This window comes from Petromyzon marinus, unplaced genomic scaffold (genome assembly GCF_048934315.1).
Source record: "Petromyzon marinus isolate PM22_M1 ecotype Great Lakes invasive population unplaced genomic scaffold, UKy_Petmar_22M1.pri1.0 PM_G_Scaffold_181, whole genome shotgun sequence".
In the NCBI taxonomy this organism is placed as follows: domain Eukaryota; kingdom Metazoa; phylum Chordata; class Hyperoartia; order Petromyzontiformes; family Petromyzontidae; genus Petromyzon; species Petromyzon marinus.
This window is the reverse complement of record NW_027422741.1, coordinates 550-72,638: the sequence shown is the minus strand read 5'-3', so window position 1 is coordinate 72,638 and position 72,089 is coordinate 550. Positions and strand designations below refer to the sequence as shown.

Here is a 72,089-nt window from a genome sequence, read left to right as displayed (position 1 = left end):
CTGCCCAAGTTCGATTCCCGCTCACGGCCAACACCGGTGACGATTATCTGAACCGGTCCTGGGTCTCCCCGAGGTCGACTCGGACTCAAATTAGTATCTGATGAGGTGTGTAAACATCGCCACTGCGGGGAGACAAAGGTGGCGACCGGGCGTGGTGCTGCCCACCCCCTCGCGTGCCACAGTGCCGGCCTTCATAGACGCTGGCTAGCAGCACTTGCCCCAACAGTCTGTTAATGCTATACGAGGGGACCTTTGTGTTTTTTTTGTGTCCCACATTACCTTCAGCCCGGTCGTGGGGCAGACGTCCTGGTAAGCAAACCGGGGCGAGGCTTTAGACTTGCCGATAGCCTAAGTGGACCCCGACCTCTCCTGCACAGCGAAGAAGAGTTGGGCCCCGTGTGTCGACTGAGTGGGGTCGTCAAGGACACGGGGGTCGTCTAACGTTGACCTCGTCTCAAGTAATCTCGGCCAAAAGTCGCCCCCCGCCTCTACCGCAAAAAAAAAAAGCTCTACCTTTGGGCGGTTTTTTTTCGCGTTCCCAGTTTCAGGTTGCAAGCGATGAATTTATAATCAGGAACTTTGTGGTAATGTAGAAACTCGTGGCCGATTGTTACGGCTGCCGCTGTGGTGCTCACCTCCGTTGAGTCAGCGGTGAACACTCCCCATTCCCCATGGTGGGGAGTCAGTCCTCTCGAAGGCAACCCGCTATCTATAATGGGATCCTCGTTTTATTGTGCTTGCAGAGATGAGGGGCTAAATTGATCCCAGACTCGGGTGTGAACTCATCGCCTTGATTGTGAGATGGATTGTGAGTTGGATGCTCACTGCAGAAAAGCTGAGTGGACTTCATTCCTACCTCCCGGAAGAAGCTCTGATGAAGATATTGCCTCCGCATTCCAAATGTTCCAGGAAAGCACTTGGCCCATAAACAACTGATGCTGGCAAAGCAAAGATGGCATTTTCCAGCTACCGTATTAACCCACCAATTGGAGCCACACATGCCACCGTTTCATAAACATAACTCCTGTCCCACCGCCCGACCACCTTGCGACACATTGTTCCGCACATCCGATCAGCACAGTTGGCTACGTACGGTGCGAAAGTTCAACATATATGATTATTTTAATGGCTTAGTTGCCTATCACTTCACATCATTAGCCCCAAAGTTTCGCTACTCAGTAATATACGTACAGTGAGGGAAAAAAGTATTTGATCCCCTGCTGATTTTGTACGTTTGCCCACTGACAAAGAAATGATCAGTCTCTAATTTTAATGGTAGGTTTATTTGAACAGTGAGAGACAGAATAACAACAACAAAATCCAGAAAAACGCATGTCAAAAATGTTATAAATTGATTTGCATTTTAATGAGGGAATAAGCATTTGACCCCCTCTCAATCAGAAAGATTCCTGGCTCCCAGGTGTCTTTTATACAGGTAACGAGCTGAGATTAGGAGCACACTCTTAAAGGGAGTGCTCCTAATCTCAGCTTGTTACCTGTATAAAAGACACCTGTCCTAATGTGAATCCATTTCATTAGAACAAATCACTATAATTCCCATGTTATCGAAAATGTATTCGATTACATTTTCCACTCACGACCAACGTCAATTCCAATGCAGTCCCAATAGGGATCGATGCCATCGGCTTCATTTTTGACCACTATCAATTCGCATTTGTTATCCCCATAGAATCGATCCGAGTTTTAATTTAACCTTGAATCGATTTTCTCAGCACATGGCTTGGGTGAGGAGAACGCGTGGCTGCGTGTGGGGTTCATGGCGATGTCGAAACTCTACAAACTTGGCCTACTCTTCTCCTTCATCCTGCCTCTCCTCCTCCACCACCACCACCTCGTCACGTGCAGCAGCCACGGTGAACAGAGCCGGAGGTGATCGATAAATCGGGTGCCAGTTTGTGTGATTGTGGGGGGAGCGGTGGTGCAGTGGTTAGCGCACTGTGTGTGAGTGAGTGTGTGGGGAGTGGTGGTGCAGTGGTTAGCGCAGGGGGAGTGGTGGTGCAGTGGTTAGCGCAGTGTGTGTGAGTGGTGGTGCAGTGGTTAGCGCACTGTGTGAGTGTGTGGGGAGTGGTGGTGCAGTGGTTAGCGCACTGTGTGTGTGGGGAGTGGTGGTGCAGTGGTTAGCGCACTGTGTGTGAAGGGGAAGTGGTGGTGCAGTGGTTAGCGAACTGTGTGATTGTGTGGGGAGTGGTGGTGCAGTGGTTAGCGCACTGTGTGTGTGAAGGGGGAGTGGTGGGGCAGTGGTTAGCGCACTGTGTGTGTGTTTGGGGAGTGGTGGTGCAGTGGTTAGCGCACTGTGTGGGTGGGAAGTGGTGGTGCAGTGGTTAGCGCAGTGTATGTGTGTGGGGAGTGGTGGTGCAGTGGTTAGCACACTGTGTGTGTGAGTGTGTGGGAAGTGGTGGTGCAGTGGTTAGCGCACTGTGTGTGGGGAGTGGTGGTGCAGTGGTTAGCACACAGTGTGTGTGAGTGTGGGGAGTGGTGGTGCAGTGGTTAGCGCACTGTGTGTGTGGGTCTTTGTGTGGTCTTCCCACCCAGCCCCTCGTGTGGGTGTTGAAACGGACGGCCAGGTCACGGCGGTCGTCGGCCAGAAGGTGGCGGTGCTGCGCTGCGTCCTGTGGGGTGCGGCCGTGGTGGTGGTGCAGGCCAACTGGCTGAAGGCCTCCCGTGACGACGTCTGGGCGGGGGCCAATTTGGCCGCGCTCAGCCCGCTGCACGGCACGGCGTACTCCAACTCGTCCCTCGCGGGCCGACTGCGGTTCCGCAGTGGGGGGCCGCCCGGCGACGTCTCGCTGGAGCTGCTGGACGTGCGTCATGGCGACGGGGGCCTCTTCCTCTGTCGTGTGGCCACCTTCCCCCACGGCAACTTCGAGGGGAGGGTCAACCTCTCTGTCATCGGTGAGAATTGGCACTGCCCCACACAGAGACCCATAGACTCATCACACAGAGACCCATAGACTACTCACACAGAGACCCATAGACTCACCACACAGAGACCCATAGACTCATCACACAGACACCCATAGACTACTCACACAGAGACCCATAGACTCATCACACAGAGACCCATCGACTCATCACACAGACACCCATAGACTCATCACACAGAGACCCATCGACTCATCACACAGACACCCATAGACTACTCACACAGACACTCATAGACTACTCACACAGAGACCCATAGACTATTCACACAGAGACCCATAGACTACTCACACAGAGGCCCATAGACTCATCACACAGAGACCCATCGACTCATCACACAGACACCCATAGACTACTCACACAGACACTCATAGACTACTCACACAGAGACCCATAGACTACTCACACAGAGACTCAGACTACTCACACAGACACCCATAGACTACTCACACAGATACCCATAGACTACTCACACAGAGACCCATAGACTACTCACACAGAGACCCATAGACTCATCACACAGACACCCATCGACTCATCACACAGACACCCATAGACTACTCACACAGAGACCCACATAGACTACTCACACAGAGACCCATAGACTACTCACACAGAGACCCATAGACTCATCACACAGACACCCATCGACTCATCACACAGACACCCATAGACTACTCACACAGAGACCCATAGACTACTCACACAGAGACCCATAGACTACTCACACAGAGACCCATAGACTCATCACACAGAGACCCATAGACTACTCACACAGACACCCATAGACTACTCACACAGAGACCCATAGACTACTCACACAGAGACCCATAGACTACTCACACAGAGACCCATATACTCATCACACAGAGACCCATAGACTACTCACACAGAGACCCATATACTCATCACACAGAGACCCATCGACTCATCACACAGACACCCATAGACTCATCACACAGAGACCCATAGACTACGCACACAGAGACCCATAGACTCATCACACAGAGACCCATCGACTCATCACACAGACACCCATAGACTCATCACACAGAGACTCATAGACTACTCACACAGACACCCATAGACTACTCACACAGAGACCCATAGACTACTCACACAGAGACTCATAGACTACTCACACAGACACCCATAGACTACTCACACAGAGACCCATAGACTACTCACACAGAGACCCATAGACTACTCACACAGACACCCATAGACTACTCACACAGAGACCCATAGACTACTCACACAGAGACTCATAGACTACTCACACAGACACCCATAGACTACTCACACAGAGACCCATAGACTACTCACACAGAGACCCATAGACTACTCACACAGAGATCCATAGACTCATCACACAGAGACCCATCGACTCATCGCACAGACACCCATAGACTCATCACACAGAGACGCATAGACTACTCACACAGACACCCATAGACTACTCACACAGAGACCCATAGACTACTCACACAGAGACCCATAGACTACTCACACAGAGACCCATAGACTACTCACACAGACCCCCATAGACTACTCACACAGACACCCATAGACTACTCACACAGGGACCCATAGACTCATCACACAGAGACCCATCGACTCATCACACAGACACCCATAGACTCATCACACAGAGACCCATAGACTACTCACACAGACACCCATAGACTACTCACACAGAGACCCATAGACTCATCACACAGAGACCCATAGACTCATCACTACTCACACAGACACCCATAGATTACTCACACAGAGACCCATAGACTCATCACACAGACACCCATAGACTACTCACACAGAGACCCATAGACTACTCACATAGAGACCCATAGACTCATCACACAGACACCCATAGTCTACTCAGACAGAAACCCATAGACTCACACAGAGACCAAAAGCTCGTTATCTTCTGCAGATGTAGATGCCACTGGTTCTTCACGCTCTGCAGATGTAGATGCCACTGGTTCTTCACGTTCTGCAGATGTAGATGCCACTGGTTCTTCACGTTCTGCAGATGTAGATGTCACTGGTTCTTCACCTTCTATAGATGTAGATGCCACTGCTTCTTCATGTTCTACAGATGTAGATGCCACTGGTTCTTCACGTTCTCTTCACATTCCACAGATGTAGATGCCACTGGTTCTTCACATTCTACAGATGTAGATCCCATTGTTTCTTCATGTTCTACAGATGTAGATGCAACTCGTTCTTCATAATCTGTAGATGTAGATGCCACCAGTTTTTCATATTCTGTAGATGCCACTTGTCCTTCTCGTTTTGCAGATGTAGATGCCACTGGTTCTTCACGTTCTACAGATGTAGATGCCACTGGTTCTTCACGTTCTACAGATGTAGATGCCACTGGTTCTTCTCGTTTTGCAGATGTAGATGCCACTGTTTCTTCACGTTCTGCAGATGTAGATGCCATTGGTTCTTCTCGTTTTGCAGATGTAGATGCCACTGGTTCTTCACCTTCTGGAGATGTAGATGCCACTGGTTCTTTACGTTCTGCAGATGTACATGCCACTGGTTTTTCGTATTCTGTTGATGTTAATGTCACTGGTTCTTCTCGTTTTGCAGATGTAGATGTCACTGGTTCTTCACCTTCTGGAGATGTAGATGCCACTGCTTCTTCACTTTCTGGAGATGTAGATGCCACTGGTTCTTCACGTTCTACAGATGTAGATGCCACTGGTTCTTCACGTTCTACAGATGTAGATGCCACTGGTTCTTCACGTTCTACAGATGTAGACGCCACCACCGCCGTCTGTTGCACGCCAGTTGAACTCACGACTTTCGGTCCGAACAGGCAACTCGACACACAAACAGGTTTGTTCGCATCTCTGAATGTTGCATGCGTGTGTGTCCTAGTATGTGTGTGTGTGCAACCATGTGTGTTGGTGCGTGTCTGTCCGTGTGCGTGTGCATGCAAGTGTGTCCGTGTGCATGCATATCAGTCCGTGTGCGTGTGTGTGTGCCTGTCCGTGTGCGTGTCCCTGTTCTGGCCACCCATCCCCTCGTTTGTCACAATCAAGGCCTTCATAGTTGCTGATACTCGCTAGCGGCACCTGCCCCAACAGTCTGCTAGGGCTTTTACGGGGGAACTTTGTCTCTGTCTGTCCTTCATCTCACTCCCTCAACCCGCAACGCCTGGGTGCAAGCAGCACGAGCCTTAAAGTGCACCTAGCCTGGCGCGTGTTGTCATTGCGGTGGTTGTTGTCGCGATGGTTGTTGTCGTCGTGCTACAGCAGCACGCTAACGCCACGCGGGGGATCGTTGTGCCACGCAGAGAAGGCGGCGGAGACGGCGGCGGCGGGCTGGGCCAGCTGGGCCATTCCGGCCGCAATCCTCGCCGTGTCCCTCGCCCTGGCAGCCAATCTGCTGCTCTGCTGCCGCCGCCGCCGGCAGCGGTAGCGTCGTCACGAGCCCTGGGGCCCCACGTGAGTCGCTCGCTTCTCTCGGACGTCGGGCGGACGTTGGCGGTGCCTGCGGGGTTACCTGTGTGACGACCTGCCGCTGTGCCCCCCCCACCACCCCCCCCGCTACCTCACCACCCCCCCCCCCCGCTACCCCCCCACCACCCCTCCACTACCCACATGCGTGCAGGGAGGAACCCCCCACTCTCCCCAAGCCACCGCGGAGAAACGCGGAGGACGACCTTGGCTACGTGAGTGGCACACCGCCCGCGCACAGAGGCCCATTCCATCCGTGTCTCTCTCCGTATTCTGTGTAGTGTATAGTGTAGTGTATAGTGTAGTGTATAGTAGTGTAGTGTATACAGTGAGGGAAAAAAGTATTTGATCCCCTGCTGATTTTGTACGTTTGCCCACTGATAAAGAAATGATCAGTCTATAATTGAATGGTAGGTTTATTTGAACAGCGAGAGACAGAATAACAAAAAAAATCCAGAAAAGCGCATGTCAAAGATGTTATAAATTGATTTGCATTTTAATGAGGGAAATAGGTATTTGACCCCCTCTCAATCAGAAAGATTTCTGGCTCCCAGGTGTCTTTTATACAGGTAACGAGCTGAGATTAGGAGCACACTCTTAAAGGGAGCCATTGGTGGGCGGGCGAGCGGTGAGCAACTTCTGGCCACCCCAGGGGTGGGGGGGGGGGGGTGGAGTCGGTCACCGTCTCTCTTATTTATTCTGACCCGCGCAGGTTTTCAAAGACGAAGATGACGACGAGGAAGGGGAGGAAGATGTTTGAGAAGCGGCGCGGGGGGGGGGGGGGGGGTGCCCGAGGAGGGAGAGTGCTCCACCTTGCCGTGCTCCACCTTGCCGTGCTCCACCCTGCCGTGCTCCACCTTGCCGTGCTCCACCTTGCCGTGCTCCACCTTACCGTGCCTCCAGTTGCCGGGGTAACGCTGGGGATTGTCGCCGTGGGCGGCTTCACGAGCGGATGAACCCCCGCGTGCGACGATCTGGACTGTAGCGGAGACTGCAGGGATTCATCTTCTTTGTTCTTCCGGTAAAGTCACCACGTAGAAGGGAATTAATAAAAATAAAACATAACGTGATAAGATTCTCCCGACGTTTCGGCTGCTTGTGTTGTGGCCGAGACGTCGTGAGAATTTTATTATTTTATGTTTTATTTTTATTATTGTATTATTTCCCTTCTACGTGACTTCACCGAAAGAACCAAGAAGATTTGTTGTTGTTGTGTGATCCCAACAATCAGTGCCAAAGTTTGGCTTTTGACTTTTGTTTTTTTGGGGGGGGGGATTTTTTTTACGAAAGAGCTCTCTGTTACTGGACGCAGTTTTTTATTATTTTATTTTAGACTCGTGACGGTCTCTCACCTGCCAGTGCTTTCCCCCGGCATGTGCCGTTGGAAGGGAGGCGATTGGGCATGGTGCCAGGGAGCCAGGGAGAGGGGGGTGGGGGGGGGAGAATTTAAATTCGCCCTCGCGTGGCTGGGGGTCAACGAGCGGCGACATCGGCACGGTCCGTCACGACGTCCGGCACGAAGGGAGTTCCACATGTGCCGGCCGGCCGGCGGTTTATATTATTGTTTTATCGAGGCAACAAGCGGCGTCACGAGGCGCGTACAACGCCGTGAGCCTTCGTGCGCCCCGTCAGCGTCTCAGTTTTTTATTTCTCCCCGAACCCGGCCAGTTTCATCGGCCGCTCCCGCGATGCCGCGGTACTTTCATAGTTTGACGCTGTTGGTTTTCGGCGAACCGATATCAGCCGGGTTAGATTGTGTAAATAAATCAATGTACAAATGTGGCTGTCGCCTGATGAAGCTGGTTGTTGTGATTGCTGGCGAAATGTCACGGTATCCAGAGTGCAAATGTTGTTGCTTGGCTCGCTAACCCACCAGTGTGCTGTACTAGTGTACTACACTACACACTACACTACACACTATATATACTACACTATGTATACTACACTATACACTACACTATACACTACACACTATATATACTACACTATGTATACTACACTATACACTACACTATACACTACACACTATATATACTACACTATGTATACCACACTATACACTACACTAGACACTACACTATACACTACACTATACACTACACTATATATACTACACTATATATACTACACTACGCACTATACACTACACACTATATCAGGGGTCGGGAACCTTTTTGACTAAGAGAGCCATGAAAGCAAAACATTTGGAAATTTATTTCAGTGAGAGCCATATAATATATTTTAAAAGTGAATTCAACTAAATGTCAGTATAATAAGCCTCTGAATTTATTCTTTTAAATAATGTTGTTATAACACTCACCATTAATGCGACTTCTGGTGCTGCATGGATTTGCTGATGTCTTTGTAGTCGGGTTGGTACTTGGTGAGGTTAAGCTTCATGCAAGCGTTGAGGCTTTCATCCATTAAACGTGATCGTAGGTTGGACTTGATGTTTTTAAGATGTGAGAATAACTGCTCACATGCATACGTAGATCCAAACATGGTCAATACAGCAATACTCACACGCTGCAGTGTGTGGTATGTGACAGGAAGCGCGTTCCAAGTTTTGAGAATCAGCTGGTCTTCGGGTTGGAGTTTTTTCATTTCTGTCCACATGTGCTTGCTCGCCAACTCCGCTTTCTGTCGTGTGATTCTTTCCAAATCTTCATTCAGTGACTTGAACTTATTCACCCACATGTCTGAGGCCTTCAGGTCAGCCACTTCTGCTTCAAAATCTCTGACGGAGACACCAGGGATGTAATTCAGGTCGGCTGTGTTCAGTGAACACTCGTTTGGATGGGTGATGAACTTAAAAAGACGAGTGTGCTCACGAAATTCTCCAAAGCGTGCTTTGAAGGACTGTAGGAGACTGGATGTGCAGCCAGCTAGCTGGTGGAGATCAAGGTTTTGAATGGGCTCACTTGCTGTGCATGCATCTTTAAATTGGCTCAGTTTTTCAAAATGTAGTAAACGACCTGTTTCAAGATCCGTGATGAAAAGCTCCAGCTTGTTTTCAAAAGCAAATACAGCTTGTTGAAGGGATAACACTGTATTTCCAATGCCTTGCATTTTCACGTTGAGCTGGTTCAGATGTTCAGTCAGATCTACGAGATAGTAAAACTTGAGGAGCCACTCGGTGTCGGCTAGCTCAGGATGCCCGACGCCTTTCATTTCAAGGAAAGTCCGGATTTCGTTCAGGCAAGCCGCAAAACGGCTAAGCACCTTCCCTCTTGACAACCAACGCACATTGCTGTGCAAAAGCAGACCAGGATAGTTATTTACAACTTCATCCAGCAGTGTTTTAAACTGGCGATCATTTAAGGCTCGGGCAACAATAAAGTTGATCACACGAATGACCAGCGACATCACTTCGCCAAACTGCCTGTCACACATCTGAGCACAAAGTGCCTCCTGGTGTATAATGCAATGGAAACTTAGGATGGGTCTATTTTCATGTTCACGGAGAAGCGCCACAAATCCTTTGTTTTTCCCCACCATACACAGAGAACCATCAGTACACACTGAGAGAAGTTTATCCATAGGTAGACTTTTTTCTTGAGCAAACTCCATGAAAGACTTGAATAAATCCTCACCTCTTGTGGACCCTTTTAATGGCAGAACAGCAAGACTTTCTTCGCGCAGTGTGTCACCAACAGCATATCTTGCAATCACGCTGAACTGCGACAAATGGCTCACGTCTGTTGACTCATCCAAAGCCAGAGAAAAGAACGGCGCTGCATTTATGTCCTTCACTTGCGTTTCCTCCACTTTGTTTGCCATCACGATGGTACGATCATGAACAGTTCTTGCCGACAGAGGCATGTCTTGTATCCGTTTGATTATCTTGTCTTTGTTCGGAAGATCATCAAAAAGTTCATTGGCTACATCCAGCATGAACGTTTTAGCATACTCGCCATCTGTGAATGGTTTTCCGTTCCTCACTATTGCTAAAGAACCAGCAAAGCTAGCCGAATTATAGTCACCTTGCCGGGTCCATACGCGGAGTTGCTGCTGGCTAGCTTGCACCCTGCTCAGAAGCTCTTGGCACGCTTTCTTTCTGCTGTCTCCCGCAGGGTATTTTGATGCAAAGGTAGCGTGGCGCGTGTCGAAGTGCCGCTTTACATTCGACCGTTTCAACGATGTAATTTTGTCATTGCAAATTAGACACACCGCAGAACCCGCTCTCTCCACAAAGGCGAATTCTTCGGTCCATTCGTCCTGAAATGTACGATACTCGTCGTCTTTTTTTCTTTTCGCCATCTTCTTCGTCGAAGGGTTAGCTTTGAGCTAATGACCGAGCAGACGCAGTCTCAGACTGATTCAAAAGGGGGCGTTTACCTGTTTTACCCAGCAACGGCAAACGTAGGCCAGTATCATCCAATTAAAATAATGGACAATTGCTCCTGCAGCCCTGAACAGGACATGCGCAGTGAAAAATCGATGGATGGATTAAAACAAGTGAGAATATTTTGTTTTATCTGCGAGCCATATGCAATCATCAAAAGAGCCACATCTGGCTCGCGAGCCATAGGTTCCCGACCCCTGCACTATATATACTACACTAGACACTACACTATACACTACACTATACACTACACTATATATACTACACTATATATACTACACTACGCACTATACACTACACACTATATATACTACACTATACATTACACTATACACTACACTACACACTATATATACTACACTACACTATACACTACACTATACACTACACTACACACTATATATACTACACTATACACTACTATACACTATATATACTACACTATACTACACTGCACACTATATACACTACACTATACACTATATATACTACACTATACACTACACTATACACTACACTATACACTACACACTATACTATACACTACACACTATATATACTACACTATATATACTACACTATACACTACACTACACACTATATATACTACACTATATATGCTACACTATACACTATATACTACACCACACTATATACACTACACTATACACTACACTACACACTATACACTACACTATACACTACACTATACACTACGACACACTACATTAGTAGGATCCGTCGATAATTGTTCACGTCATTGTTTTGTGATGTTCTTACTTCTGTCCGTTCACACAGAGCCTTACCGCTTATTCATATTCTGTTTTTTTCAGTAAAGTCACGTAGATAGAAAAAAATAAAGTGAATAAAAAATACCACGACGTTTAGATTGCAACACGGAGAGCCATCGACTCACACGGAGAGCCACAGAATCAGAGACATAGACTCACACGGAGAGCCATCGACTCACACAGAGATCCACAGAATCACAGAGCCATCGACTCACACAGAGAGCCACAGACTCAGAGCCATAGACTCACACAGAGAGCCATCGACTCACACAGAGAGCCATCGACTCACGCAGAGAGCCACAAAATGACAGAGTCATCGACTCACACAGAGAGCCACACACTCACAGAGCCATCGACTCACACGGAGAGACAGAATCACAGACTCACACAGACTCACACAGAGACCCATAGACTCGCGCGCAGCCAAAACAAACTACAAATCAATTCACGGCCAAACACATCTGAAGAGAGGCGCCCGACAGACACCCGAGTTCGATTCCCGCTCACGGATGCGCCCTACCCAACACCATCAAAGACGTAACCGGTCCCTCTGGGGTTGGGGGGGGGGAGAGACAAAGGCGGCCGGGCGTGGTTGCTGGCTCACACACCACCCCCCCCCGTCTCGTGTGATGTCTTTAAATTCAAAAGCGCTGAAGCTTGCGCGTGGCTTGACAATGGCGCTTTTTAGTGGATGCACACGCGTGGTGATCGCACTTTGTTGAAACACATTCCTGCGGAGGGAGCTGGTAGGAACGTTGGGTTGCTCGGTCAATGGCCAGGGTCAACGGCGGCACCACGTGGTGCATTGAGCAAATATGCCCGTCTGTGAGGGCGGGCACAAGCCGGCGTGAGTAGGTTAAACGTTGAGTTTTGTAAGGGCACCACGGGGTGACCAGCCCCACCCAGCTCCACCCCTCCCACCCCCACCCAGCCCCTACCTCCCCACCCAGCCCCTCCCCACCCTCCCCACCCAGCCCCTCCCCACCCAGCCCCACCCCTCCCACCCCCCACCCAGCCCCACCCTCCCCACCCAGCCACTTCCCACCCTCCCCTCTCCACCCAGCCCCACCCCTCCCATTTTATCCGGGTGTTCGGATACATGCGTACAGACATCCACAGACATACACAATTAATCCCCTGCCTCCTGTGAGAATTAACCCCGGTTGGGCTTCCGGTACTGCGCTGCGCCGCCCACGCGCTCCGCCTCACGGCACGGGGGGGCCGCGCGGCACGAGCCATGAAGAAAAAACAAAAACATAAAAAAAAATCCTAGAAAAGAATAGAAGGGGGGGTGGGGTTACGTTAAACAAAGCATAAAAAAATCCCCCAAAAAACGAAATGATGAACGGAACCAAGTTGCCGAATCCAGCGAGCATCTTGTTTCTTCTGATCGTTAAAAAAACGAGAGAAGGACAGTGACAGAGGCAGGCAGGGAGAGAGGCATGGCACAGGGAGAGAGAGAGAGGGGCAGTGAAAGCAGCAGCAGCAGCAGAGGGAGGAAGAAGCTCGTCATTGAAGAGGAGTGAGGAGGCGAAAAAAAAGAGATGGAGAGAGGCGAGGGGGGAGGAAGAGGAACGGAATGAGAGGCATGGAGGGGAGGAAGGGGAGAGGGACCAGAGAATCCTCCTCCCACACGATATTTTATTACGTGGCGGGCCATCGCCAGGTCAGGTGAGAGAGTTGATGGTGGTGGTGATGGCGATATTGTCGACGATGTTAATGATGGTGGTGATGATGGTGATGGTTGTGATGGTTATGATGGTGATGATGGTGATGATGGTGACGATGGTGGTGATGATGGTAGTGGTGGTGGTAATGGTGGTGCTGGTGACGGTTGTGATGGTGGTGATGCTGGTACGTTGACGACAATAACGGTAAATCGTCCTCTGCAGACTGAGGGCTTCCAAGCTGCAGATCGTGGGGATGAAAGGGCTTGGAGCTGAGGTTGTGAAGAACCTCATTCTGGCTGGAGTGAAGTCCGTGACGTTTCTAGATAACAAGGTATGGTACTATAATAAAGCTTGATTCCAAGCACTACTTACAAATATTTTTCATTATAACTGCTATTTGTGCACACACTCAGTTATCAGTGGTCTGGATACGGCCTCAGAGCTTTTGCACAAATACATTCACACGTTTACGTGTTAAATGTTATGTTGTGGAGTTGTGGTGCCGCCGCAGCGGAGCCGCGCCCACCACCGTGATGCCGTCACCGATGCCTCGGATTTCCTGCCACTCTCCCGGAGCCGGTGCCTTCTCAGACGTCCGCGTTTTGGCCCCTGCACAGTCGTGAGGCCGCTGCAGCAGGGCCGCTCTGCCGAGGTCGTGCCCACCGCCGCAAAGCCACCACCGGGGGATGTCGACGCCGACGCTGCGCACCCTCACCACCCCCCCTTCCCCCCCACACGAACGTACACACGCCCCACGTAGAGCCAGAAGGGGAGGTCACCCGGCTGATTGGTTTTTGTCCAGAAGTCCCTAATGGGATCAAACTTCATGGTTTCCTGCGGCCGGGAAATTGGGCGATCTTCCCCCTGTAGCTGACATGCACTGCGGCGCCGCGACCTGATATTAAAGTTGCATGGTCACGGCAAGGGCCATCGAACCACCGCGAGTGGAGCCACGCACGCACAAGCGCGGGTCAGTGGACTGGTAGCGGGAGAACAGAGAGCGGACGTCGGTGAGATCACTGCGGCGACGTCACCCGAGCTGGGATCTGGGCATCGATAGGGCGGGAGAATCCGAGCCCCTGATTGGACGGGAGGCCAAGGGTCTGAAAGAGCAAAAATGCCTTTGTTGTAGGTAGGATAAAAGGAGGGGGATTGGGGTAGCAGGGGGGTTCTTCTTGTTCAAGATCATTGCGGTCCCGGGAGCAGGAGAGTCAGCCATCCGAGACGTCCGTGAGACGTACTCCAGCATCGGCAGGCTCGCCGCCTCATTCCCTTACAGCGGTCAGTACATCGGGGAGAAGTAAGTACGAGTGAGAGAGGCGTAAGTTCAGCCGTTTTAAATCCAGGATAGAGAGCGGGGCGAGCAGTAGGGGAAATCGACTCGAAGACCTCCGAGGGAAAGATTAGCTTCCACTGACCATACCATCACAGGTAAATAAAATTCGCTAGTGGGGGAATAAAACTGTGTTGCGTGGTCTTTTGGGAGTGTGAAGTGGAGGGCAGTGTGCGCTGGGTGTCTACATGTATGCGCGGCTGTGCACCTCGAGACGAAGCGTGGGGTGTTTACGTGCCCGCACGATTGCCCACCATAGTGCTTAGCGATCGCGTACCTGGGTGGCGGTGCCGCGGTCACGCACCCGCACACGGGTCTGGTCGCGAGATAGCGAGTTAGAGCGCCGAGCGCGCGCGTATTCGCGCGACTGTTTGAGCGGGATCTTTAACTCAGAGCCAAGCGAGCGTCCCCAATCAGCGGTGCGCGCACGGCAGAAACCCCGCCCGCCCGCCCCCCGGCTCCAACCCCCTCGCGTGCGATTGGTCTGTTTACGGGCAGAGGGAAGGGACGTGTTTGTTATTGTCGGCACACGTGGAGCGCGGGTGGGAGGGAAACACGCGCCGCGCCTGTTTGTTTACGGGCGGTATGGAGATTTATTGGTGAGCGCGCTTACAGCCCCACCCCGCCGTTGCACAGTGTAGTGCATCGTAAGCGCGAAGCGTACGAGCCGCTAATTAAACTATGCAAACGCGGTCGACATCCCAGGCAGAGGTACAGGGGGGCGAGACGTTAGGGGTCGTTAGTCTGGACCTGACAGAGCAGCCGAGGGGTAGCGGTGTGAGTGGAATGGGGGAGTCGGTGGGCAGCGGCCCCGACAATTCAGTGATGGCGGGGGACGGTAGCCCCCACAGTTTGGCGTCAGAAGCGGTACGAACCCCCGCATTACCCCACGCGAAAATAAGGCATATATTCACCGGCCGGGGTACACCTTCATGGAAAGCATTTGCCCGCAACGTCCTAGGGGCTAAGGAAATTAATTGGTGGACGGACGCGCAGGCGTTACGTCAACTTAATATGAATCTGGATGGGCGGGCAGCCGATTTTGTGGAAGCCCTACCCGCAAGCGCGCAGACACAGCTAGAGGAGCTGATGCGCCGACTTGATCTGCGTTTCGGTACGCGCGATGAGGAGGCAAAAGCGGCCTTAGAGGCACGCCGTCGCCAACCCGGCGAGGACCTGCGCGATTATGCCGAGGATGTGCGCGAGCTAACAAAGATCGCACGCCCGGGGTACACAACGGAAGTGATTGAGGAGCTGGCCGCAGAGAAAATCCAGCGATACTTAACGCGCACGGCGTGGTGGCAGCCAGACATGAACTGTACGCGCCTCCCCTTTAACGCCCTTGTCGAGCGCGCGCGCAAATGTGAAAGAATTTCTAGCGAACGCGCACAGCTCCGAGGACTGGGACGGGAGCGCACCATCGCAAGTCTGTCCACCGAGGAGGAAGAGGAGGAACAGGGGCTCGCCAGGACGGTAAGGGGTCGGGAAAGGGAGCCTCCGGCATCCCGCGAGACAACCCCGGGATGGGTAGCAGGGATACAGACGGGCATTGGGGGGATCGACAACAAGGTAACCCAAATGGACACAAGGTAACCCAAGTGGGTGAGAGAGCAACCCAAGTGGACAACAAGGTAACCCAAGTACGGGCACATATGACTGCGCTGCAGACTACGGTAGAGACGGTTCAGACCGAGTTGGGAGGGCTGGCCGAGAGGGTAGCCTGACTAGAGGCTGAGTCTGGGCAGCGGCGTACGGGAGGGGAAAGAGGGAGCGGGCGGGGAGGCTCCTACGGGGCCGCCGCCCTTCCCCGAGCATGCTACCTGTGCGACCAGCAAGGGCATCTGGTGAGGGACTGTCCCCAGATCGCCCGCGCTAGAAAGGCGCCAGGGTTAAACGCCAACGCCCCCTAGAGAGTGGACCACCTAGGGTTGCAATCAACGAGGTCCCGAAACAAAACGGCGATAATAATAATGGTGAGCAAGTGACACCCACACAGGTCCCGGCCACAACACCCAAGGACGCGGTGAGGACGGGCAACTGGCTACGGGAGCTGGTGGCAGGAATCACGGGGGCCACGTCGCTGGTGGAAGGACAGGTGAACGGGCAGCGCACCCGGATCCTACTGGACACGGGGGCCGTAGCCTCACTCGTGAGCGCCACGCACTGCAGCGTGCTCGGGGTTGACGTGAGCCGCCTGCAGGCCCCGGATTGCGCGCTGCACACAGCGAGCGGAGCCGGGATGGGGTTGCTGGGAAGGATCTCCCTCGAGGTCCGTCTCGGAAACCAGTTGTGCAACCAGGAATTCTACGTCTCGAGTGTGTTGTGCCATGAGTGTATTGCAGGTACGGACCTCCTGGAAAAGCTGCGGCTCAACGTGCAGCCCCGCCAGCGATGCGCCACCGTGGAGGGCAGCGGGGAGCGGATTCCGTTCCTGGGACCCGAGCCGAATCGCCCTCGCTTCACACCCGTGGCCGCTACGCTGGTGTCAGCCCTCACCATCGGGCCACTCGCCGAGATGCTGGTGCCAGTGGCAACCCCCTCCGCCGACCCCACACACCGACCATCGGGTGAGGTAATGCTAACTCCTCACCCGGAGTTGGCAGCGCGGTACGGAGTCGTAGGATCAGCCACGCTGGTAAACGCAGATGGGGGCTGACTGTTCATGCCGGTGTTTAACCCACACAGTACCCCGGCGATGCTACGACGACGCACCACAGTAGCCACCATACACCCCCTGCACGTGCACCACTCTAACGACTCGGTGTTTGCACTCTGGGCAGAAGACCCTGGCCACTCTGAGGACAACCAGGATCTGGCCTGGCGGGTCGGCCCAACCCCCCGGGCCGAGATCGCTCCCCTACATGATGCGTTACATGTGCCTTGGGCAGATTTACCTAGGGGGGAGGCCGATCAGCTGCGCGGGTTGTTACGGGAGTACGCCGACGTGTTCAGCGAGCACGATTCAGATGTAGGCCGAACAGACCTTGTTAAGCACCAAATTGACACAGGTGCAGCCCGACCGATCAAACTCCCCGCATACCGGGTGGGCGCGCCTGAACGGACCCAGATCAAGGAGGCAGTCGCGGACATGCTACGTGATAACATAATTCAGCCCTCGACGAGCCCCTGGTCTGCCCCCGTGGTGCTAGTGACGAAAAAAGACGGGTCGACCCGATTCTGCGTTGATTACCGAAAATTGAACGCAGTCACCCTCGGCGACGCCTTCCCCATACCGCGCATCGACGACACCTTTGACAGCCTCGCAGGGGCACGGTATTTTTCCACCCTCGATCTGGCGTCCGGGTACTGGCAGGTGGAGATGGCGGAGGAGGATCGGCTGAAAACCGCGTTCACCACCCCGATGGGGCTGTTCGAGTTTCGAGTGCTTCCGTTCGGACTCACTAACGCACCCGCGACATTCCAGCGGTTGATGGAGTTGGTAATGCGGGGCTTACAGTGGGAACAGTGCCTGATTTACCTGGATGACGTGATAGTGTTCAGCAGATCTCTGTCCGAGCACTGGTCAAGGTTGCGAGAGGTGTTCCAGCGACTACGAGCAGCCCATCTCAAGCTCAAGCCGCGTAAGTGCTACATTGCGCAGCGCGAGGTAGGGTACCTCGGACACCGAGTCAGCGAGGCAGGGGTGTGCACCGATCCGGAAAAGGTGCGCGCCGTAGTGGAATGGCCACGGCCCAGGAATCTGACGGAGATCAGGTCATTCTTAGGACTCGCCACCTATTATCGTCGATTTGTAAAGGGATTCAGCGAGATTGCACGCCCCCTCACCCAACTCACCTCCCCTAAGAACCCCTATCGATGGACGGAGGCCTGCGAAACGGCCTTCACCGCCCTCAAAGACCACCTCACCCACACCCCCACCCTAGCTTTCCCAGATTTCACCACGGATTTTATCTTGGACACCGACGCCTGCAGCAGTGGGCTGGGCGCGGTGCTGTCACAGGTGCAGGGTGGGACAGAGCGGGTCATCGCATACGCCAGTCGGACCCTGAGTGGGGCCGAGCTGAATTATTGCGTGACCCGTCAAGAACTGTATGCCGTGATCTTCGCGTGTAAACAGTTCCGACCGTATTTGTACGGCAGGAAATGTCGGGTGCGCACTGACCATTATGCCCTGCAGTTTCTCCTTACATTCAAGGAACTGCGGGGGCAGATGGCCCGATGGCTGGCGCAGTTGCAGGAGTACAACCTGCAAATAGAGTACCGAGCTGGGCGTACGCACGCAAACGCGGACGCCTTGTCGAGGCAGCCCGCGGTGTGTGCCGAGACAAGGTTGGAGGAAGTCTGCCCGTGCTTCACGGGGGGCCGTTGCTGGCAGGTGGCAGGCCCCCAGGAGCGCACCGAGACTAACCCTCCCCCGGTGAGAGGCAGTGCAGTATGTGCCACAGAGACCCCGGTAGGAGGAACCAGGGACCCGGGCGACCACTCGACAGGCACGGGGCCCACACCCTGGGGCCCAACGGGTCGCGCAACCCCATCCGATCGGATCCAGGAGGACGTCGGCTGCGCCTTTCCGGGCCTGGACCACGCGCAGCTGATACGGACCCAGCTGCGGGATCCGGATCTGGCGGCGGTGGAAGCGGCCCTACGGGAGAAGAAGGATGCCCTACCAGGACCCTGGAGTGGTTTGTACGCCCGGTTGTGCGTGCAGAACGGGGTAGTACGAGAGCTGACAGAAGCCGGCCAGCCTGGGTGCATCTGTGTTTCCGCCCAGGTGCGACCCCAGCTGCTAAGACTGGTGCACCACCACCCGCTCGGGGACCATGACGGGGAAACGGCGCACTCGGGAAACCCTGCATCGCCAGTATCTCTGGCCCAAGTTAGCACAAGACGTGGCCGCCTGGGTACAGGGCTGTCGCGCGTGCCAGCAATGTGGGCCGAAACCGGCACGATACCAGGTACCCATGAGACTGTTCCGCGTCAGTCGAACGAATCAGCTGGTTGGGATCGACCTGCAAGGGCCATTCCCGCGATCCCACCAGGCCAACCGATATATTCTCGTAGCGGTGGAGTACTTCACACGCTATCCCGTAGCGGTGGCCATCCCCGATAAGACAGCCCTCGTAGTAGCCCGAGCGTTCTTGGAACACTGTGTACTTAAGCACGGGATCCCTCACAGAGTCATTACTGACCAGGGTAGTGAGTTCGAGGCAGAGCTATTCCAGGCGCTGTGCCGGGAGTTCGGGATCCAGAAGGACCGAACTACGGCGTATCATCCCCAGGCAAATGGGATGGTAGAGAGAATGAACCAGACCCTAGCCGGGAAGCTTAAACGCATGGCGGCCGCGAATCAACGGGACTGGGACGAACACCTCCCCTATGCTCTGTTCGCCTACGCCACCACAGTACACACCTCCACGGGACAGACCCCGCTCCTAATGATGTTTGGTCGTGAGTCTCGCCTGCCTACAGATCTGCTGTTCGGTGTCCCTCCACCGCAATGGGAGGAAGGGAGCCGCCCCGTGGAGGACTTGATGGGGACCCTGCGAGAAGCTAGGGTCCGGGCCTACCCGCAAGGCGAGACCGCGCACCAGTGGCAGGAGCGGGGCACCCGACCCCGAATGGAGCCCCCCTTCTACTCGGCGGGCTCTCAGATGTGGCTGCACACCCCTCGCGTCGGGGCCAGGCAGGTGGGGAAGTAAACCACCTACTGGCGGGGGCCCTGGACGGTGGGGCGACAGATCTCCCCTTGGATGGTACTGATTCAAGGGGGAGAGGGGGGCTGGGAGATGGTAGTCAGTGTCCGGCGACTGAAACCAGGGAGGGCGGCCCCAGCAAGGGAGAACCCCGCCGCTCGAGGACGCCGGAACCTCCCCCCCCCACACCCCCCATACCCGGGGGCCTCGTGCCGTATATGGGCCCCACGGGGCCCTGGGCCCCAGGGGGTACCGACCCAAGCCAAGGGAGACGAGGACGACGGCCCCTGAACCCTACCGCCCCCGAGTTTGTCTCCCAGCCCGCAGGTACCCAGGACCGGAAAGAACCCCTGGAGTGGAGGAGGAGACCGCCGCCAGAACCCCGAGAGACGGACCCGCCACCGCCGAGACCAGCCACAAGAGCCGGACGAGTCCCGCAGACCCCGCGGCGCTACCTCGTAGGGGCAACCCAGGCGAGGTGCTCCAGTCAACCCGGAACGGGGACTGGCACCTCGGGGGGCTGTGTGGTGCCGCCGCAGCGGAGCCGCTCCAGCGGAGCCGTACCCATCGCCGCGACGCCATCACCGATGCCTCGGATTTCCCGCCACTCTCCCGGGCCGGTGCCTTCTCAGACGTCCGCGTTTTGCCCACTGCACAGTCGTGAGGCCGCCGCAGCAGGGCCGCTCTGCCGAGGCCGTGCCCACCGCCGCTCTGCCGCCACCGGGGGATGCCGACGCGGTGCACCCTCACCACCCCCCCCCCCCCGCACGAACGCACACACGCCCAACGTAGAGCCGGGAGGGGAGGTCACCCAGCCGATAGATTTTTTTCCAGAAGTCCCTAATGGGATCGAACTTCATGGTTTCCTGCGGCCGGGAAATTGGGCGATCTTCCCCCTGTAGCTGACATGCACTGCGGCGCCGTGACCTAATAGTAAAAGTTGCATGGTCACGGAAAGGGCCATCGAGCCACCACGAGTGGAACCACACACACACAAGCACGGGTCAGTGGACTGGTAGCGGGAGAACAAAGAGCGTATGTCGGAGAGATCATTGCGGCGACGTCACCTGAGCTGGGATCCGGGTATCGAAAGGGCGGGAAAATCCGAGCCCCTGATTGGACGGGAGGTCAAGGAAGCGAAACGCCGAAATTCCTTTGTTGTAGGTGGGATAAAGGGAGGGGGATTCAGGTAGCAAGGCAGTTCTTCTTCAAGATCATCGCGGTCCACGCAGGAGGGGAGTCAGCCGTTCGAGACGTCCGCGTGACGAACTTCAGCGCAGCCAGGCTCAACCCTCTACTGATCGCTTTTCTACAGCTTCCAGTGCAGCAGAGTGGAAGTACGCATGAGTAAGAGAGAGGTAAGTTTGGGCTATTTGATTGAGGGTAGAAAGCAGAGCGATAGGCAGGGGAAATACAGTCTAGGATCCCAAGGGGAATAGGCTGACATCCACTTACCCACAGAATTACGCGTAGCTTAACGGGTTGCTCGCGGTAAATAAAATAACTGGTAGGGGAATAAACTGTTTCGTGTGGTCCTTTGGAGGGTGAAGAGGAGGGTGGAGAGTGTTTTGTGTTCGCGCGCACACGCGGCTGTTTGCGGCGAATAAGGGAGTAGAGCGTGCTTGGTGTCCGTACCTGTACGATCGTTTCCAGTATTGTTCAGCGCATACCTACACGACTATTTTCGGTGGTGCCCAGCGCTCGCGTACCTGCGCAATCACCTACAGTAGCGCTTTGCGCTCGCGTGCGTGCGTGGTTGTTTTCCACGAAGCGGAGTGTTCAGTGTACGCGTGCCTACGCGTTTGGTTTCGGTGGCGTTTAGCGCTCGCATACCTGTACGATTGTTTACAGTAGGGCTTAACGCTCGCGCATCTGTGTGACGGGGTGGCGGTCGCGCACCCGCGTGATTGTCTAATAGCGAGGGAGCGAATTAAGCGCCTAGCGTGCGCGAAAACGCAGCTGTGTAAACAGCCCATTAAATCGGAGCAAAGTAATCGCGGCGTGTTTGTTTTTGCTCAAGCGGGTGGAGCGTGGGTGGGAGGGAATCCCACGGCGGCGCGCCGCACCTGTTTATTCCCGTGCAGGACGGGGTTTTACTTTGTGAGCGCGCTCACTGTGGCACGCCGCCGTTGAACAGGGTAGCGCATCGCAAGCGCAAAGCGTACGAGCCGCTAATTAAGCTACGCAAACACGGTCGACATCCCAGGCAGAGGTACAGGGGTGCGAGACATTAGGGGTCGGCAGTCTGGACCTGACAGAGCAGCCGGGGGGTAGCGGTATGAGTGGAACGGGGGAGTCGGTGGGCAACGGCCCTGACAATTCAGTGATGGCGGGGGACGGTAGCCCCCACAGTTTGGCGTCAGAAGCGGTACGAACCCCCGCGTTACCCCACGCAAAAATAAGGCATATATTCACCGGCCGGGGTACCCCTTCGTGGAAAGCGTTTGCCCGCAATGTCCTAGGGGCTAAGGAAATTAGTGGGTGGACGGACGCGCAGGCGTTACGTCAACTTAATATGAATCTGGATGGGCGGGCAGCCGATTTTGTGGAAGCCCTACCCGCAAGCGCGCAGACACAGTTAGAGGAGCTGATGCGCCGACTTGATCTGCGTTTCGGTACGCGCGATGAGGAGGAGGCAAAAGCAGCCTTAGAGGCACGCCGTTGCCAACCCGGTGAGGACCTGCCTGATTATGCCGAGGATGTGCGCGAGCTAACAAAGATCTTACACCCGGGGTACACAACAGAGGTTTTTTATTGGTTAGATGGCGTAGATATATGAATGTCTTCAAACCCGCCACCACCCGACAGCCCATTTAGTCAGGTTCGTCACGTAAACAGAATGTGCCAATTCGTTACCTGCACGGCACACCAGTTGTGTGTTGGAGAGCTAAAGCCACGACATTGATGATCTATGTTCGTGTTTGAGTACAGATGAAGCTGTCACGTTTTTAATTCATTAATGTTTTATCGTTGAAGCGATTTGTGGATCGAGTACGCCAGCCCCACATTTAGGTCGCCCCTTGACGCTGGTTGGCTTGCCACTTCATCAACGCACATTTATCGTAAATTCTGTCGCGTTTTTGATCCACAAATCGTCGCATTGAACGCGGCAGTCGCGTGACAGGAAATTACTTGGACAATTTAAGAAAAAAATTGCTCACAAATGCACTTCACCTACCTCTCATCTCACTCCACTCTCCTCTCATCTCACTCCCCTCCACTCACTCTCCTGCCTCTCCCTCTCAATCCACTCCCCTCCACGCACTCTCCTGCCTCTCCCTCTCACTCCACTACCCTCCACTCACTCTCCTGCCTCTCCCTCTCATCCCACTCCACTCCACTCACTCTCCTGCCTCTCCCTCTCATCTCACTCCACTCACTCTCCTGCCTCTCCCTCTCATCTCACTCCACTCCACTCACTCTCCTGACCCTCCCCTCTCATCTCACTCCATTCCCCTCACTCTCCTGCCTCTCCCTCTCATCTCACTCCCCTCCACTCACTCTCCTGTCTCTCACTCCCCTCCACTCACTCTCCTGCCTCTCCCTCTCATCTCACTCCACTCACTCTCCTGCCTCTCCCTCTCACTCCACTCCACTCACTCTCCTACCTCTCCCCTCTCATCTCACTCCACTCCACTCCCCCCACTCTCAGACCCCTTCCCCTCTCGTCTCTCCGTGGCCGCGTGTATTTTCACTCGCGACACGTTATTAACATTCACGTCTTCAGCTCCCAGTCCCCCGAGCTTGGAGAACTTCGCTCCCCATTCCGGCGTCAGTGGGAGCCGTCGCTCTCCCAGCTTTGGCATCTCCCGTGCCTCCAGGCGCACCTCGTCGGGGCCTTTGGGAGGAAGTTTGGGGGAGCGACCGCCCTCCGTGTTACCGCCACCACCGCCGCCATCGCCGCCGCCGCCCAAGTCGTTAGCTATCCAGGAAACTTCCCTGGGCCGGCGCCTGAGACACCGCGGCCGGCAGCGGCGGCCTACAGCCAGGCCGCTCAGCAGGCAGACGGCCAGCGACAGGGGGAGCAGCACAGGCAGCAGGGAGCCTGGGGGAGGGGAGGGGGAGGGAGGGGGGGGAGGAAGGGGATTGAGACCACAAACTCCAAATACTCCCCTACTTAGGTACCATGCAATTGCAGGCAGACAACTCTACTAACGAACAAGTAACGTTCCAGAGCTCCGTGTGTTCCTAAGTCTCAACGTCACCACCATCACGGTCAACTACTCAGTCCCCTATCACCCCCCCCCCACTCACCATCCACGCCGGCGGAAGCCGGGGGGACGAATCTGCCACCGTCGATGGTCGTGACGCCCTCGCTGGACTCACACGAGGAGCCAACACCGTCAACGCTGCTGCACTCCTCCACCTCCTCCACCTCCTCCTCCTCGTTGTCGTCGTTGTCATCGTCCACCTTCTCTCCTGATGGCGCACAAAAAACACAGGAAGGCCGTAGGTACGTCTATGGGTCTCTGTGTGGTGAGTCTATGGGTCTCTGTGTGATGAGTCTATGGGTCTCTGTGTGATGAGTCTATGAGTCTCTGTGTGGTGAGTCTATGGGTCTCTGTGTGGTGAGTCTATGGGTCACTGTGTGATGAGTCTATGGGTCTCTGTGTGGTGAGTCTATGGGTCTCTGTGTGATGAGTCTATGGGTCTCTGTGTGATGAGTCTATGGGTCTCTGTATGGTGAGTCTATGGGTCTCTGTGTGATGAGTCTATGGGTCTCTGTGTGGTGAGTCTATGGGTCTCTGTGTGATGAGTCTATGGGTCTCTGTAAGGTGAGTCTATGGGTCTCTGCGTGGTGAGTCTATGGGTCTCTGTGTGGTGAGTCTATGGGTCTGTGTGTGGTCAGTCTATGGGTCTCTGTGTGGTCAGTCTATGGGTATCTGTGTGATTAGACTCTGGGTCTCTGTGTGATGAGTCTATGGGTCTCTGCGTGGTGAGTCTATGGGTCTCTGTGTGATGAGTCTATGGGTCTCTGCGTGGTGAGTCTATGGGTCTCTGTGTGTGATGAGTCTATGGGTCTCTGTGTGGTGAGTCTATGGGTCTCCGTGTGATGAGTCTATGGGGGGGATCGGCAACAACACACCACACACTCACCACACTCACCACACTCACCACACACACTCACTACACTCACTACACTCACCACACTCAACATACACACACCACACTCACCACACACTCACCACACACGACACACACACACACTCACCACACTCACCACACTCAACACACACTCACCACACTCACCACACACTCACCACACACTCACGACACACTCACCACACTCACCACACACACACCACACACACACACACCACACACTCACCACACACTCACCTATCTCGCAGCTCATGCCGGAATACCCTTGGGGGCAGTTGCAGGTGAACTCATCCGGCTTGGCGTTGATGCAGCTGCCTCCATTCAAGCACGGCTGGTGGCTGGCGCAGTAATTCAGATCTAGCGAGAAGCGAGGGAGGGGAACGGCAACAACAACATCCACCACCGTGTGACAATTGGGTTTCCCCCTTTTATCTGGCAGCAAAACAGCGACGTTAAGATGTTAAAACACCAAATTGTGAAACCCTTTTACAAGGAATCACGTCACTGCATTAACCAAAATGCTTGTGGTCAGAATGCAAACAAAACACATCATCTGATAGTAGATGATGATGATGCGCTGTCCTTGAAGCTGATTGGTCCACACCAGAGACGGCTTTCTTTAGAGCCTCGTCTCAAACGGTGTGAGACCAGAGGTGACCTCTAGACCAGAGGTGACCTCTAGACCAGATGTGACCTCTAGACCAGAGGTGACCTCTAGACCAGAGGTGACCTCTAGACCAGAGGTGACCTCAAGACCAGAGGTCACCTTAGACCAGAGGTGACCTCTAGACCTGAGGTGACCTCGAGACCTGAGGTGACCTCGAGACCAGAGGTGACCTTTAGACCAGAGGTGGCCTCTAGACCAGAGGTGACCTCCAGACCAGAGGTGACCTCTAGACCAGAGGTTCATTCTGAACCGCAAGGCATTGTGGTTTGTGCAGTGACGTCATGCCTTGTAAAAGGTTTCACAGTTTGGTGTTTTAACATCTTAATGCCGCTGTTTTGTTGCCAGAAAAAAAGGGGAAAAACTTATTGTCATATTTTGGTACTGGCAGAGGAGGTCCCATGATGTAACATCCACAACCACCACAACCACAACAACCACCACCACATCCACCAACACCACCACCACAATCACCACCACCACAACCACAACCACCAACACCACCAGCACCACCACCACCACCAACACCACCACCAACACCATCACGACTATCACCATCACCACCACAACCACCACAACCACCACAACCACCATCACCACCACTATCACCACCACTATCACCACCACCACTATCACCACCACCATCACCACCACCATCACCACCACCACCACCAGCACCACCATCACCACCACCATCACCACCACTATCACCATCACCACCACTATCACCACCACCACCATCACCACCACCACCATCACCACCACCACTATCACCACCACCACCATCACCACCACCATCACTACCACTATCACCACCACTATCACCACCATCACCACCACCAACACCACCGCCACTATCACCACCACTATCACCACCCCCACCACCACCGCCACCACCACCACCGCCACCACCACCACACACTCACCACACTCACCACACACACCACACACACCACACACCACACACTCACCACACTCACACCACACACCACACACTCACCAAACTCACCACACACACACCACACTCACACCACACACACCACACACTCACCACACACACCACACACTCACGACACTCACCACACACACACCACATACTCACCACACTCACCACACACTCACCACACTCACACCACACACTCACCACACTCAACACACACACAACACTCACCACACTCAACACACACTCACTACACTCAACACACTCACCACACACACACCACACTCACCACACTCACTACACTCACCACACTCACCACACACACACCACACACTCACCACACACTCACCACACACTCACTACACTCAACACACACACACACCACACTCACACTACACTCACCACACTCAACACACACACACCACACACTCACCACACACTCACCATACTCACCACACACACACCACACTCACCACACAATCACTACACGCACCACACTCACCACACACACTCACCACACACTCACCACACTCACCACACTCACCACACACACACCACACTCACCACACACTCACTACACTCACCACACTCACCACACACACTCACCACACACTCACTACACTCAACGCAGACTCACCACACTCACCACACTCACACTACACTCACCACATTCACACACACACACACACCACACACTCACCACATACTCACCACACTCAAAACACACACACCACACTCACCACACACTCACCACACACTCACAACACTCACCACACTCACCACACATACTCACCACACACTCACTACACTCAACACACACAAACCACACTCACCACACTCACCACACTCACACTACACTCACAACACACACACCACACTCACCACACACTCACCACACACTCACGACACACTCACCACACTCACCACACACACAACACACACTCACCACACACACCACACACACTACACTCACCACATACACTCACTACACTCACCACACTCACCACACACTCACCACACGCTCAACACACACTCACCACACACTCACCACACTCACCACATTCACCACACACTACACTCACTACACACTCACCACACACTCACCACACTCACCACACTCACCACACACACACCACACTCACCACACACTCACTACACTCACCACACTCACCACACACACTCACCACACACTCACAACACTAACCACACTCACCACATACACACCACACTCACCACATACTCACTACACTCCCCACACTCACCACACACACTCACCACACACTCACTACACTCAACACACACACACACCACACTCACCACACTCACCAGACTCACACTACACTCACCACACTCACACACACACCACACTCACCACACACTCACCACACACTCACGACACACTCACCACACTCACCACACACACCACACACACTACACTCACCACACACACTCACTACACTCACCACACTCACCACACACTCACCACACGCTCAACACACACTCACCACACACACACCACACTCACCACACTCTCACCACACACTCACCTATCTCGCAGCTCATGCCGGAATACCCTTGGGGGCAGTTGCAGGTGAACTCATCCGGCTTGGCATTGATGCAGCTGCCTCCATTCAAGCACGGCTGGTGGCTGGCGCAGTAATTCAGATCTAGCGAGAAGCGAGGGAGGGGAACGGCAACAACAACATCCACCACCGTGTGACAATTGGGTTTCCCCCTTTTATCTGGCAGCAAAACAGCGACGTTAAGATGTTAAAACACCAAATTGTGAAACCCTTTTACAAGGAATCACGTCACTGCATTAACCAAAATGCTTGTGGTCAGAATGCAAACAAAACACATCATCTGATAGTAGATGATGATGATGCGCTGTCCTTGAAGCTGATTGGTCCACACCAGAGACGGCTTTCTTTAGAGCCTCGTCTCAAACGGTGTGAGACCAGAGGTGACCTCTAGACCAGAGGTGACCTCTAGACCAGATGTGACCTCTAGACCAGAGGTGACCTCTAGACCAGAGGTGACCTCTAGACCAGAGGTGACCTCAAGACCAGAGGTCACCTTAGACCAGAGGTGACCTCTAGACCTGAGGTGACCTCGAGACCTGAGGTGACCTCGAGACCAGAGGTGACCTCTAGACCAGAGGTGACCTCTAGACCAGAGGTGACCTCCAGACCAGAGGTGACCTCTAGACCAGAGGTTCATTCTGAACCGCAAGGCATTGTGGTTTGTGCAGTGACGTCATGCCTTGTAAAAGGTTTCACAGTTTGGTGTTTTAACATCTTAACGCCGCTGTTTTGTTGCCAGAAAAAAAGGGGAAAAACTTATTGTCATATTTTGGTACTGGCAGAGGAGGTCCCATGATGTAACATCCACAACCACCACAACCACAACAACCACCACCACATCCACCAACACCACCACAATCACCACCACCACAACCACAACCACCAACACCACCACCACCAGCACCACCACCACCAACACCACCACCACCACCAACACCATCACGACTATCACCATTACCACCACAACCACCACAACCACCACAACCACCACTATCACCACCACTATCACCACCACCACTATCACCACCACCATCACCACCACCATCACCATCACCACCACCACCAGCACCACCATCACCACCACCATCACCACCACTATCACCATCACCACCACTATCACCACCACCACCATCACCACCATCACCACCACCACTATCACCACCACCACCACCACCATCACCACCACCATCACTACCACTATCACCACCACTATCACCACCATCACCACCACCAACACCACCACCACTATCACCACCACTATCACCACCCCCACCGCCACCGCCACCACCACCACCGCCACCACCACCACACACTCACCACACTCACCACACACACCACACACACCACACACCACACACTCACCACACTCACACCACACACCACACACTCACCACACTCACCACACACACACCACACTCACACCACACACACCACACACTCACCACACACACCACACACTCACCACACTCACCACACACACACCACATACTCACCACACTGACCACACGCTCACCACACTCACACCACACACTCACTACACTCAACACACACACACCACACTCACCACACTCACCACACTCACACTACACTCACAACACACACACCACACTCACCACACACTGACCACACACTCACCACACTCACACCACACACTCACCACACTCAACACACACACAACACTCACCACACTCACCACACACTCACCACACTCACCACATACTCACTACACTCACCACACTCACCACACACACACCACACACTCACCACACACTCACCACACACTGACTACACTCAACACACCACACACTCACCACACTCACACCACACACTCACCACACTCAACACACACACAACACTCACCACACTCACCACACACTCACTACACTCACCACACTCACCACACTCACCACACACACACCACACTCACCACACAATCACTACACGCACCACACTCACCACACACACTCACCACACACTCACCACACTCACCACACTCACCACACACACACCACACTCACCACACACTCACTACACTCACCACACTCACCACACACACTCACCACACACTCACAACACTCAACACACACTCACCACACTCACCACACTCACACTACACTCACCACATTCACACACACACACACCACACACTCACCACATACTCACCACACTCAAAACACACACACCACACTCACCACACACTCACCACACACTCACAACACTCACCACACTCACCACACATACTCACCACACACTAACTACACTCAACACACACACACTCACCACACTCACCACACTCACACTACACTCACCACACACACACCACACTCACCACACACTCACCACACACTCACGACACACTCACCACACTCACCACACTCACCACACACACAACACACACTCACCACACACACCACACACACTACACTCACTACACTCACCACACTCACCACACACTCACCACACGCTCAACACACACTCACCACACACTCACCACACTCACCACATTCACCACACACTCACAACACACACTACACTCACTACACACTCACCACACACTCACCAGACTCACCACACACACACCACACTCACCACACACTCACTACACTCACCACACTCACCACACACACTCACCACACACTCACAACACTCACCACACTCACCACATACACACCACACTCACCACATACTCACTACACTCACCACACTCACCACACACACTCACCACACACTCACTACACTCAACACACACACACACCACACTCACCACACTCACCAGACTCACACTACACTCACCACACTCACACACACACCACACTCACCACACACTCACCACACACTCACGACACACTCACCAAACTCACCACACTCACCACACACACCACACACACTACACTCACCACACACACTCACTACACTCACCACACTCACCACACACTCACCACACGCTCAACACACACTCACCACACACACACCACACACACCACACTCACCACACACTCACCAGACTCACCACACACACACCACACTCACCACACACTCACTACACTCACCACACTCACCACACACACTCACCACACACTCACAACACTAACCACACTCACCACATACACACCACACTCACCACATACTCACTACACTCCCCACACTCACCACACACACTCACCACACACTCACTACACTCAACACACACACACACCACACTCACCACACTCACCAGACTCACACTACACTCACCACACTCACACACACACCACACTCACCACACACTCACCACACACTCACGACACACTCACCACACTCACCACACTCACCACACACACCACACACACTACACTCACCACACACACTCACTACACTCACCACACTCACCACACACTCACCACACGCTCAACACACACTCACCACACACACACCACACTCACCACACTCTCACCACACACTCACCTATCTCGCAGCTCATGCCGGAATACCCTTGGGGGCAGTTGCAGGTGAACTCATCCGGCTTGGCATTGATGCAGCTGCCTCCATTCAAGCACGGCTGGTGGCTGGCGCAGTAATTCAGATCTAGCGAGAAGCGAGGGAGGGGAACGGCAACAACAACATCCACCACCGTGTGACAATTGGGTTTCCCCCTTTTATCTGGCAGCAAAACAGCGACGTTAAGATGTTAAAACACCAAATTGTGAAACCCTTTTACAAGGAATCACGTCACTGCATTAACCAAAATGCTTGTGGTCAGAATGCAAACAAAACACATCATCTGATAGTAGATGATGATGATGCGCTGTCCTTGAAGCTGATTGGTCCACACCAGAGACGGCTTTCTTTAGAGCCTCGTCTCAAACGGTGTGAGACCAGAGGTGACCTCTAGACCAGAGGTGACCTCTAGACCAGATGTGACCTCTAGACCAGAGGTGACCTCTAGACCAGAGGTGACCTCCAGACCAGAGGTGACCTCCAGACCAGAGGTGACCTCCAGACCAGAGGTGACCTCTAGACCAGAGGTGACCTCCAGACCAGAGGTGACCTCCAGACCAGAGGTGACCTCTAGACCAGAGGTGACCTCTAGACCAGAGGTTCATTCTGAACCGCAAGGCATTGTGGTTCGTGCAGTGACGTCATGCCTTGTAAAAGGTTTCACAGTGTGGTGTTTTAACATCTTAACGCCGCTGTTTTGTTGCCAGAAAAAAGGGGGAAAGTTATTATCATATTTTGGTACTGGCAGAGGAGGTCCCATGATGTAACATCCACAACCACCACAACCACCACAACAACCACCACCACATCCACCAACACCACCACCACAACCACCATAACCACCACCAACACCACCACCAGCAGCACCACCATCACCACCACCAACACCACCACCAACACCATCACAACTATCACCATCACCACCACCACAACCACCACAACCACCACAACCACAACCACCATCACCACCATCACCACCACCAACACCACCACCACCCCCACCATCACCACCACCACCATCACCACCACCCCCACCATCACCACCACCACCATCACCACCACCACCATTACCACCACCACCATCACCACCATCACCACCACCACCACCATCACCACCACCATTACCACCATCACCATCACCACCACCCCCACCATCACCACCACCATCACCACCATCACCACCACCATCACCACCACCACCATTACCACCATCACCATCACCACCACCACCAACACCACCACCATCACCACCACCCCCACCATCACCACCACCACCATCACCACCACCACCATCACCACCACCACCATCACCACCACCACCATTACCACCATCACCATCACCACCACCACCACCAACACCACCACCATCACCACCACCCCCACCATCACCACCACCACCACTATCACCACCACCACCATCACCACCACCACCCCACCACCCCCACCATAACCACCACCACGGATGATGATGATGATGATAGGTAAATATTGATGGACACATCCGAGCGTTGGATGGGGAGCGAGTGGAGGGAAATTCACCGGGTGACTTGGGGGGTGGAGGGGGGAGGAGGGGGGGGGAGGAGGGGAGGTAGGTGGAGGAGGTGGGGAGAGGGGGTAGGTGGAGGAGGGGGGGTAGGTGGAGGAGGGGGGGGGGAGGAGGGGGGGGGAGTAGGAGGAGGGGGGTGCGGTAGTGGCACCTTTGTCACAGAGGAGGCCTCCCCAGCCACTGTCACAGCTGCAGCGCCAGGGCTGCTGTCTGCAGCTGCCGTGGCCACAGCCTGGGTAGGGGACGCAGCGCTGGCACAGCTCGCCCTGCCACCCGGAGCGGCACCTGCGGACACGCGGGCAGTGCTGAGTCTATGGTGCAGTGTTGAGTCTATGGGCAGTGTTGAGTCTATGGGCAGTGTTGAGTCTATGGTGCAGTGTTGAGTCTATGGGCAGTGTTGAGTCTATGGTGCAGTGTTGAGTCTATGGTGCAGTGTTGAGTCTATGGTGCAGTGTTGAGTCTATGGTGCAGTGTTGAGTCTATGGTGCAGTGTTGAGTCTATGGTGCAGTGTTGAGTCCATGGTGCAATGTTGAGTCTATGGGCAGTGTTGAGTCTATGGGCAGTGCTATGGTGCAGTGTAGAGTCTATGGGTAGTGTTGAGTCTATGGTACAGTGTTGAGTCTATGGTGCAGTGTTGAGTCTATGGTGCAGTGTTGAGTCTATGGTGCAGTGTTGAGTCTATGGGTAGTGTTGAGTCTATGGTGCAGTGCTGAGTCTTTGGTGCAGTGTTGAGTCTATGGGTAGTGCTGAGTCTATGGTTCAGTGTTGAGTCTATGGTGCAGTGTTGAGTCTATGGGGAGTGCTGAGTCTATGGTGCAGTGTTGAGTCTATGGGCAGTGTTGAGTCTATGGTGCAGTGTTGAGTCTATGGGCAGTGTTGAGTCTATGGTGCAGTGTTGAGTCTATGGGCAGTGCTGAGTCTATGGTGCAGTGTTGAGACTATGGTGCAGTGTTGAGTCTATGGTGCAGTGTTGAGTCTATGGTGCAGTGTTGAGTCTAGGGTTCAGTGCTGAGTCTATGGTGCAGTGCTGAGTCTATGGTGCAGTGTTGAGTCTATGGTGCAGTGTTGAATCTATGGCTAGTGTTGAGTCTATGGTGCAGTGCTGAGTCTATGGTGTAGTGTTGAGTCTATGGTGCAGTGTTGAGTCTATGGGCAGTGTTGAGTCTATGGTGCAGTGTTGAGTCTATGGGCAGTGTTGAGTCTATGGTGCAGTGTTGAGTCTATGGGCAGTGTTGAGTCTATGGTGCAGTGTTGAGTCTATGGGCAGTGCTGAGTCTATGGTGCAGTGTTGAGTCTATGGTGCAGTGTTGAGTCTATGGTGCAGTGCTGAGTCTATGGGCAGTGTTGAGTCTATGGGCAATGTTGAGTCTATGGTGCAGTGTTGAGTCTATGGGCAATGCTGAGTCTATGGTGCAGTGTTGAGTCTATGGTGCAGTGTTGAGTCTATGGGCAGTGTTGAGTCTATGGTGCAGTGTTGAGTCTATAGGCAGTGCTGAGTCTATGGTGCATTGTTGAGACTATGGTGCAGTGTTGAGTCTATGGTGCAGTGTTGAGTCTATGGTGCAGTGTTGAGTCTAGGGTTCAGTGCTGAGTCTATGGTGCAGTGCTGAGTCTATGGTGCAGTGTTGAGTCTATGGTGCAGTGTTGAATCTATGGCTAGTGTTGAGTCTATGGTGCAGTGCTGAGTCTATGGTGCAGTGTTGAGTCTATGGTGCAGTGTTGAGTCTATGATGCAGTGTTGAGTCTATGGGCAGTGTTGAGTCTATGGTGCAGTGTTGAGTCTATGGGCAGTGTTGAGTCTATGGTGCAGTGTTGAGTCTATGGGCAGTGCTGAGTCTATGGTGCAGTGTTGAGACTATGGTGCAGTGTTGAGTCTATGGTGCAGTGCTGAGTCTATGGGCAGTGTTGAGTCTATGGGCAATGTTGAGTCTATGGTGCAGTGCTGAGTCTATGGGCAGTGTTGAGTCTATGGGTAGTGTTGAGTCTATGGTGCAGTGTTGAGTCTATAGGCAGTGCTGAGTCTATGGTGCATTGTTGAGACTATGGTGCAGTGTTGAGTCTATGGTGCAGTGTTGAGTCTATGGTGCAGTGTTGAGTCTAGGGTTCAGTGCTGAGTCTATGGTGCAGTGCTGAGTCTATGGTGCAGTGTTGAGTCTATGGTGCAGTGTTGAATCTATGGCTAGTGTTGAGTCTATGGTGCAGTGCTGAGTCTATGGTGCAGTGTTGAGTCTATGGTGCAGTGTTGAGTCTATGATGCAGTGTTGAGTCTATGGGCAGTGTTGAGTCTATGGTGCAGTGTTGAGTCTATGGGCAGTGTTGAGTCTATGGTGCAGTGTTGAGTCTATGGGCAGTGCTGAGTCTATGGTGCAGTGTTGAGACTATGGTGCAGTGTTGAGTCTATGGTGCAGTGCTGAGTCTATGGGCAGTGTTGAGTCTATGGGCAATGTTGAGTCTATGGTGCAGTGCTGAGTCTATGGGCAGTGTTGAGTCTATGGGTAGTGTTGAGTCTATGGTGCAGTGTTGAGTCTATGGGCAGTGTTGAGTCTATGGTGCAGTGTTGAGTCTATGGTGCAGTGCTGAGTCTATGGGCAGTGTTGAGTCTATGGGCAATGTTGAGTCTATGGTGCAGTGCTGAGTCTATGGGCAGTGTTGAGTCTATGGGTAGTGTTGAGTCTATGGTGCAGTGTTGAGTCTATGGGCAGTGTTGAGTCTATGGTGCAGTGTTGAGTCTATGGGCAGTGCTAAGTCTATGGTGCAGTGTTGAGTCTATGGTGCAGTGTTGAGTCTATGGGCAGTGCTCAGTCTATGGTGCAGTGTTGAGTCTATGGTGCGGTGTTGAGTCTATGGTGCAGTGTTGAGTCTATGGTGCGGTGTTGAGTCAATGGTGCAGTGTTGAGTCTATGGTGCAGTGTTGAGTCTATGGGCAATGTTGAGTCTATGGTGCAGTGCTGAGTCTATGGGCAGTGTTGAGTCTATGGGTAGTGTTGAGTCTATGGTGCAGTGTTGAGTCTATGGTGCAGTGTTGAGTCTATGGTGCAATGTTGAGTCTATGGTGCAGTGTTGAGTCTATGGGCAGTGTTGAGTCTATGGTGCAGTGTTGAGTTTATGGTGCAGTGTTGAGTCTATGGGCAGTGTTGAGTCTTTGGGGCAGTTTTGAGTCTTTGGTGCAGTGTTGAGTCTATGGTCCAGTGTTGAGTCTATGGTGCAGTGTTGAGTCTATGGTGCAGTGTTGAGTCTATGGTGCAGTGTTGAGTCTATGGTGCAGTGTTGAGTCTATGGTGCAGTGTTGAGTCTATGGTGCAGTGCTGAGTCTATGGTGCAGTGTTGAGTCTATGGTGCAGTGCTGAGTCTATGGTGCAGTGCTGAGTCTATAGGTAGTGTTGAGTCTATGGTGCAGTGCTGAGTCTATGGTGCAATGTTGAGTCTATGGTGCAGTGCTGACTCTATGGGTACTGTTGAGTCTATGGTGCAGTGTTGAGTCTATGGTGCAGTGTTGAGTCTATGGGTAGTGTTGAGTCTATGGGCAGTCTTGAGTCTATGGGCAGTGTTGAGCCTATGGTGCAGTGTTGAGTCTATGGGTAGTGTTGAGTCTATGGGGAAGTGCTGAGTCTATGGTTAGTGTTGAGTCTATGGTGCAGTGTTGAGTCTATGGGCAGTGTTGAGTCTATGGTGCAGTGTTGAGTCTATGGTGCAGTGTTGAGTATATGGTGCAGTGCTGAGTCTATGGTGCAGTGCTGAGTCTATGGTGCAGTGCTGAGTCTATGGGCAGTGTTGAGTCTATGGTGCAGTGTTGAGTCTATGGTGCAGTGTTGAGTCTATGGTGCAGTGTTGAGTCTATGGGCAGTGTTGAGTCTATGGTGCAATGTTGAGTCTATGGGCAGTGCTGAGTCTATGGTTGAGTCTATGGTGCAGTGTTGAGTCTATGGGCAATGCTGAGTCTATGGTGCAGTGTTGAGTCTATGGTGCAGTGTTGAGTCTATGGGCAGTGTTGAGTCTATGGTGCAGTGTTGAGTCTATGGGCAGTGCTGAGTCTATGGTGCATTGTTGAGACTATGGTGCAGTGTTGAGTCTATGGTGCAGTGTTGAGTCTATGGTGCAGTGTTGAGTCTAGGGTTCAGTGCTGAGTCTATGGTGCAGTGCTGAGTCTATGGTGCAGTGTTGAGTCTATGGTGCAGTGTTGAATCTATGGCTAGTGTTGAGTCTATGGTGCAGTGCTGAGTCTATGGTGCAGTGTTGAGTCTATGGTGCAGTGTTGAGTCTATGGTGCAGTGTTGAGTCTATGGGCAGTGTTGAGTCTATGGTGCAGTGTTGAGTCTATGGGCAGTGTTGAGTCTATGGTGCAGTGTTGAGTCTATGGGCAGTGCTGAGTCTATGGTGCAGTGTTGAGTCTATCGTGCAGTGTTGAGTCTATGGTGCAGTACTGAGTCTATGGGCAGTGTTGAGTCTATGGGCAATGTTGAGTCTATGGTGCAGTGCTGAGTCTATGGGCAGTGTTGAGTCTATGGGTAGTGTTGAGTCTATGGTGCAGTGTTGAGTCTATGGGCAGTGTTGAGTCTATGGTGCAGTGTTGAGTCTATGGGCAGTGCTAAGTCTATGGTGCAGTGTTGAGTCTATGGTGCAGTGTTGAGTCTATGGGCAGTGCTCAGTCTATGGTGCAGTGTTGAGTCTATGGTGCGGTGTTGAGTCTATGGTGCAGTGTTGATTCTATGGTGCGGTGTTGAGTCAATGGTGCAGTGTTGAGTCTATGGTGCAGTGTTGAGTCTATGGGCAATGTTGAGTCTATGGTGCAGTGCTGAGTCTATGGGCAGTGTTGAGTCTATGGGTAGTGTTGAGTCTATGGTGCAGTGTTGAGTCTATGGGCAGTGTTGAGTCTATGGTGCAGTGTTGAGTCTATGGGCAGTGCTAAGTCTATGGTGCAGTGTTGAGTCTATGGTGCAGTGTTGAGTCTATGGGCAGTGCTCAGTCTATGGTGCAGTGTTGAGTCTATGGTGCGGTGTTGAGTCTATGGTGCAGTGTTGAGTCTATGGGCAGTGTTGAGTCTATGGGCAGTGTTGAGTCTATGGGCAGTGTTGAGTCTATGGGCAATGTTGAGTCTATGGTGCAGTGCTGAGTCTATGGTGCAGTGCTGAGTCTATGGTGCAGTGCTGAGTCTATGGGCAGTGCTGAGTCTATGGTGCAGTGTTGAGTCTATGGTGCAGTGTTGAGTCTATGGTGCAGTGTTGAGTCTATGGGCAGTGTTGAGTCTATGGTGCAATGTTGAGTCTATGGGCAGTGCTGAGTCTATGGTTGAGTCTATGGTGCAGTGTTGAGTCTATGGGCAATGCTGAGTCTATGGTGCAGTGTTGAGTCTATGGTGCAGTGTTGAGTCTATGGTGCAATGTTGAGTCTATGGTGCAGTGTTGAGTCTATGGGCAGTGTTGAGTCTATGGTGCAGTGTTGAGTCTATGGTGCAGTGTTGAGTCTATGGTGCAGTGTTGAGTCTATGGCGCAGTGTTGAGTCTATGGGCAGTGTTGAGTCTGTGGGCAGTGTTAGTACCTCCATCATCCCCAACTCCCTCCCTCCCCCAATCCACGGTGCCTATTGTGGCCTGTTGGACACCACGGCCCTGACGAGACCCCACGTGGACATCGCCAGGTATGGCTGCGAGACGATGCAGCGCTGACGTCGTCAGGGAACGGTTGCAAATGGTTTAAAAATGCAAATCCTGTTCATTCCTTCACTATACACTACGCTATACACTATACTATACACTACAACATTATCACACTATAACTACACTACACTATACACTACACTACACACTACACTATACACTACACTACTATACACTACAACTACTACAATAATATACACTACACTATACACTACACACTACACTACTATACACTACACTACTATACACTACACTACTATACACTACTATACACTACACTAAACACTACACTACTATCCACTACACTACACTATACACTACACACTACACTACACTACACACTACACTATACACTACACACTACACTATACACTACACTATACACTACTATACACTACACTATACACTCTTATACACTACACTATACACTACACTATACACTACTATACATTACACTACACTATACACTACACACTACACTATACACTACACTACACTATACACTACACTATACACTACACTACACTATACACTACACTATACACTACACTACTATACACTACACTATACATTACACTACACTATACACTACACACTACACTACACTATACACTACACTACACACTACATTATACACTACACTATATATTACACTTTACACTACACTATACACTACACTACTATACACTACACTATACATTACACTACACTATACACTACACACTACACTATACACTACACTACACACTACACTACACTATACACTACACTATACACTACACTACTATACACTACACTATACACTACACTACACTATACACTACACTATACACTACACTATACTTTACACTACACACTCCACTACTTGACACACGACGTCGGTACGCTCAGCGGCAGGTCGTCCAACGCCTCGCTGGGAGTGCATTGCGGCGTTGTTGGCGTCAAAGTTTCGCTCACCGGCATTGTCCGGGGACGTCGCAGCCTCCACGCAGCGAATCGCAGCCCGGCCTGCAAATTGCTGAGGCAGGAAGCCGAAGAGAAAATTCGTCGCCATTCTGGCAAATCGCCCGACCACGGCGACGATTCCACTGGTTGATGTAACGGCGAAACGTCACGGTGCTCACACACATTGTCAATGTCGTGGATTTACTCTGCAAACACACCGGTGGGCTCATGTCGTATACTACACTATACACTACACTACTATACACTACAATATAAACTACACTACAATATACTACACTACTATACACTACACTACAATATACTACACTACTATACACTACACTACTATACACTACACTATACACTACACTACAATATACTACACTACTATACACTACATTATACACTTCACTACAATATACTACACTACTATACACTGCACTATACACTGCACTATACACTACACTATACACTACACTATAATATACTACACTACAATACACTACTATACACTACACTATACACTACACTATAATATACACTACTATACACTACACTATACACTACACTATACACTACACTACTATATACTACTATATACTATACGACATTACTATACACTACACTATACACTACACTACTATACACTACACTACTATACACTACACTATACACTACACTACTATACACTACACTACTATACACTACACTATAATATACTACACTACTATACACTATACTATACACTACACTACTATACACTATACTATACACTACACTACTATACACTACACTATACACTATACTATACACTACACACTACACTATACACTACACTACTATACACTACACTACTATACACTACACTACTATACACTACACTATACACTACACTACTGTACACTATACACCACACTACTATACACTGCACTATACTTTACACTACAATATACTACACTACTATACACTACTGTACACTTCACTATACTATACACTACTGTACACCACACTACTATACGCTATAAACTACACTATACTTTACACAATACTTTACACGATACACTACACTAATATACACTACACGACTATACACTACTATACATTACACTATATACTGCACTATATATTACATTAAACACGACTATGCACACACTATGCACCGCTAGACACTGCACTACTATACACTATACTGTACACTACACTACTATACTATGCACAACTATACACTACACTATACTATACACAACTATACACTACACTACTACACTATACACTACACTATACACTACACCATACACTACTATACACTACACTATACAGTACACTTTACACTACACTATACTATACACTACACTATACACTACACTATACTATGCACTACACTATACACTACTATACACTACACTATACACTACACTATACTATACACCACACACTACTATACACTACTATACACCACTATACACCACACTATACACTACACTATACACTACACTATACAATACACAACTATACACTACACTATACACTACTATACACTACACTATACACTACACGATACACTACACTACTATACACTACTATACACTACACTATACACTACACTATACACTACACTATACACTACACTAAACACTACTATACACTACACTACTACACTATACACTACTATACCCTATACTACTATACACTATACTGTACACTATACACGACACTATACACTACACTATACATTACTTTAAATTATAATAGTAACAAATTGGCATTTTGTTGACGTTACAAATCCCTTACTGATTGGTTGTGTCGGGTGGTGGAGGGTTACGACACAACATCGATACTTATGCAATCTGATACCAACAAACCTTTGTTACGACAAATATCGGTCGTGAAAGGCTCCCTACGCGTCAAGCTTGAGAAAGAATTCGCTTCTAAAGCAACGAGGTCGTCAATTCGGGGCGGCGGTTTCAGAGTGCACGGCCTCCCAGCGGCTCCCCAAGATATCGGCAGGAAAGAACACTCCAGAAGGCCGCTGCTGCTGCGAGAATGAGCAGAGTTGGCGTGGTGGTGGTGGTGGTTCATGCTCCTTGACGAGCTCAGCAGCAGCGAGGGAGGTGTCGGGGGTTTATTTGTGTCAAGGATTGTGTTGTGTGTGTGTGCTTCATCAGGGCCTCACGTCACCACCGCTACCACCACCGCTACCACCACCGCTACCACCACCAAAACTACCACCACCGCCACCACCACCACCGCCACCACCACCGCCACCACCATCACCACCACCGCCACCACCACCACCACCGCCACCACCACCACCACCACCACCGCCACCACCACCGCCACCACCACCGCTACCACCGCTACCACCACCGCTACCACCGCTACCACCACTGCTACCACCATCACCACCGCTTCCACCACCACCACCGCCACCACCACCACTACCACCAACACCACCACCACCACCGCCACCAGCGCACCTCTGTCACAATATTCCCCCGCCCAGCCCGGCATGCACTCCTTGCGTCCGTGGGCGTCGCACTCGTTGTGGCCGAAGTGGTCGTCACGGCGACGGCACCACCGCTTGCAGTCGACGCCGTAGTAGTCGGCGTGGCAACGCACGCGGACGCGGTACTCCAGGGCGGTGGCGTTGGCGGCGGCCGCGTGGTGCAGCGTCCGCCACGGCTCGCCGGGGCGGTCGCCGATGACGTGGACGGCTCGCGTCACCTGCCGGAGATCTCCTCCTGTGGGGGGGGGGGGGGGGGGGTGGAGGAAGAGGAGGAGGAGGATGTCGCGTGAAGATTCAAATAAATAGCGAAATAAAAATGTGCAAAATAAAAAGCGTGCGAATATTTATTGAAATATTTACATGAATATTTTTTGTTGTTTTTTTACGTGACTTTACCAAAAAGAACCAAAGAGTATAGAAATATTACATGAATATTTATAGAAATATTTACATGAATATTTACGTAACATTTTTTTGCTGTATTATGTAACTATGTAAATACATATCTAGATAAATATATGAACAATAAATACGTGTTATATGAAGATTTAAATAAATATGGTCGTAAATATTTAAACTATATTCATTAAAAAAAAAAAATTCAATATTGGCTGCGAATTTTAATAGCGCGGTGAGCTAACCACTGCACCACCGCTCATCATACGTGAGCAATATGCACGTACACACACGCGTACACACACAAAGACAAAGATCCCCCATATAGCCTTAACAGACTGTAGGGGCAAGTGCTGTTAGCGAGCACCTATGAAGGCCGGAACGGTACACGAGGGGGTGGGTGGCCAGCACCACGCCCGACCGCCTTTGTCTCCCTAGTGGCAATGTTTACACACCGCACCAGGTACTCATTTGAGGCTGAGTCGACCTAGGGGAGGCCCGGGACCGGTTCAGATAATCGTCACTGGTGTTGGCCGTGAGCGGGAATCGAACCCGGGTCGCCAGGTTCATAGCGCAGCGCGCTAACCGCTACACTATCGCTCCCCACACACACACGTACACACACGCGTACACGCACACACGTACACACACACGTACACACGCACACACGTACACACGTACACACACACGTACACACGCACACGTACACACGCACATGTACACACGCACACGTACACACACACAAGTACACACACACACACGTACACACACGCACGTACCTGGCGCGGTGCCGTTGTGCTGTTCCCACACATCCACAGCCAGCGAGCACCACAGCTGCAAAGTTCAAGCTCACCGTCAATGAGTCACTCATTGATGGCGAGGTCACGGCGAGGTCACGGCACTCCCTCCCCTCTCTCACTTCCCTCCTTCCCTGCCTCCCTCCCCTCCCTCCCTCCCTGCCTCCCTCCCCTCCCCTCTTACTTGGAGAAAGCTGTGAATTGTTATACAAAGGAGGTTACCCTTCACCCGTGATAGCTCAAAACCGCAAATGGCAACCACAAGCCCCACCACCACCACCACCACCGCCACAACCCCCACAACCCCCACCACCTCAACCACCACCACAACTCCCATCCCCACCACAACCACTGCCACAACCACCACCACCACAACCCCCACCACCACAACCGCCACCACAACCACCACCACAATTCCCACTACCACAACCCCCGCCAGGTGAGCGTCTCACCCTCACCAGGTGAGTGTCTCACCCCCACCAGGTGAGCTTCTCACCGTCTCCAGGTGAGCGTCTCACCCCCACCAGGTGAGCGTCTCACCCCGACCGGGTGAGCGTCTCACCCTCACCAGGTGAGCATCTCACCCTCACCAGGTGAGCATCTCACCCTCACCAGGTGAGCGTCTCACCCCCACCAGGTGAGCGTCTCACCCTCACCAGGTGAGCGTCTCACCCCCACCAGGTGAGCATCTCACCAGGTGAGCGTCTCACCAGGTGAGCGTCTCACCCTCACCAGGCGAGCGTCTCACCCTCACCAGGTGAGCGTCTCACCAGGTGAGCGTCTCACCCTCACCAGGTGAGCGTCTCACCCTCACCAGGTGAGCGTCTCACCAGGTGAGCGTCTCACCCTCACCAGGTGAGCATCTCACCCTCACCAGGTGAGCATCTCACCCTCACCAGGTGAGCGTCTCACCCCCACCAGGTGAGCGTCTCACCCTCACCAGGTGAGCGTCTCACCCCCACCAGGTGAGCATCTCACCAGGTGAGCGTCTCACCAGGTGAGCGTCTCACCCTCACCAGGCGAGCGTCTCACCCTCACCAGGTGAGCGTCTCACCAGGTGAGCGTCTCACCCTCACCAGGTGAGCGTCTCACCCTCACCAGGTGAGCGTCTCACCAGGTGAGCGTCTCACCCTCACCAGGTGAGCGTCTCACCAGGTGAGCGTCTCACCCTCACCAGGTGAGCGTCTCACCCTCACCGGCCACGCGAAGTCGAAGGCCACTGACAGGAGGAGCCCCGCACCGCCTTCGCTGCGAGCGGTGGCCGAGCCCAAGGGGCACGGGCGGAGGCCCGGCGAGGGCCTCCGCCCGTGGGACGCCTCCCCGAGGCAGACGCGGACCACGAAGGAGGAGGGGAAGGAGCCACGCAGAGCGTCGCCCCCGCTGGGCAGGGCCTGGAGAGAAGTCACCTGCAGGGAGAAGTCGCCAGAGGCGTCGCACTGCTGGGGGGGAGGGGGGAGGGAGAGGAGAGGAGGAGGTGAGGGGGGAGGTGAGGGAGGTGAGGGGGGGACATTGTAAGGAGCAACAGCAGGGGCAGAAGCAGCAGCAGGGGCAGCAGCGGCAGGGGCAGCAGGGGCAGGGGCAGCAGCAGGAGCAACAGCAGAAGCAGCAGCAGGGGCAGCAGCAGCAGGGGCAGCAGAAGCAGCAGCAGGGGCAGCAGCAGCAGGGGCAGCAGCAGCAGGGGCAGCAGCAGCAGGGGCAGCAACAGGAGCAGCAGCAGGGGCAGCAGTGGCAGCAGCAGCAGGGGCAGCAGCAGCAGGGGCAGCAGGAGGCCGGTGCAGTACGAACCCCGCACAGCGGCAGCAGCAGCAGGGGCAGGAGGAGGTAGCGGACAAAGTTCCCTGCTGCGTGGGGCCGCTGCAGATGCAGTTCACCCATCCTCCTCCTCTCCCTCATCCTCTTCCTCCTCTTCCTCCTCCTCTCCCTCCTCCTCTTCCTGCTCTTCTTCCTCTCTCCTCTTCCTCTTCCTGCTCCTCTCCCTCCTCCTCTCCCTCCTCTTCCTTCTCTTCCTCCTTCTCACCTTTCTCCTCCTCACTTCACCTTCCTCCACACCTCCTCCGTCTTTCGAGTAAGCTCCTCTCTGCACCACCGCCACCGCCTCCCCTCTTCTGCCTCTCCACACGTGATGATGGTGGTGGTGATGGTGGTGATGGTGATGGCGGTGGTGGTGATGGTGGTGCAGGGATGTGACATCAGCATTGGACGCGAGATGATTGTGGTGGTGGTGGTGTTAATTTGCATTATCCCAGCCACGCGTTGTGCTACAGGTGCCCAACCCCCCAACCCATCACCTTAATTCACTGAGTGGTTAATTGCTTCGGCCAGGTGCGGCCGTCAAACCGCGTGCCGCTTCAACAGCTGCGAACCAGGTGGGGGGAGGGGGGGTGGGGGGAGGGGGGCGGCGTTGTTGTCGACTCATTGTTTGAGATTCTGTGGCAACGCATTGACCGCTTGGATTGGTGCAAAGTGTCTGTCTCTCTCTCATCATCACCATCATCATCACTACGGTGGCTAGGAGGTTAACTCTCTCGCCTGGTACACGGGGGGTTGTGGGTTCAATACAGACCATGAGGATGTCTGCTGCTGTACATTTGGAGTTATTTCTCTCTCTCTCTCTCATCACTCATCATCACTACGGTGGCTAGGAGATTAACTCTCTCGCTTGGTATATGGAGGTCGTGGGTCAATACAGACCCTGAGGATGTCTGCTGCTGTACATTTGGAGTTATTTCTCTCTCTCTCTCTCATCACTCATCATCACTACGGTGGCTAGGAGGTTAACTCTCTCGCCTGGTACACGGGGGGTCGTGGGTCAATACAGACCATGAGGATGTCTGCTCCTGTACATTTGGAGTTATTTCTCTCTCTCTCATCATCATCATCACCACTACAATGGCTAGGAGGTTAACTCTCTCGCCTGGTATAGGGGAGGTCGTGGGTCAATACAGACCCTGAGGATGTCTGCTGATGTACATTTGGAGTTATTTCTCTCTCTCATCATCATCATCACCACTACGGTGGCTAGGAGGTTAACTCTCTCGCCTGGTATACGGGAGGTCGTGGGTCAATACAGACCATGAGGATGTTTGCTGCTGTACGTTTGGAGTTATTTCTCTCTCTCTCTCTCATCACTCATCACCACCACCACGGTGGCTAGGAGATTAACTCTCTCGCTTGGTATACGGGAGGTCGTGGGTCAATACAGACCCTGAGGATGTCTGCTGCTGTACATTTTGAGTTATTTCTCTCTCTCATCATCATCATCACCACTACGGTGGCTAGGAGATTACCTCTCTCGCCTGGTACACGGGGGGTCGTGGGTTCAATACAGACCCTGAGGATGTCTGCTGCTGTACATTTGGAGTTATTTCTCTCTCATCACCATCATCACCACCACCACGGTGGCTAGGAGATTATCTCTCTCGCCTGGTATACGGGAGGTCGTGGGTCAATACAGACCATGAGAATGTCTGCTGCTGTACATTTGGAGTTATTTCTCTCTCTCATCATCATCATCACCACGGTGACTTGGAGATTAACTATCTTGTCTGGTATTACAGGAGGTCGTGGGTTCCATCTCGACCTTGACGATATCTGCTGCTGTACATATGGAGTTTTCGTGGTAGTGTATAGTGTATTTTTACGCGTGCATGGTGTGGTGTACACATAAAACAGCGTATCGTGTAGTGTATAGTGTACACTACGCGATACACTACACCAGTGGCGTCGCTAGGATTGGTGTCACCCAGTGCGGTGACCCATGTTGTCACCCCTCATGGACCTCTGCCCGCACCAGACCATACAGACTCCTGAGATTTTTGTACCGTTACTCGTACATCGTAATTCCCATATATCACTGAATGCACACCAGACCATACAGACTCCTGAGATTTTTGTACCGTTACTCGTACATCGTAATTCCCATATATCACTGAATGCAATGGCAATATTAGTGACATAAACAACGAGCAACATTAAAATTACACCTTTAAATGACAATATCGCTTTTAATTACTACTTCATTCTCAAAAACGTTATCGATATAGGTTCACAAAAACTAAATGGCGCAATATTGTAGCTAAAACACCAGAAAATCTGACAAAATTCAGCGACTATAGAAACACCAGCAGTGATCGAAACCGGCAGCGCGTGCAGACGAAACCACGTGACTTCGAAGCGTCACTGTGATTGGGTAGTAACGACAGCTCTGACCGGGGCGCATTAGGTTAAAAAGTAAATTAGCATAGAGTTTTAGCCTTTGTAGGTGTATTGTACACGTGTAGAGGTGCTAACTACTCACTGTTCGGTAACCTGCATGGCCACTAGGTATCAAAGGGGCAGTGCAGCGTTACCTCGGTGTAGATAACGGTTAGGGTCAGACGAGGTGAAGTGGGTCGTAGCCACGGTTTGGTAAGAACCAATCAGACAGTTCCACGTGTGAATGTGGGATTGGTTACACCTGGCCACAAACGGGTATAAGGGTGAGTTCTCTCCCTACACGAAGACCGAAGCCCGGGCTGAAGATAGCCAGGACCCTGGACCCGGCTTCCCGGCCCTTCTGAGGGCTAAGGCTCGGCGTATCCAGTGGTCAAGACCCGCCAGGCCAGCGGTGGGTCAGATAGCCTCCCTAGGTCCAAGCCGGAGGACTGTAGGATAGCGGTAGACGTGTAAGTCCCGCCAAGACAGGATGCTGTACCTCCTTAGGTTAGCAAGAGACTTGTGTGTAGGTCCCGCTAAGTCCGGACGCTGTACCTTCTTAGGGTATCGGTTGAGGGGACCGTATACCCCTCTGTGTGTGTTAAGGACTGTGTAAGAGAAGACAATAAACAGAGTGTGCCTCGTAAGAAGTTTACTCGTCATTATACAACACAACACACGTGTGGCGATGTCAATGGGCTGTGTACACTTACCTGCAGGGGCAGGCAGGGTCCAGCAGGGGCAGTCGCTATATCCCCAGCCCCAAAGCAGGAGGGGGCTATGGGGTGTCCTGGGATCCCCCAGAGCCCCCTCTGGAACTCTCTGGAAGGTGGGCGGAGTCAGGGGCTGACGCACCGGTGCTGGGTATAAAAGCCGGACCACGGGAAGGGTCCGGGGCCAGTCCAAGACAGAAGCCAGAAGACCGGCTGGCTAGTGCCCTGGGACCCCCTAGCCCCGCTGCCCTTGTAAGGACCGGGACTCTGTGTGGCTCAGTTGTGAGACCCTGGGATACCCCCGGCCCGATGTCTTTGTGAGGGCCGGGTCCGAGTGGGCCAGTGGTCGGAACCCGCACCTTGGCTGGGTCGGGTCGGTGCAGCCTCCTCTAGGGCACCCGTAGCCGGAGGACCCAGAGTTGTAGCCCCGTGACAGGGCAACGCTTGCCCGGAGGCAGTAACTCCCCAGGCAGTGGTTGGAAGGGCCCATCGCCCTGTGTGAGACTGGGACTGTACTGCCGGGTGTTTATGTTGCATAAAAGTGTCGCCTCCAAGATTTGTCTCTGACTTCCATAAAACCCGCTGCGCGTGTAAGCTGGACTTAGCTATAGAACTGCAGGAATATATTTATTTATTAAAATAATAAATTTATACTGAAACACTGCACAGAAATTGTACAGTCATTTTGGTGTCACCTCCTCTGATGGTGTCACCCTGTGCGGTCCGCACCCCCCGCACCCCCCTAGTGACGCCACTGCACTACACTCCTATGCACTACCCTATACACTAACCCATACACAACCCCTGTTGTGGGTGTGTGATCTTGCTGATCCTAAACGGGCTACGATTTGCTAATGCGTCATAGTCATTGGGAGCGTAATGGGGCGGAAGCTTTACAAACGACAAACATTTGAGAGTGATGCCAGTCTTTATTAACACCGGAGGAATCTGAAGAGCTGTAAAGCTCTTGGTGTGTCACAGATGTCCAGTAGGGGGCACGGTGTCAGAACGTTACAACAAAAACAACACAAGACACAAACACGATAGGACTTTAACAGTATAGGAAAGGTTGATGGTCACTCATCCAGCTGTGGATTGACCAGTGAGGCCTAGTGGAGTCTGTTCAGTCAGGCCTAGTAAAGACCCAAACACCTCTATTATGGCTAGTAAAGCCTGTTTAGTAAGGCCTAGTGAAGCCTGTCCAGTCAGGCGTAGTAAAGCCTGTCCAGTCAGGCCTAGTGAAGCCTGTCCAGTCAGGCCAAGTGAAGCCTGTCCAGTCAGGCCTAGTGAAAAAGCCTGTCCAGTCAGGCCAAGTGAAGCCTGTCCAGTCAGACCTAGTGAAAAAGCCTGTCCAGTCAGGCCTAGTGAAGCCTGTCCAGTCAGGCCTAGTATAAAAGCCTGCCCAGTCAGGCCTAGTGAAGCCTGTCCAGTCAGGCCTAGTGAAAAGCCTGTCCAGTCAGGCCTAGTGAAAAGCCTGTCCAGTCAGGCCTAGTGAAGCCTGTCCAACCAGGCCTAGCAAAGCCTGTCCAGTCAGGCCTAGTGAAGCCTGTCCAGTCAGGCCTAGTGAAGCCTGTCCAGTCAGGCCAAGTGAAGCCTGTCCAGTCAGGCCTAGTGAAAAAGCCTGTCCAGTCAGGCCTAGTGAAGTCTGTCCAGTCAGGCCTAGTGAAGCCTGTCCAGTCAGGCCTAGTGAAAAGCCTGTCCAGTCAGGCCTAGCAAAGCCTGTCCAGTCAGGCCTAGTGAAAACAGCCTGTCCAGTCAGGCGTAGTAAAGCCTGTCCAGTCAGGCCTAGTGAAGCCTGTCCAGTCAGGCCTAGTGAAAAGCCTGTCCAGTCAGGCCTAGTGAAGCCTGTCCAGCCAGGCCTAGCAAAGCTGATGGTCATTCGTCCAACTCATGGGGTACCCCCCCCACCCCTACCCACCGCGCCCGCCCCGGCCTAGAGGCTCGACTCCTCGATGGGGGCGACAAGGAGGAGGAGTGAAGGGGGTGTCGGGGTGGAGAGACGGACAACGACGCCGGGGTCGGAGCAGAAGGGCCTGGCGGTGCCGGTGGTGGGTGGAGGGGCGGTGACGGTGGCGGTGGTGGTGGTGGGTGGAGGGGCGGTGACGGTGGCGGTGGTGGTGGGTGGAGGGGTGGTGACGATAGTGGTGGTGGTGGCGGTGGGTGGAGGGGCGGTGACGGTGGCGGTGGTGGGTGGAGGGGCAGTGGTGGTGGTGGTGGGTGGAGGGGCGGTGACAATAGTGGTGGTGGTGGCGGTGGGTGGAGGGGCGGTGACGGTGGTGACGGTGGCGGTGGGTGGAGGGGCAGTGACGATAGTGGTGGTGGGTGGAGGGGCGGTGACGGTGGTGGTGGTGGTGGGTGGAGGGGCAGTGACGATAGTGGTGGTGGTGGTGGGTGGAGGGGCGGTGATGATAGTGGTGGTGGTGGTGGGTGGAGGGGCGGCTGTGGTGCCACCGCTGCCACCAGGCAGCCCCGGGTCAGTCCGCAGCTGCGCCAGACGCTCCTCCACGCAGTGCGCCGAGAGGCGAGCCTCCGCGTCCTTGTCCCAGCACTCCTCCATGGTGACACACAGCTGGGACAGTCCCTGGGAGTCACGCACCAACATCGTCACCACCACCGCTACCACCACCATCCCCACCAAGCCACCACCACCACCAAGCCACCACCACCACCAAGCCACCACCACCACCAAGCCACCACCACCAAGCCACCACCACTGCCACCACCACCGCTACCACCACCACGCCACCACCGCCGATAGCGAAAGATCAAAATCAATCACCGATTGACAGACCGGGAGAGACGATGGTAAATGTGACATCAGTCGTGGTCAATCCACTGCTGGATGAGTGACCATCATCAGAGGTTAAAACGCAACTCCAAATACAGCAGCAGACATCGTCAGGGTCTGGATCGAACCCACGGCCTCCTGTAGACCAGGTGAGGTAGTCAACATCTCATAGCCACCGCTGCACCCTAGGAACATTGACCAGGAGGTGCGACAGAGGAGGCTAAGAGAGAAGGGAGACGACATAGAGGGAGGGAGGAGGGGAGGGAAAGAGTGAGTGAGCGAGTGACTCAGTGAGTGAGTGGGTGAGCGAGCGAGTGACTGAGTGAGTGAGGAAGTGAGTGAGCGAGTGAGTGACTGAGTGACTGAGTGAGTGAGCGAGTGAGTAAGCAAGTGAGTGACTGAGTGAGCGAGTGACTAGTGAGTGAGTGACTGAGTGAGTGAACGAGTGAGTAGGAGGGTGAGTGAGTGAGTGACTGAGTGAGTGAGTGGGTGAGTGAGTGACTGAGTGAGTGAGTGAGTAAGCAAGTGAGTGACTCAGTGAGTGAGTGGGTGAGCGAGCGAGTGACTGAGTGAGTGAGGAAGTGAGTGAGCGAGTGAGTGACTGAGTGACTGAGTGAGTGAGCGAGTGAGTAAGCAAGTGAGTGACTGAGTGAGCGAGTGAGTGACTAGTGAGTGAGTGACTGAGTGAGTGAACGAGTGAGTAGGAGGGTGAGTGAGTGAGTGACTGAGTGAGTGAGTGGGTGAGTGAGTGACTGAGTGAGTGAGTGAGTAAGCAAGTGAGTGACTGAGTGAGTGAGTGGGTGAGTGAGGGAGTGAGTGGGTGAGGGAGTGAATGAGTGAGCCAGTCAGTGAGTGAGTGACTGAGTAAGAGAGTGAGTGAGGGAGTGAATGACAGAGTAAGTGAGTATTGTGAGCGAGTTAGTGAGCGATTTAGTGAGTGAGTGAGTGAGCGAGTTAGTGAGTGAGTGAGCGAGTTAGTGAGTGAGTGAGCCAGTCAGTGAATGAGTGAGTGAGGGAGTGTGTGAGTGAGCCAGTGAGTGAGTAGGAGAGAGAGTGAGGGAGTGAATGAGAGAGTGAGTGAGTGACTGAGTGAGTGGGTGAGTGAGTGACTGAGTGAGCGAGTTAGTGAGTGAGTGAGGGAGTGTGTGAGTGAGCCAGTGAGTGAGTGACTGAGTGAGTGGGTGAGTGAGTGAGTGACTGAGTGAGTGAGCGAGTGAGTGAGCGAGTGAGTGAATGACTGAGTGGGTGAGTGAGTGAGGGAGTGACTGAGTAACTGAGTGAGTGAGTGAGCGAGTAGGTGAGTAAGCAGGTGAGTGAGTGAGCTAGTGAGTGAGTGAGAGACTGAGTGAGTGAGAGATCGACTGAGTGAGTGACTGAGTGAGTGAGCTAGTGAGTGAGTGAGTGACTGAGTGATTGAGTGACTGAGTGACTGAGTGAGTGACTGACTGAGTGACTGAGTGAGTGACTGAGTGATTGAGTGACTGAGTGACTGAGTGAGTGAGTGACTGAGTGACTGAGTGAGTGACTGAGTGAGTGAGCTAGTGAGTGAGTGAGTGAGAGACTGAGTGAGTGACTGAGTGAGATGTCGACCGGGTGCTTGAGCCAGGGCTCCTGGATCGCTGGGCGGCCATTGCCGTGCACCACGATGTGCTGGAGCTCATCCAGCGTGGGGCACTCACCCACCTCGTCCTCAAAGGGAGCGTGGTGCTCACCCAGCACGCCTGGCACAACACACACAGACACACACACAGACACACACACAAACACAACACACACAGACACACAACACAGACACAACACACAGACACACACACACAGACACACACACACACAGACACACACAGACACACACACAGACAACAACAACCGCCATTCGCCACTAAGTGGCGGTGACGTCACCACGACGCTTGTGCCAGGCCATGTGCACCTTGAGGCCACGTGAAGTATCGAATGCCCGCCAGCAGGAGGTCACGGGGCAGACCCAGGTGCCACGGGTCGACTGACTGAGATGACTGAGATGACTGGCTGATGCACCACCTGTGCCCCCTACTGTGCCAACCTGCTGTGCTTTAGCCACCCGGCGCTCCGCTCGTTGTTGTGAGCGTCGCTCCTCCGCCCTCCGTTGTTGTTGGAGGGCGACTACCTCCAACTGCCCAGTAGTGTCCTTCACGAGCCTCCTCCACAGAGGCCGATCTTGACACCGCTGGTACCAGTCATCGGCAAGTCCACTCAGCTCCACGTACTCCTGTACCACATCACTCCATCTCTTCTGTAGCCCATGCCGCGCCCGTTTAGCCCCCTTGATCCGGCCGAACAAAAACTGTTTCGGCATGTGGTGGCTGGGCATGCGGGCTACATGGCCCAGCCAACGCAGCCTTGCCTGCCGTAGGAGCTCACCGATGGGACTTTGTCCAGATCTTTCGAGGATTTGTGAGCTCCTCACACAATCCAGCCTGGTTAAACCCAGGATGGATCGTAGGCAGGCCACCCTAAAAGTTTATAACCGGGGGGTCCACGTTTCGCAAGCGTAGAGAAGGGAGGGAATGACCGTGGCCGAGAAGACCTGGAGATGCGGAGTGAGAGACCAGGTAGCTCCATACAGCGTTACGCAACCGATGAAAAGATATTGCCGCTCGACTGATTCGGAGTGAGACCTCTGCTGTTAAACCGGAGCCGGTCATGAGCACACTGCCTAGGTTTGAGAAACTCTCCACCCTCTCCACAACTGCCCCGTCACCAATTGGGAGTTGTGGGGGTGGATTGACCGATGGTACAAAATACCCAGGCAGGTGCTTAGTTTTGGTGGGGCTGATGGTAAGGTCCTACCTCTTAGTGGCAAGCTCCAGGTTCAGCAGCAGCGCCTCCAACTCCTCCTCTGAGTGAGCAACTATCACCAGATCGTCGGCATACGTAACATTGTTGAGCAATAGGGAGCCATCCCTTGACCGCACCCGGGCATCGATCAGCCTCCCATTATATCTGTACCCGATGGAAATTCCACCGGTACAGCTATTGAAGGGCTCATGAACTACGTGGTCAAAATAGATGTTAAATTATGTGGGAGCCAGAGGACATCCCTGTCGCACCCCAAGGTGTACAGCGAATGGCTCCGACTCCCAGCCACGTAGTTTTACCCGGACCCGCTCATCATCATGAAGGTCCTTAATGATTGTGAGCAGAGGGTCAGGTACTCCAAAAGCACGAAGAACAACCCAGAGCCCAGGCCTACTGATGGTATCATAGGCCTTGACCAGGTCAATAAAGCAGAGATGTAGGTCTTGTTGGAATTCCCTACACCTCTGCTGTAGCAGACGGACGTAAAATATGGCATCAGTGCAGGACCGCCCTTTCCTGAAACCGCATTGGGGCTCCGCAAGCCTCTCCTCAGCGTGCCTGGCAAGGCGATGTCGAATAATCCTTGCCAGGACCTTTCCCGGCACACTGAGGAGTGAGATGCCCCTGTAGTTGTTCCAGTCTGTGTGGTCCGCCTTCTTAAAGAGGGGGACCACCAGAGCATCCTTCCAATCCTGCGGAACCCATCCAGTGGTCCAGACTGTTGTTATGATGTCATGTAGGGCAGTTTGTGCACAAACGCCACCCTCCCTCAGCATTTCGCTTGGGAGATCATCTCTGCCCGGTTCCTTTCCTGGTCTCAGACTCTGGATCGCCTTCAGTACTTCCGCAACAGATGGCACCTCAGCCAGCCACTCACAGGGGGTGACTTCTTCCTCCAATATTTGAGGCACCGCAGCCTCGCCAGGGTCATCCCCACTTTGTCCCATGTTCTTTTCCTGGGTGAGGGATTTCCCCTCCCCTAGGACCTCACAGAAATGCTCAACAAATCTGCAAACCTGTTCCTGGGGGTCAGAGATTGGATCACTGTTCTTTCCCTTAATGATGGTATTACACACACACACAGACACACAGAAACACACACACACAAAGACACACGCACAGACACACGCACAGACACACACACAGACACACGCACACACCACACACACACAGACACACGCACACACCACACACACACAGACACACGCACAGACACACACACACAGACACACACAGAAACACACACACACAGACCCACACACAGACACACGCACAGACACACGCACAGACACATACACACACAGACACAGAAAAAGATACACACACACACCACACACACAGACACACGCACAGACCCACACACAGACACACGCACAGACACACGCACAGACACACGCACAGACACACGCACAGACCGACACACAGACACACGCACAGACCCACACACAGACACACGCACAGACACACCCACACATAGATCCCCCCCACACACATCACGTGGTGTCGGCACCGTGGTATCGGGGTGGGCGGGGTCGGCCAGCACCACGCCCCGGCGGCCTTTGTCTCCCCCGGGGCCACGCTGCCTCCGCCACCGCCACTCACCGCCACCGGCCGTGCAGCGTGTGGCGATCTCCCACAGAACCAGCCCCAGGGCGTAGACGTCGATACGAAGGAAGGCGTCGCGCCGCAAGCAGACGGCGCCCTCCAGCAGCTCGGGGGCCATGTAGCAGAGAGTGCCGACCTGCAGGGCGCGACGCTCGGGTTTCACGTTCGGCGCGACGCTCTCCGGTCTCTTGGCGGGTAACGAACGGCGGCGGCGTCCGACGCTCGGCGTCTCCGACGAGCAAGCGGCGACGGCGTTTACCCGCGGGATGTCGCCGAGCGGGCGGCCCGGCTGGAGTTTGAGCGCCAGGCCGAAGTCGGCGATGACGGCCGACAGATCGCTCCTCAGCAGCACGTTGTTGCTCTTCAAGTCGCTGTGGGTAGAGATGGACGGGGGGGGGGGTGGGGGTATTGGGGTGATATAATAACAAAAAGAATTTCAAGATTAGATTAGTTTTTAGTTTTCTCTCATCGCGTTCGAGCGGTCGAAGGGTCAGAGAGAGCAGCGTGAGCAGCAAGCGGAGTCTGAACCCAAGGTTGGCAGGGTCCCCCCCCCCCACCCACTCCGCCACCCACGGTGATCCGTGGGCGGCCTGCTACTGACATACCGATGGGCGATGGCCGGCTTGCCTCCATGAACGTGGTGGTGCAGATGGGCGAGGCCGCATGCCAACGTCTCGCCAATGTGGCACAGCTCGGCCCACGACAACGTGGAGCACTTGAGGTGATCGGTGGTGGCAGTGGTGGTAGTGGTGATGGCAGTGGTAGTGGTGGTGGCAGTGGTGGTAGTGGTGATGGTGGTGATGGTGGTGATAGTGGTGGTGGTGGTGGTGATAGTAGTGGTAGTGGTGATAGTAGTGGTAGTGGTGGCGGCAGTAGTGGTAGTGGTGATAGTGGTGATGGCGGTGATAGTGGTGGTGGTGGTAGTGGTGGTGGTAGTAGTGGTGGTGGTGGTGGTAGTGGTGGTGATAGTAGTGGTTGTAGTGGTGATAGTAGTGGTAATGGTGGTAGTGGTGATGGTGGTGGTAGTAGTGGTAGTAGTGGTAGTAGTGGTGGTGATGGTGGTGGTAGTGGTAGTGGTGGTGGTAGTAGTAGTAGTGGTTATAGTAGTGGTGGTAGTAGTGGTAGTGGTTATAGTAGTGGTGGTTGCAGTGGTAGTAGTAGTGTAAGTGTTTGGATGAGTAGTCTATGGGTCTCTATGTGAGTAGTCTATGAGTCTCTGTGTGTTGCTCTTTTCCTCGCACTTTCTGTTTATAGGTGGCGTTGTATCGTCACTTTTGAAGGGTCTAGCCAGAGATCAATCGATCTAATTTTTGGTCCGCGTTTTGGGCAACTGAGAAAATGGGAGACGTCTTCTGGCGTTGCTTGGCACAAAGGGCAGCAGCAGTTTGGGACGTTTGGGTCGATTCGATGTTGGTATTCGGCTAGCACGGAGCAGCAGTCACCTGAACGGAGTCGAGCCGGTCTTGTGCGAGTTGCCCGGGTCTGGGGATTTTTCATCGTCTGCTATGGGTGGGGGCCAACCCCCTAGCATGACATTGGGGGCTTGTAGGCGTTCAGGCGGTGCACGGTGGCGGCGGTGCGCAAGTGGTTCTACATTGATTTGGTGGTGCTATTTGGTGGAAGAGCGTTTAAAGTTTATTGCACGTTGGTGGAGCTGAAGTAAAGGAAGGTGGATTTCATTTCCCTAGCAGGTGCAGGGGGGGGCTCTGAGTAGCTTTGTGCAAGGATGCGTTGTCGAGTGGCATGATGCCGGATATTGATCGGTGAGAAGCTTGCAGTGTTCTTGAATCGGAAGAACTTTGGTTTCTTGGTGGAGATGGTCAATGGGCGCCACGAGGTGGCATCCTGTAGCTAGGCGAAGTGCCTGGTTTTTTGAGGTTTGGAGCTTTTGGTAACCTGTAGAGGAGTGGTTTGGGCACCAAATGGGACTGGCGTAATTGATGATGGGACGTCCAATGGCTTTGTGGGTTAGGAGTAAAGTCTCCTTTTGTTGACCCCAAGATGTGCCGGCTAAAGCTCGTAAGATGTTATTTCGGTTAACCTTTGCATGGACGTTTCTGCCGTGTTGAGCGAAGCTAAACATGGTGTCAAAGGTTACACCTAGAATTTTGGGGGTTTTTGCTAGTGGGAGGCGTTGGTTGTAGCAACCCGCCGGGGTGGTGTGCTTGGTGGTGGTTGCGATGATGCTTATGAAAATATTTTCAGAGTTATGTGCGGATGTGTGGATATGGTTGATGTTGTCGGCGAATAATGCTTCTGATTCTGAAGTAAAAAGTGGCCAGTTGGTTTTTTTTTTAAGTTGTAATACAAGCGATGTTCAGGAGTTTGTGAAGGCTTGGCGGCATTGAGGGTCAACACAATTGGTAGGTGGAAGGATCCAAGGGCCCTAAAGACTTGCCAGCCGATTGACGACAGGAGGTTTCCTGATGCTATTGAGATATCTGGTGAGGATGAAGGGCCAGATAATGGAACTCTGGTTTGATTTTCACCGAGTACCCCATAGGGGGAGCCGTTCAAGATATTTTACCCTTTTATCTGGCAACAAACCTGACACATTTTTGACAAGGAGTCACGTTTGCTTTGACCACAATACCTGCGGTCGGAATGCAAACAAAAAACACACAACTCTGATAATGTATTGGCACTGTACTTGAAATTGATTGGTCCACACCCGAGACAGCTTTCCTTAGAGCCCTCGTCTAACATGGGTGTTGGACCGCAGGTATTGTGGTCAATGCAAACATGACTCCTTGTAAAAAAAAGGTGTCAGTTTGTTGCCAGATATAAGGGTAAAAACCAATTATCATATTTTGCTACTGGCAAAGGAGGTTCCAATGGTGTAAATTGAGTCGTTGTTTGGTAAAAGTCGATTTATCTTGAACTGATAGTTACGAGGGCAAGAACTGGTCGGTTGGGGTGTAGACGTTGATCACAGTGAGTGGGCCGAGATGGGATTTGATACGGACGCTTAAGACTTCTGTGGTGATATCGGAAGGAGGCATTGGGATTTTAATTTCTTCAAATTGAATGCTGTTATGGTCGGTCTCGACGGAGGAAAGTGAAATTTTGAAATTTGGGCGGTCTCTGGGAATCAATCCGCCATCTTCAAGCCTGGGTCCTCGGTCTCCGGTCTTCGCGCGCGTGGACCAGGCAGCGTGTTCGCTGTCCTGGTCCGACTTAGTAATTATCCCGTCCAGCGTGTAGATAGTCAGCCGTGGTGGTCACCACCCTAAGTATATATTCAGCCATGGTGGTCACCACCCTAAGTATATAGTCATCTGTGGTGATCACCATCCTAAGTATATAGTCAGCTGTGGTGGTCACCATCCTAAGTATATAGTCAGCTGTGGTGGTTACCATCCTAAGTATATAGTCATCTGTGGTGATCACCATCCTAAGTATATAGTCATCTGTGGTGATCACCATCCTAAGTATATAGTCATCTGTGGTAGTCACCATCCTAAGTATATAGTCATCTGTGGTGATCACCACCCTAAGTATATAGTCATCTGTGGTGGTCACCATCCTAAGTATATAGTCATCCGTGGTGGTCACCACCCTAAGTATATAGTCATATGTGGTGGTCACCATCCTAAGTATATAGTCATCTGTGGTGGTCACCATCCTAAGTATATAGTCAGCTGTGGTGGTCACCATCCTAAGTATATAGTCAGCTGTGGTGGTCACCATCCTAAATATATAGTCAGCCATGGTTGTCACCATCCTAAGCATATAGTCAGCTGTGGTGGTCACCATCCTAAGTATATAGTCAGCTGTGGTGGTCACCACCCTAAGTATATAGTCAGCTGTGGTGGTCACCATCCTAAGTATATAGTCAGCTGTGGTGGTCACCACCCTAAGTATATAGTCAGCTGTGGTGGTCACCATCCTAAGTATATAGTCATCTGTGGTGGTCACCATCCTAAGTATATAGTCATCTGTGGTGGTCACCATCCTAAGTCATTATCCTGTGAATGTTAACCTGTGGTAATAAACATGTTGCCTCCAAGATCAAGTGTGCACCTCGGTTAAACGCACTACATGTGTGTCTTTGTGCGTGTGTGTTTGTGTGAGTAGTCTATGAGTCTCTACGTGAGTAGTCTATGAGTCTCTGCATGGTGAGTGAGTCTATGAACCCGCTCGTGGAAGGCGGTGATGATCCACAGCTCGGCTTCGGCGTTCCCTTCCCGCCTCTCCGCGCCGATGAACTCCAGCAGGTTGCGGTGACTCAGGCCGGGCGTGCCGAAAATATCCACCTCGTTCTGCCACAGCCGTTGGTTCTGCTGAGCGTCTCGGACGAAGACAATGCCGATGACGACGGCGGGGAGAAGAGGAGGAGGGAGCAAACGCGTGAAGTTACCCAGTCCGAGGTCACGTCCAGAGGCGCAGAAGTCTCGCGGGGGGAAGCAGAAATGCACGCGGAGACGTGGGGTGACACACGTGGCGAGATCCGCAGACACACGCAGACACACGGGAGACACGCGGAGAAATGGAGACATATGGAGACGCATGGAAACACACGCAGACACACGCAGTGCGTTTCTGTGGGTCTCTGGGTTTCTGTGAATCTCTGAGTATGGGTCTCTGTGGGTCTCTATGGGTCACTGTGGGTCTCTAAGGGTCGTCTCTGTGGGTTGCTGTGAGTCTCTATGGGTCTCTATGGGTCACTGTGGGTTTCTGTGGGTTGCTGTGGGTCTCTGTGGGTTGCTGTGGGTCTCTATGGGTCTCGATGGGTCTCTGTTGGTTGCTGTTAAGTCTCTATGAGTATGGGTCTCTGTGGGTGTTTATGGGTCTCTCTGAGTATGGGTCTCTATGGGTCCACTGTGGGTCTCTGTGGGTCTCTGTGGGTTGCTGTGAGTCTCTATGGGTCTCTATGGGTCACTGTGGGTCTCTGTGGGTTGCTGTGGGTCTCTGTGGGTCGCTGTGGGTCTCTCTGAGTATGGGTCTCTTTGGGTCTCTATGGGTCACTGTAGGTCTCTGTGGGTTGCTGTGGGTCTCTGTGGGTTGCTGTGGGTCGCTGTGGGTCTCTCTGAGTATGGGTCTCTATGGGTCTCTATGGGTCATTGTAGGTCTCTATGGGTCACTGTGGGTCTCTGTGGGTTGCTGTGGGTCTCTGTGGGTCCCTGTGGGTCTCTCTGAGTATGGGTCTCTTTGGGTCTCTATGGGTCACTGTAGGTCTCTGTGGGCCTCCGCCAGTCTGTAGAAACACGTGTCGTGTAGGGTCTGTGTGTGTGTGTGTGGGGTCTCACCACGGGCTGGACAATCTTCACCGCGACGATTTCAGACAGGAGCTGAGCGCGCCAGACGCAGCCGAAGCGACCGCCGCCCCTAAACTCCAGCAGGCGCACCGGCCGCAGCAGCAGCAGCGCCGTCAGGCTCACCGCCTCCTGTTGGCGAAGTGGACCGTCAGCCACCCTTGCTGCCGTTAACGGCAGAGACCCCCCGTCGCGTAGCCTCGACAGACCGGCAGGGCAAGTGACTACACTATACACTACTATACACTACACTTTACACTACATTATACACTACACTATACACTACACTATACACTACACCATTCACTACACTACTATACACTACACTACTATACACTACACCATACACTACTATACACTACACTATGCACTACACTATACACTACACCATACACTACACCATACACTACACTATACACAAGATATACAACACTATACACTACCATACTATACACTGCACTATACACTCAAGTTTACACGATACACTGCACTATATTCCACACTACACTATACACTACACTATCCACCACTTCATTATACACCACTACACTATACACTACTATGCACTACACTGTCCACTACACAACTATACGCTACACTATACACTATTATACACTACACTATTATACACTACACTATACACTACTATACATGACACTCTGCACTACACTATATACTAGTAATGAATTGGCCACGTCTTGTTTACGTGACACTAACCTTACTGATTGGCCGTGTCGGGTGGTGGTTGTTTTAACGAAACAACGTTTTTATTTGACTCAAAACAATTATCTTTTCTGGAGGGGGAGTTGCCCAGCACCATGCCCGGCCGCCGTTGTCGCCCCGATGGCAATGCTCACACATCGCACCGGGTACTCATTTCAGGCTTAGTCGATCTAGGGGAGGCCCAGGACCGGTTCAGATAATCCACGCGGTGTTGGCCGTGAGCGGGAATCGAACTCGGGTCGCCAGGTTCATAGCGCAGCGCGCTAACCACTACACTGCCGCTCCCCACAGACACACACACACACAGACACAACAACCGCCATTCGCCACTAAGTGGCGGTGACATCACCACGATGCCTGTGCCAGGTTATGTGCACCTTGAGGCCACTAGAAGTGTCGAACGCCCGCTGGCAGGAGGTCACGGGGCAGACCCAGCAGGTGCCACGGGTCGACTGACTGAGATGACTGAGATGACTGGCTGATGCACCACCTGTGCCCCTTACTGTGCCAACCTGCTGTGCCTTAGCCACACAGCGCTCCGCTCATTGTTGTGAGCGTCACTCCTCCGCCCTCCGTTGTTGTTGGAGGGCGACTGCCTCCAACTGCCCAGCAGCGTCCTTCACGAGCCTCCTCCAGAGGCCGATCTTGACACCGCTGGTACCAGTCATCGGCAAATCCACTCAGCTCCACATCCTCTTGTACCACATCACTCCATCTCTTCTCTAGCCCGTGCCGCGCCCATTTAGCCCTCTCGATCCGGCTGAACAAAAGCTGTTTAGGCATGCAGTGGCTGGGCATTCGGGCTACATGGCACAGCCAACGCAGCCTTGCCTGCCGTAGGAGCTCACCGATGGGACTTTGTCCAAATCTTTCAAGGATTTGTGAGCTCCTCACACAATCCAGCCTGGTTAAACCCAGGATGGATCGTAGGAAGGCCAGCCAAAATGTTTCTAACTGGCGAAGATGTTCCATTTGGGGGGGTCACGTTTCTAAAGCGTAGAGAAGGGAGGGAATGACTGTGGATTGGGAGATCATCTCTGCCCGGTGCCTTTCCTGGTCTCAGACTCTGGATCACTTTTCGTACTTCCTCAACAGATGGCACCTCAGCCAACCACTCACAAGGGGTGACTTCTTAAAATATTTGGGGCACCGCAGCCTCTGCAGGCTCATCCCCATGTCGAGGGATTTCCCTTCCCCCAGGACTTCACAGAAATGCTCAGCAAATCTGCAAACCTGTTCGTGGGGGTTGGAGATTGGATCCCCGTTTTTTCCCCTAATGATGGTAATAGGTATGGCGCTGCAGGTTACTTTTTTGATGGAGTTAAATAGGGATTTGTGATCGCGGGCCATTGAGGCAGACTCCATCTCCACAGCAACCTGCGACCACCACCCATCCTTTTAGCGCCTCACGGCTCTCCGAACCTCTGAGCGAAGGCTACGGTAAGCCTCCTCATTCTCTGACGTGGGATGCTGTAGACAATTCGAGTGGGCCTGTCGCTTTATCTCAACTATCCTGAACACCTCCTCTGTCAGCCAGGGTTTCTGGGAGGTCTGGACCGCAGTCACAGTCCTAAACCTCACCCATGTACCCTAGACATCTGGAGGAGTGGGGGACGATGCTAACCCCAGCCGCAAGCGATGATTAAATTCTTGCTTGCAACTTTCATCAGCTAGCTGAGACCAGGCCACCTTAGGTTGGAATGGGGTCCTGGGTGTATACCCACCACCCGAGTGGAAGAATGGCAGGCGCATCTTACAGATGACAAGTCGATGGTCAGAGGGCAGATCAGCTCCACGGTAGGTCCTGGTGTCAAGGACATGGACCCACATCCGCTGATCCGTCACTATGTAGTCCAGCAGATGTTCTTGCTTGGACCCGGCATGCGTCCATGATGTTGTGTGGATGCGCCGATGCCTGAACAGCGTGTTGGTAATTTAAAGCCCATGGGCTGCACAAAAATCTAGCAGCCTCCTACCGTTGTTATTGAGCTGATCTGGCCCATGCTTTCCAATCACTCCAGACCAGGTGCCAGCATCATGACCAACTCGGGCATTAAAGTGACCCAACAAGATGACTCTATCCCGAGGGGCCACTTTAGCCAGCACCTATGACAGGAGGTCATAGAAGGCATCTGACTCATCGACCTTGCCAGCATCCCTCCACGGATGTTCGTTTTCGGTGGGGGCATAAGTAACCCTGACCACCACTCCTCGCCTCCGGTTGATGGGAAGGCGAGCCCAAAGTAGCCTGGGGCTTACAGCTTCCCACAAATCACCGCCACGCTCCCACGCCCCCTTCATTCTTTTGTCCAGAAGAAGAGCCACTCCCTGTTGTTTAGTAGTCTCCTCCCCGAGTAGAGGACTGTCCACTCCTCATAGTGGCAGGAGCCATAGCTGGTCCACCGGACCTCCTGATTGCCACAGAGATCCAGACGGTACCGGCCCAGCTCCCGACAGAGGAGTGGCAGCCTCTCCTCCGCAGTGAGCGTTCGAACATTCCACGTGGCCATCCGTAGTGGCTTTTTGTTGTTTATGGAGGAGCCCCGAGGGTAAAGAATCAATCTCCTGGCTCCGCCAAATGGGGTTTGGCCAGGAGACGTCAAAGACGCCTGTCCCCCCGGGGCCTCCGGCACAAGCTTATTAATTAGATATTTTAGACATGGTTTAGTGGTAATTTATTGAAGGTGGAGGGGTTACCAGCCCCTCGCACCCGTCCAGAGCCCCCATTTAGCTGCTGTGGTGGCCACAGACGCAATGAGGGGAAAGGCCAATCGGAATTGGCCCTCCCCCCACGGCACTGCCCATGACGTTGCCCGTCCGGCACCACGAGGAGGGAGGGGGTTGTTCTGCCAGACACAGACACACACACACAGACACACACACAGACACACAGACGCACACATAGTACCACCACCACCTGCGGAGGCGTTGTGGCGTGCGTCAGCTTGCGGCATCGCCGGTACATCCACACGGAGAGCAGCAGCAGTAGCAGGAGCAGCAGCAGCGTCGTGACGGCCAGCAGGGCCACCGGCGTAGGGCACCGGCCTGGCCACCGGCGTAGGCTGCTGAGTGCCCTCTGCAACAGGAGGCTCAGCTGTGAAGCCACTCACAGGGGCTGCTCCCATAGACTGCAATGTTAAAGGCTGCCATAGACTTCAATGTTAAATCCTCCCATATACTTAAATGTTAAAGGCTGCCATAGACTTCAATGTTAAAGTCTCCCATAGACTTCAATGTTAAAGTTTCCCATTAACTTCAATGTTAAAGGCTCCCATAGACTTCAATGTTAAAGGCTCCCATAGACTTCAATGTTAAAGGCTCCCATAGACTTCAATGTTAAAGGCTCCCATAGACTCCATTGTTAAAGGCTCCCATCGAATTTGAAGCTTTCGTGACTGCAGGAATCCATACTCTTTGGTTCTTTCGGCAAAGTCACGTAGGTAAAAAATAAAATAAATCACGACGTCGTCAGCTACCATTCCTGGATGTTTTGATCGAGAAGAGACCTTATGGCTTGTTGGGACATTCGGTCTACAGGAAAGCCACCCACACGGATGCCTATCTAAAGCCTGACTCCCACCACCATCCAGCCCAGAAGAATTCCCTCGTCAAAACACTACACCATAGGGTCCGTTGCATCTCCGACCAGCACCACCTAGCCAGTGAGTTGGAGCACGTACACCAAGCCCTCAGGATGAACGGATACTCGGACCGTACATCTGCAAAGCTGTCTCCCCAGCCATGCGGAGACAACCTTCTGAGGATCCAACCAAGACCATCACTTTACTGTACATAGCAGGGGTTACCAAATAGATTTCCAAAATCTTAAACAAGCACAAGATCCAGGTTCGTTTCAACACAGTACACAAAATCAGTGATTTAATCCCATCTGAAAGGGATGTGATTCCTGACATGCAATACCCTGGTGTCTACAAACTGAGTTATGGTTGAGGCAACAGTGACATTGGGGAAACGAAACGACATGTCTCGGACTGTGTTCGTGAACACAAGGTAGATCTGAAACACGGTAGGACTAATACCTCTGCCGTTGCCGATCATTGTTTTAACGCTGTGGGTTCACACGAAATTGATTTTTCCAAGACGGAGGTACTCTGCAAACCTACCGGCTACCTTCAGAGATTTGTTCATGAAGCCATCCAGATACATAAACACAGACACAACTCCAACCAAGAAGATGGGTACAAACTGAGCAATCATTGGAAGGACGTTATTAACCAGGTACAGTCTTAACTGACTGTGATGTTTCCATCCTACCTGCCTATGTCAGCTGTTATTTCCGACTCTCTGTGTGTATCTCTCTATGCATCTCTCTTAGATATCTCATGCTCACATGTCCTTTTGATTGCACTCTCATGCTCACATGTCCTTTAGATTGCACTCTCATGCTCACGTGTCCTTTGCATTGCACTATCATGCCTTTGGATTGCACTAACATACTCACATGCCCTTTGGATTGCACCCGTTGGGTTTGCACGCATGCCTTTGGATTGCACCACTCTTCGATTTTACAATAACATCACGCTAATCTCTCACATTAACATCGCCACTTCCATGCCCTCGTCGAGGAGGCCACTCTCCTATCTTAAATTTCGATTTAAAGCTTTTGTGACTGCAAGGATTCATCTTCTTTGGTTCTTTCGGTAAAGTCACGTAGAATGAGAATAAAATAATAAATTAATAAAATAACACAATAAAATTCTCACGACGTTTCGGCCACAACACAAGTGGCCTTCTTCAGGTGAAAGGAACAGACCTGTCGGGACGACAGAGCTTCAATGAACGTTGTTAAGATTCGTAGCGTCTTTTAAGCTGGTTTACAGAAGTGAGGCACCTTGACCCTTTCAAACCTTGACAAAGGTGCCTCACAATTTAAGGCCACACAAGCAATTGTTTACTTTGAGGCTAAAGCAACCTATTAGTTAATGATTCCTTAACACTGCGTTTTTTGTTTGCCTCCACGAGTGTGCAAGGACTCTAAGTTATATTTATTTAACGATGAGTGAATGTATTTAATAAACACATTTTTCTAAAAAGTAGATTTGTTTGCAAAATACATTAATTTATTTAACACGCAAATTTATAATTAGATATCACTATCAAATTATTTTTTTCATTTACTGCTTCATAATTTATTCAATAAAAATAGTTTATTGAATAAATATATCTCTTTCCTTTCTTTTTTCCTTTCATTATTTTCTTAAACGAGGATTCTTTATTCATCCTCAGTTTACATTCTCTCAAGGGGAGCTCTGTACAGAAGCACAGCACCACAGTCAGGTAGAAATTGAAGGCAGCAGGAATAAAATGGCCACCTACGCAAAGGTCGCAGCTGCCAATCTGCCTGGAGTCACGAGGCCCCCCACTAGGGCCTCTCCTCCAAAGCGAACCCCCCCAAGCGCGCAGCGACCACTGCCGCTGCGCGAGAACGGCATCCGCTGCTACACCTCGAGCTCCGTCACGATCGAGGCGTACGTCGAGGCCCTGGTCGCCATCGTCCCGCCAGCCACCATCACCCACGCCTCGAAGGTCAGCGGGAAAGCCGTCTTCTTCCTGACGACGAAAAAGGTGGCAGATGCGGCCGTCGAGAAGGGGATGACCGTGGGGGGACTCCACGTCCAGCTGGAACCCATCGCTTCGGTGGCGGCGCGAATAGTCGTTTGGAACGTGCCGCCCTACATCCCCGACAAGGCCGTGTTGGAACACGTGTCCAAGCTGGGCACCATCGTGGTGCCAGTACGTGCCCTGGCACTGGGGTGCAGAAATCCTGCTCTCAATCACATTTTATCTTTCAAGAGGCAGGTGCACGTCCTGCTGACTACCGGACAGCAGGAAGAGGGCTCGTTTGTCATTGTCAATGCAGGCATTGCCCATAGACTGTTTTATGCCAAAGATTGCATCAGATGCAATCTTTGCAAAGAAGAGGGGCACTTACGAAGGGATTGCCCTAAACCAACGACGGCGAGGGTCGGAGAAAAGAGCGGGGAGGAGGGAGGCAGAGCAAGGGGGGCAAAGCAGCAAGAGCCCCTATTGCAACAAGCCCCCCAACAGCCCACACCGGGCCTGCGAGCCACGAATCCTCCTACACCTGAAGTCGTGGCCCCAACTTCGCCGCCTCAAGGAACAAATCGCAAGAGGAAGAATACAGAAGGACCCGGATCTCAAGGGTCAAATTCAGAGGAGGAACCCCTCCCAGACCTCGAACAGGAAGAAGCGGTGAAACCCCCCACACCAGGGGAGGAAGCAGAACAGCTGCCAGACGCCGAAGACGCGGTTTTTGCCTTCCCGGATGCCACGCCGAGTGACGCGTGGGCGGCGAGGAAGAAACCCGCCAAGAGGAAGAAGCAGCGTGCGTCTGGGGAAGGGTTTCTACAGCAGGAGACCGTCGACGATGAAGGCGACATCACCACGGAAATCGACCCGCCTACTGTTGTCATAGAGACTCACTCCCCACCAGCTATACAGGAAGCCCTTGACCAAGAGGTAGAAGTTGGCAGAGAGACACTCACCAAGGGCAAGGACGAAATGGATGGGAATGAGGAGGAAGGTCCCCGTCCCACTGCTGATCCAAAACCAGCGGAAGAGACACCGGGCCATCCACCCGAAGAGCCTGAGCAGGAGCCATCCCAGGCCATCCCTGACACTGGGGGAGAGGACGCTGCTGGGCCATGCGCCAGCTCAGCCGCTGCAGCCCTTCTAGCGGAGCCGGACGCCGAGGAAATCGATTCAGATCGGGATGACTGCTTCAGCATGGGGAGCGAGAGCAGCCAGGGGTCTACACTCCTTGACCCTCAGACTCCCCTGATCTCCTCGGAAGATCTCTGGAAATTCCTCGACGAGACCAACATGAGGAAAGACAGAGCAGACATTGCCTTGGCTCGATGGAAGGACAGCAAAGCAATAAAGGCCTCTGTGACTCAAGCAGAGAGACTCCTTGCCAAGCAGAGACTCGAGTCCCGGGGCAAGGAGAGGGCAAAGCTGACATTTTTCCGCAAACAAATTATAAGGTGGGAGGCCACGGGGGAAAGGAATAAGCAATGCCTATGTACATCGGCTCCCTGAACGTGAACGGGTGCAGGGAGGCAGTGCGGAGGTTTTCCGCAATGTCTCTTGCGAGGAAACAGGCTGCCTCTGTCTTCTTCATTCAGGAGACGCATCTCACGGTCGAGGACGAGGATGACTGGAGGAAGGAGTGGGGAGGGGACTCCTTCTACAGCCACCTTGACAACACCTCCTGTGGAGTCGCGACCCTGTTCGCTAAAGGGTTTCATCCCGAGCTCATCATCCACACCCAAGTGGTGAAGGGAAGGCTGCTCGCGGTAACGGTCAGGGTGGGCGATGTCACCACCCACCTACTGAACATGTACGTGCCTGTGACCAACAAGGAGAAGATCCCGTTTCTGCACCTCCTGAGGAGGCACCTGGCCGGGATTCTGGACGACGAGTGCGTGATTGTGGGTGGCGACCACAACTGCACACTTGGCGCCCTGGATCATTCGGGGGGGCAGCCGGGGGGAGTAGGGCCTAAGAGGGAAATGCAGGGACTCCTGGAGGACGCCGCCTTGGTGGATGTGTGGCGCATACATCACCCGGGCCAACGCCAGTTCACGTACACGAGGACGAGGCGCGATGGCTCGGTGACGCAGTCAAGGCCAAGAGCTTTGTGATGTGCGCCATAACGACTGGCATCAGGGCGGCACCCTTCACGGACCACAACCTCATCGTGCTCCGTGTCAGGCTGGAGAGGGCCCGTGAGGGCGCGTCCCACTGGCATTTTAACAACTCACTGCTGGAGGATGGCACCTTCTTAGAAATGTTCGAGGACTTCTGGGAAGAGTGGCGAAAAAGCAAAACGCAGTCCGACTCTCTGGCCCAGTGGTGAGATATGGGCAAAGTGCACACCAGGCTGTTGTGCCAACAATACACCTGGGGGAGCACCAGACTGAAGAACGTGGACATCACCGACATGGAAGCCCGAGTCCTCAATTTGGAGGGTCGCCTCGCCGAAGACAGCGACCCTGCTCTTCTCCAAGAATACGAGGAGAATAGGGAGCGTCTCAAAGGGCTACATGAGGAGCAGACGAGGGGAGCGTTTGTGCGATCCCGGGTGAAGCTCATCACGGACCTCGACACGGGATCCCCGCTTTTCTACTCCCTCGGGAGGCAGAATGGGAGACACAAATCCATGGAGTGCCTCTTTGATGGTGACGGTGTCCTGGTGCACGAACTCCAGCAGAAGTCGACCATCATCAGAGACTTCTACGGCAACCTGTTCTCCCCTGAAGAAACATCGGAACCGGCCCAGGCGGAGGCATGGAGTGGTCTACCCACCCTGGGGGAAGACGGGAAAGAGCTGCTAGAGCAAAAGCTCACCAGGACTGACCTTGACGCAGCTGTAAGAGGACTGGCCCCGAATAAATCCCCAGGGTTAGACAGGCTAACAGGGGAGTTTTACGCCGCTTTTTGGCCATACCTGCAGGAGGACTACAGAGAGGTGCTGGAGGAAGCCTCAGTCGCCGGGGTGATGCCTCAGTCTTGGAGGAGGGCGGTGCTCACTCTGCTTCCCAAGAACGGAGACCTGAGGCACCTACAAAACTGGCGTCCGGTGTCCCTCCTGAACACAGACTACAAAATATTGACGAAGGCTCTCTCCCTGCGACTGAAAGGGGTGATTGCACAAGTCGTAAACGGGGACCAGTCCTACACCATCCCCGGACGAACCATCCACGACGGCATCTTCCTGGTCAGGGACCTCATTGCGGTGTCCCAGAGGTTGGGCATCCCAGTCGCGTTTCTGGCTCTTGACCAGGAAAAGGCTTTTGACAGAGTGGACCACAAGTACCTGCTGGGAACCCTCAAGACCTTGGGTTTTGGGGATGCCTTTGTCCGAACGATCTGCCTACTCTACACCAAGGCGGAGTGCATGATCAAGATCAACGGTGCCCTCACTGCCCCGGTCAAATTCGAGCGAGGAGTGAGACAGGGATGCCCATTGTCGGGCCAACTTTATGCCCTGGCATTAGAGCCTTTCCTGAGTCTCATAAGGCGGAGACTCAGCGGCCTGGTGCTGAGGGAACCAAGCGTCAAGTTGGTCCTGACGGCATACGCCGACGACGTCCTCCTCATCCTGCGCTCCCTGGCTGATGTCGCCCTGCTGCATGAGTGCCAGGAGGTCTTTTCGAAGGCCTCCTCATCAAAAATGAACTGGCAAAAGTGCAGCGGCCTGCTGGTTGGAGCGTGGGACATGACCGAGTGTCCCGAGAAGGCAAAAGCCATCAATTGGAGCACAACATCGCTGCACCACCTGGGAGTGTTCCTCGGACCAGAGGAGGAACCACCGCAGAGGAACTGGGTCGAGCTGGAGGAGAAGGTGAAGGAGCGGCTGGGCACCTGGGGTCGCCTGTGCAAGTTCCTCACCTTCAGGACAAAGACGTTGGTGGTGATCCAGCTGGTGACGTCCATGCTGTGGCACCGACTCTTCTCCCTGCACCCCCCCATGAACCTCGTTAACGCACTTCAGAAGCGAGTCCTCGACTTCTTCTGGTCGGGTGGAGGACACCGGGTCGCGGCTGGGGTCCTGGCCCTGACACTGGACGAGGGCGGTCACGGGCTGGTGTGCGTGCGGAGTCAGCTGGCCACCTTCCGACTGCAGGCGGCGCAAAAGTTCCTGCACGCCGCCCCTGCACCGGCCTGGAGCGTCACGGCCTCCTTCCTCCTGAAACAACTGGGGGGTCTGCAGTGCTCAAAACAACTATTCTACATGGACCTGCAGGGCCTCCCACTGGGACAGCTGCCACCCTTCTACAGAAGCGTCCTGCAGACATGGAGCTCCCTTGCCGTCAGGAGGCTGAACCAACCGCGATCCGCCGTGGATTTGGTCTTCGAACCGATCCTCAGGAACCCACAGACAAAGCTGCCATCCACCACCACCACCCCTGGCATGGAGAGGCACCTCGCCAACGCACGGCTCACCAGGATGGGGGATCTGGTGGAGCCTGAAACACGGGGCCGGTGGCTCGGACCAGCAGACATGGCCGCAAAGACAGGGCTGCAGCCGCTCCGGGTGGCTGCCCGGATCCTGGCCGAAGCCAAGGGGGCCTTCTCAGCGGCAGCGGGGAGAACGCCCCCCATCGGCGT

At 53.1% G+C, this 72,089-nt stretch overlaps 3 protein-coding genes across 5 annotated transcripts in view; 1 reads left to right on the top strand and 2 right to left on the bottom strand.

Moving 5' to 3' along the window:
• The window catches only part of LOC142912008 (uncharacterized), a 9,229-nt gene extending 1,031 nt beyond the window's left edge, over window positions 1–8,198 (top strand). The window contains exons 2-7 of one of the 2 annotated variants that reach the window (XM_076060340.1): window positions 1,734–1,874; window positions 2,554–2,913; window positions 5,545–5,793; window positions 6,254–6,404; window positions 6,571–6,631; window positions 7,129–8,198. In XM_076060340.1, the coding sequence (XP_075916455.1) occupies window positions 1,734–1,874; window positions 2,554–2,913; window positions 5,545–5,793; window positions 6,254–6,378 (875 nt within the window). In that variant the 3' untranslated portion in view covers window positions 6,379–6,404; window positions 6,571–6,631; window positions 7,129–8,198. Of the gene's footprint in view, window positions 1–1,733; window positions 1,891–2,553; window positions 2,914–5,544; window positions 5,794–6,253; window positions 6,405–6,570; window positions 6,632–7,128 lie in introns of both variants that reach the window. The other variant, XM_076060341.1, reaches the window with a different exon arrangement.
• Window positions 8,199–22,943: 14,745 nt separating this feature from the next.
• On the bottom strand, window positions 22,944–45,832 carry LOC142912007 (uncharacterized). 2 transcript variants are annotated; one of them, XM_076060337.1, is made up of 11 exons: window positions 45,607–45,832; window positions 45,018–45,260; window positions 43,804–43,858; window positions 42,600–42,863; window positions 40,135–40,195; window positions 33,674–33,807; window positions 31,944–32,063; window positions 28,464–28,583; window positions 25,550–25,669; window positions 24,464–24,628; window positions 22,944–24,254 (listed from the first exon to the last, which is right to left on the bottom strand). In XM_076060337.1, exons 1-11 carry the CDS (start codon window positions 45,712–45,714, stop codon window positions 23,833–23,835), a joined length of 1,812 nt encoding a protein of 603 aa, XP_075916452.1. In that variant the 5' UTR covers window positions 45,715–45,832; the 3' UTR covers window positions 22,944–23,832. The 2 variants fall into 2 exon arrangements, with proteins under 2 accessions (XP_075916452.1, XP_075916453.1); XM_076060338.1 differs by having other exon boundaries at window positions 45,018–45,257.
• A 3,805-nt stretch (window positions 45,833–49,637) lies between these two features.
• Window positions 49,638–63,110, bottom strand: LOC142912010 (activin receptor type-2B-like). The gene is made up of 8 exons (XM_076060343.1): window positions 63,054–63,110; window positions 61,206–61,343; window positions 60,093–60,218; window positions 56,562–56,695; window positions 56,216–56,327; window positions 55,954–56,092; window positions 53,107–53,237; window positions 49,638–51,309 (listed from the first exon to the last, which is right to left on the bottom strand). The coding sequence occupies exons 1-8, from the start codon at window positions 63,108–63,110 to the stop codon at window positions 50,662–50,664; spliced, it is 1,485 nt and encodes a 494-aa protein (XP_075916458.1). The 3' UTR covers window positions 49,638–50,661.
• Window positions 63,111–72,089: the final 8,979 nt, after the last annotated feature.

Excerpts from the sequence above, each read along its gene's own strand:
- LOC142912007 (XM_076060337.1), bottom strand. The coding sequence starts at position 45,714 with ATGAGGGAGAGGAGGAGGATGGGTGAACTGCATCTGCAGCGGCCCCAC. Across the intron at positions 42,864-43,803 it reads GCACAACGGCACCGCGCCAG|GAGGAGATCTCCGGCAGGTG; the intron begins GTACGTGCGTGT and ends CCCCCCCCACAG. Across the intron at positions 40,196-42,599 it reads GGGGGAATATTGTGACAGAG|CAATTTGCAGGCCGGGCTGC; the intron begins GTGCGCTGGTGG and ends TTCCTGCCTCAG.
- LOC142912010 (XM_076060343.1), bottom strand. The coding sequence starts at position 63,110 with ATGGGGATGAGCCTGCAGAGGCTGCGGTGCCCCAAATATTTTAAGAAG. Across the intron at positions 56,093-56,215 it reads CGCTCGGCGACATCCCGCGG|GTCGGCACTCTCTGCTACAT; the intron begins GTAAACGCCGTC and ends CGCGCCCTGCAG. Across the intron at positions 51,310-53,106 it reads AGCCCTGGCTCAAGCACCCG|GGACTGTCCCAGCTGTGTGT; the intron begins GTCGACATCTCA and ends CGTGACTCCCAG.